At 46.8% G+C, this 60,948-nt stretch overlaps 1 long non-coding RNA gene across 3 annotated transcripts; it reads left to right on the forward strand.

Moving 5' to 3' along the window:
• Window positions 1–25,630: 25,630 nt before the first annotated feature.
• On the forward strand, window positions 25,631–38,733 carry LOC142750952 (uncharacterized). 3 transcript variants are annotated; one of them, XR_012882651.1, is made up of 6 exons: window positions 25,631–26,482; window positions 28,732–28,791; window positions 30,234–30,329; window positions 31,432–31,511; window positions 32,002–32,139; window positions 38,559–38,733. It is a non-coding gene; the product is annotated as an uncharacterized LOC142750952 (long non-coding RNA). The 3 variants fall into 3 exon arrangements; XR_012882652.1 differs by lacking the exon at window positions 38,559–38,733 and adding an exon at window positions 33,748–33,870; XR_012882653.1 differs by lacking the exon at window positions 30,234–30,329.
• Window positions 38,734–60,948: the final 22,215 nt, after the last annotated feature.

Genomic DNA, 60,948 nt, shown 5'->3' on the forward strand with positions numbered 1-60,948 from the left:
CCCCCACCCCCCCCCCCCCTCCCCCAGAAAACAGTATGCTGCTATAAAATCAAGTCCAGAATTCCTGGACCGAAAAGCCTCCTTTTATGCCTAGCCCTGGCACATTCCCGCACAGTGAATAAAGCACACATATTTGGTATCCCCATGCACGGGAGAAGTGGCAGAATGTGAAAGAAGATGAATTTTAGCCGTGGTCTATACTGTGTGTGAAAAATGCTATCATAAATTGACGCATTTGCTAAATTCTTGCATTATTTTTTTCCAATTTTGCCCATTTATTTTGTTTTGCAAGATATTAGTATTACTAACTACTACTACTACTACTACTACTACTACTACTACTACTACTACTACTAACTACTACTACTACTACTACTACTACTACTACTAACTACTACTACTACTACTACTACTACTACTACTACTACTAACTACTACTACTACTACTACTACTACTACTACTAACTACTACTACTACTACTACTACTACTACTACTACTACTACTTTATCTACTACATCATATGTGTTGTTTATATTAAATTGAAATGGGAAGTGATGTCACTGACTACGTGCTATATAAAGTGTGCACTTAATCAATGTAATTATGCTTGATAAAGACCCAATATGGGTTGAAACGTTGCAAGTTTTTATGCTTGGTGAATAAAAAACACTTTTTCACTTTTGGAAATCTAGAGTGCTGCAGTTCCTTCTATTTATACTGGCTACATGATAGGCTTAGCTACAGGGCCCAGTGGACAGTATCACACATGATAGGCTTAGATACAGGGCCCAGAGGACAGTATCACACATGGTAGGATTAGATACAGGGCCCAGTGGACAGTATCACACATGGTAGGCTTAGACACAAGGCCCAGCGGACAGTATCACACATGGCAGGCTTAGATACAGAGCCCATGTCTGATATGGTCTGCTGGGCCCTTTATCTAAGCCTAGCACATGGTATGCTTAGATACAGGGACCAACAGACAGTATCACACATAGGCCCTCTATCTAAGCCTACCATGTACTAGGCTTAGATACAGGGCCCAGCAGATGGTTTCACACATAGGCCCTGTATCTAAGCCTATCATGTGCTAGGCATAGATACAGGACCCAGCAGACTGTATCACACATAGGCCTTGTATCTAAGCCTACCACATGGTAGGCTTAGATACAGGGACCCAGCTAGCAGAAATCGTATAATCTTGAAATCCCACCCCCACGCCCCATCGCTTTCAGGAACTTCCACGGGCTCTCCTGACTCCAAGAGAGTGATGGACGGGGGCGGGGTCAGTGATGTTCGTCCTGCCATGACCTGGGCGAGCGTCACTGACTTTGTTCCGCCCCTCGGACGTCACATTGGCGGGTCTGCACAATGGACAGTGTGGTAAGGGGGGCCTGTGGGACCCCTGGCTTAGGGGCACAGTCCCAACTGTGACCCCTATAGCTATGCCACTGGGCACATGCACAATGGCAAGGAGCCTGTATGACTGTAGCAATTAAGCTGTAGAAGCTCAATGCCAGTGTCCATAAGTTGTACCTGCACAGATGAGTCATTTATGATAAGACAGATTAGCACCTTCAGGCTGTTAGGCTTCATTCAGACGAGGGTGTCTGATTTGCGTCTGCAAAAAATGTGCATATCTGCGTGGCATCCGTATGCATTCTGTTTGTCCATTTTTCACGTTCGTATAACTTCCATGTGGCATCCATGTTTAAAGACTGCAAAAAAAAAAAAATGAAAGGAGGTGTACTGGTTTCCCAACCCTCTGAAAACACCCACAGGAAGGTTACATTATTGCTCTGACACCATTTTCTATTGCTTTTACAGCATAGAGAGCTTTGTCTGATTCCTCATCTTTGTTAGTTTGGTTTTTGACTGTATTTCGGCTTGTAAACATGTCCTCCGAACCTGTGAACTGTCTTCTGTTGGCGTAGCTGTCACGCGATGTCAGATGCTGGAGGAGCAGAAGGAGGCTTGGGGTTCATCCTATTGTTTCCCAATGGGAATCCAAAGAGGGCTTCCACACACTCTATCAGGACCTTCGCCGGCACCCTGATAAATTTAATTGCTCCTGCCGCATGTCTGTTCCTTCGTTTGACCGGCTGCTGGAGGAGCTTCGTCGTAGACTAACTTCCAGGATACAAACTTGAGATGCTCCATTTCTTCAGAGGAACGGCTTATCCTCACCTTGAGTTAAGAACACATACTGTCCAACATACTGTCCAGAAACAATGTCGCATTGTCACCCTGTTAGATGTACCACTAATGTAAATGGCCTCCTCACCCATAGCCACTTTGTCACCCTTATAGAACAAGCACAACCGTAAGTGGCCTCTTTAGCAATTGTTAGTCAGCTTAATGCACTGGTTCTGATAATGCCACCAACAACATATTATTTTTGGTGGTTTCTAGAAATAGAGCCTTGCTATTTATCAGTGACCACGTTTTTTATTAGGCCTATTAATATGCATTATTTGTTATTTTCCATTGTTATTGATTATTTTTTCTTAGATTCCTTGCCACTGGAAATACTTTTGTGTCCCTGCATTTCGAATTTCTTATAGGGACTTTTCTTGCATCGTCAGGTCTACATGTGATGTAATCTGGCAAAGTCTAAAGGAGACAGTGATGCCTCAACCCACGGCAGAACAGTGGTTGAGAATTTCGACTGGCTTCATGAATTCTGCGCATTTTGCTTGGAGCACTGGACGGGAAACACATATGTGTGAAGAAGCCGCCGCACTCTGGGTCCCATTTTGACAATTACAAAGTACTTCTCGGTAGTGTTGTCAGCCTTGGCTGACAGTAATTACAGTAATTCAATTTATGGACATCGGGTCCTATGGAAGCACTGCTAATGCTCACATCTTTAGGCCTTCCAGAATGGGTCCACGGCTCCTTAACAATTAGCTTGCCCTCTGAGAACTTTGCCAACTTCCTGGATCTTCTGGACAACCAGCCCCTTATTTCTTCGTGACAGATAAGGGATTTGGACTCTCTACCCATGTTATGCGCCCATTCCCCAGAAAAGGTTTGGACATTCAGAGGCGCATTTTAAACTATCATCTCACAAGGGCCCGTCGATTTGTTGAGTCCGCCTTTGGGATAATTTCAAATAAGTAGAGGGTCTTCATTTCCACTCTTTAGATGGATCCGGAGGATGTGAACATTGTCATCCAAGCATGTGTGATCCTTCATAACTTTAGAAGGATTCATGATGCTGAATTTGATGGTGATGTAGACCACCACATCACCAGTCACGGTTTACCAAACACCCCAAGAAAGGCCAGGAACATCTAGACTCCAAATCAGGGACTTATATGCAGAATATTTTGTGAGCCCTAAGGGAGCTGTTCCCTGACAACAGTACTATATCCATGGAACAAGATAATTTCGTTGAGGCTCTGGATTTTAAATTTAGTTCTGGATTATGTTTTCCATTTTGTTTCGTAATGTTTAGTATTTTGGCCAAATTACAGTATTTTTTTCATTCATGGTGCGGTGTGACTTATTGATGGTGATGCAGTTTGCAGTGTTTAGAATGACCAATAGACATTTATCAGCCATCGTGAGTGACATGTAATCGTGTAAGTAGAACACTGGAAACGATTGGTTAGATAAATTCCGTATTTTGCCCAAAATATCAACTAAGGCCTCATTGTTATCATTTGAAATATATATATATTTTTGATAAAAATAAAATCTAATGAACTATGTCTGTTTTTTTTCATTACTTTTAGCCCTAGTGGCTGGTTAACACCGAAGAAGATACTGGACGTGGCAGAAGACACTGGACGTGGCAAACAACAGCAGGTGCAGTAGGATACGACTCCAACTCTAGTAGGCACAGGAACAAGAACACAGCACGGGATACAGGAACAGGTAACAGGGCACGGGTAACAACTGGAATGGGAAACACTAGGGGACCATTTGCAAGACAGACTTGGGATATACTAACAACGCTCAGGCAAGGATCATAAGGGCTGGGGCATGCTAAAAGACCAGGAAAACATGTTAGTTGATGATGATGATTGTATTCATGTGCGCGCGCTGGCCCTTTAAGAGCGGGCATGAGCGTGCACGCGCACCCTATGGGACACAGCGGACCGGAGAGGAAGTGAGCGCTGGCGTCTCCTAGGAAGGAGATGGGGACCAGCGCTCACAGATCCATGGCTGCGGGCGTCGGGAGGTGAGTAAACCCGACGGCCTGCAGCAATGGACGCTACAGTATCCCCCCTCTTATGCCCCCTCTTCTTGGGGCCAGAGCAATAGAGCAATTTCTTAATGAAAGCAGGTGCACTGAGGTTCTCTTCCGGCTCCCAGTACCTCTCCTCAGGACCAAACCCTTTCCAGTCCACCAAATAGAAAGTCCTTCCTCCTACCCTTTTGCAGTCCAGGATCTCCCTCACCTCGAACACATCAGAAGAACCGCTGGGAGCAACTGTGGAGCTAGAAGTCTTGCTGTAGTGGATCAGGACCACTGGTTTCAGGAGGGACACATGAAAGAAGTTGGGGATTCTGAGGGTAGGAGGCAGCCGCAGCTTATAGGAGACAGGGTTTATCTGCTGCAGAATTTCAAAAGGACCAAGGAACCTGGGAGCAAACTTGTATGAAGACACCTTCAAACGAATGTTCCGAGAGCACAGCCAGACTTTGGTACCCGGAAGATACTGAGGCGGATCTCTTCTCTTTGTATCCGCTTTTCGCTTCATGCGATCGACTGCCAGCAAAATAGAGGACCGGGTCTGTTGCCAGATTTGCAGAAAGTCCCCAAATGCAGAGTCAGCAGCGGGTACCTGAGATGTAGTCGACACAGGAAGAGGGACTCTAGGATGTTGACTGTACACAATGTAAAACAGAGTGGAAGTGGTGGACTCACTTGTGTGGTTGTTGTACGAGAACTCGGCCCATGGAAGAAGCTGTACTCAATTATCGTGCTGTAAAGAGATGAAGTGGCGGAGATAATTCTCCATGATCTGGTTGATCCTCTCGACTTGCCCATTGGACTGGGGATCATAAGCTGAGGAAAAGTCCAATCTCACATCCAGGAGTTTACAGAGACACAATGTGAAGGGGCAAGCCATGCAAGCAAAAGATGTGCTGAATGAAGAGACTCGCCAGTCAAGGAGCAGAAGGTAGGCCAGTTAGCGGGATAAAATGTGCCATCTTCGAGAACCGGTCCACCACCACCCAGACAGTTTTTCATTCTGCTGAGGGAGGAAGGTCTGTGACAAAGTCCATCGCAATGTACCGCCAGGGGGCATTGAGTGCAGGCAGATGTTGAAGCAGGCCGGAAGGCTTGAAGTGAGTAACTTTGTTTGAAGCACACACCGTGCAAGAAGAGACAAAGTCCAGAACATCTTTAGGTAGCGTGAGCCACCAGAAGTGACGAGTAATCAGGTCTCGGGTTTTACGAACACCAGTGTGCCCAGCCAGTTTAGAACTGTGTCCCCAGCGGAGAATTCTTCTCCTGTCTGCCAACCAAACAAAAGTCCTCCCCGGAGGGATGTCTTTAACCTGCAAAGGATTAGCAGTGACAATGCAGGACGGGTCTATGATAGTTTGAAGGGACTCCACCATGTCATCCGTCTCAAATGACCTGGACAGGGCATCGGCCCTCACATTCTTGTCCACGGGACGGTACTGGAGCACAAATAGGAAACGGGTGAAGAATAGCGACCAATTGGCTTGATGGGGATTTAGTCGTTGAGCGGACTGAAGATAGGTAAGGTTCTTGTGGTCGGTGTAGACCAAGATGGGATGAGCTACGCCCTCTAGAAGATGTCTCCACTCCTCCAGAGCCAATTTGATGGCCAGTAGATCCCGATCCCCAATAGAGTAATTGCGCTCTGCAGAAGAAAAAAGTCTCGAGTAATAGCCACATACTACTGCCTTTCCTTTGGAGCTCCTCTGGAACAGAAGTGCACTTGCACCAACAGAGGAAGCGTCCATCTCCAATGAGAACTGCCGAGATATGTCAGGATGATGGAGGATCGAGGCTAAAGTGAAGGCTTTCTTGAGGCTAATAAATGCGGACTCTGCCTCTGGAGTCCAGACCTTGGGGTTCACACCCTTCTTGGTAAGGGTAGAGATGGGAGCCATCAGAGATGAGAAGTTTGGAATAAACTGCCGGTAGAAATTGGCGAATCCCAGGAACCGCTGTATGGCCCTCAGGCCTTGAGGACATGGCCATTCGAGGACAGACTTTAGTTTCTCAGGATCCATCTTAAGACCTTGATCCGAGATGATGTAGCCCAGAAAGGGCAAAGACCTCTTTTCAAAGACGCACTTCTCCAACTTGGCATATAAGCAATTCTCCCTTAGTCGCAGAAGAACCTGACGGACATGCCTCCGATGGGTCATCAGATCTGGGGTGAAAATCAAAATATCATAAAGATAAACTACAACACACATATAGAGGTGATCTCGGAAGATATCATTGAGTAAACCCGACGTCCCGCGGCCATGGGCGCTACACCAGCACATGCGGCTGTCCTGTCTCGCAGTGACCACTAGGATGTGCGCGCGAGATCAGTCCATCCTTAAAGAGCCAGAGTGCAAACATGTGTTAGATTGAGCTGATTGCTCCCAGATCAACCTGGACTATAAGAGGGGCCCTGCCCCTTCCTTCATTGCCTGAGCGTTGTTTGAGCCTACAAGGTGGCAATGGGTGAGGAGGCTTTTTACATTAGCGGTACGTCTAACAGGGTGACAATGCGACATTGCTTCTGGACAGTATGTGTTCAGAACTTTTACTAGCGCCTTGCCCGGGACTTCAGCTCTGCTCCGGACATCACTATCCATATATGGACAGTGATGTCAGCAGCAGAGCAGAAGTCCCACGCAGAGTGCTAGTAGTTCACTGCCTGGGACTATGGCTCTGGGGTTGCCCCTGACAACACTGTCCATATATGGACAGTGACGTCAGGGGTTTCTCCTGAAGCGGAATCCCCAGCCAGAGCATCGGGAAATGCTCTGGCTGGGGATTCCACTACATGGAGGGAACCCCAAATCGCTACCTACAGGGGGGAGGCTGTGTGGCACTACCAGGGAGGGGGCTGTGGGGCACTACCATGGAGGGGGGGTGTACGGCACTACCTGGAAGGGGGGGGGGCGGTGTGGCACAACCTGGGAGTAAGGGAGCATGGCACTACCTGGGGGGTCTGTGTGGCACTCCCTGGGAGGGGGGCTATGTGGCACTATCTACAGAGGGCACTAAATTTATGGGGGTACAAACTGGGGTCCTAACTTATATATGTGGGCATAAATAGGGCCTAATATCTATATGGGGGCACAAAGTGATGTTTTCTGCCATTTTACTGCCGTCGTGAGTTCCCCCGCAAAGGCGCCTACTAAGTCTGTGTCGCCCAAGGGCCCACATAAACCTGGAGCCGGCCCTGGGTGGGATGCACATGAATCATACATTTATGTCAGAACCTGTGGATAACAAAATAATGACATGGTAAGCAAATTATTTAGAGCACTTAATTTCACTCAACCACACCACCCATGAACCTGGAAATAATGAAAGACATACTTTTTTTTATTAAACCCAAATTAGTTTTTTGAAGGTTTTGTTTTGGTTCAAATTTTTAAAAAAAGGTCCAACATGGTGCCAGATATGGGAAAAAAAGAAACACAAAAAAAACACTTCAGAAGTCCTTGAAGTGATGAGGTGATGAACTTCTGGAGGGTTCATTAATATTTGGATCAGCACGGTCCTGGCCATTATGCTGGGAGACATTCAAAACAAAATTGGACAGGGCTATAAGGGACATTTATAGCGCTAGCAGCTTGAACAGTGACACACGGCGAACAGGGATATAGGGACATTAATATCAGGGGCAGACAGCGGAGAAAGTGGGCATATCTTTTTCCATATGTTTCTACTTACCATTTTTTTTGTGCGCTTCAGAGGCATCGTTTTATCCCACACATGGGAATATAAACTTTTCCCTATCTCCTTCCAGGCAGCCTCTTTTTTGGTCCTATCATAATAGCAGTCACCTCTAGAGTCCCAGAGCTCTGGCCCGTCTTGTACCAGGGTGATGAGCCTCTCAACATCCTCTAGTCATGTCTACACTTTGCTGATGGCTAATCTCTTGTCTACAATGCTGTTCAAACACCTCCTGTTTTTCTCTGCATTTCTTTAGCAACTGATGCGTGGAAAACGGAGAGCACGCAGTTGACATTCGTGTGCTGTCCGTTGTTTTCATGACCCATAGACTTTAATGTGCGAGTCTGGTCTGCAAAATCAGACCAGAATAGGACATGCGGTGAGTTTTGCGCAACGAACGCACACTCCGTGAAAAAGAAATCACAGACGTCTAAATTGCCCCATTAATTTGCATGGGTCAGTGTGGTGTCCGTTATTTCAACAGACTGCACACTGACATGTGAAATACTCTCGTGTGAATAAGGCTTTAAGAGTGAAAATGGCAGACCATACACAAAATAGGGAAATTCTCGAAATGTGTGCTCTCCCCTTATCAGATTAGAACATTCGGACTAAACAACAAGAAGCATTATTCTTGCTTTGTCAAGCGAAATGAGGAGGGAGGATACCCTCTCCCCACAGAAGTGTAAAACAATGAGACTATATTACATGTGTAGAAATCAAGGTGCAAGCTGTGACAAAAAGAAGACAAGCATCTACAACAGGGGTCTCAAACTCGGCCAGGTAAGTGGGCCGCATATAGAAAAAATGGGAAGTTGACGGGCCGCATTACTTTCAAATTTGATACAATACAAAATTATTGTTAATCAATTAGTTATTTGAACTACAATAACACTATATTACTATAATAATAGCGCTAGGTTTAAAATTTGAGATATTTCTCCACGTGCTTATTTCAACAATCCAGCTTTCCAGTTTAAGTGTCGCTAAATGCAGTCCAGCGGCTCAGCGACACATGTCAAGATTGGGCAGCCCCTTTTTAGATAGTGCCGCAGTGCCCTCTGTGGATGCTGCCGCAGTGCCCTCTGTGGATGCTGCCGCAGTGCCCTCTGTGGATGCTGCCGCAGTGCCCTCTGTGGATAATGCAACACACCCCTAGATAAGGCCACAGTGCCCTCTGTAGATAAGGCCACAGTGCCCTCTGTAGATAAGGCCACAGTGCCCGCTGTAGATAAGGCCACAGTGCCCTCTGTAGATAAGGCCACAGTGCCCTCTGTAGATAATGCAACACACCCCTAGATAATGCCAGTGTCCTCTTCAGATACTGTCACACACCCACTTGTAGATAACGCCACAGTGCCCTCTGTAGAGGCTGCCACAGTGCCCTCTGTAGAGGCTGCCACAGTGCCCGCTGTAGAGGCTGCCAAAGTGCCCGCTGTAGAGGCTGCCAAAGTGCCCTCTGTAGAGGCTGCCCCAGTGCCCTCTGTAGAGGCTGCCCCAGTGCCCTCTGTAGAGGCTGCCCCAGTGATGTCAGGGGCTTGCCCAGAGCTGGAGTCCCAGGCAGAGCGCTAGTAGGCTCTTCCTGGGACTCCAGCTGTGCTCCTGACATCACTGGGACTCCTGCTCTGGGGAAGACCCTGACACACTGTCAATATATGGGCAGCGATGTCAGGGAATTCCACAGAGTCCCGGAGCAGAGCCGACACCAGCGCTCTGCTCGGGACTCCGGCTCTGGGGAAGCCCCAGACATCGCTGTTCATATGTGGACAGCGATGTCAGGGAATTCCACAGAGTCCAGTAGCAGAGCCGACACCAGCGCTCTGCTCCGCTCTGGGCAAGACCCTGACACACTGTCCATATATGGGCAGCGATGTCAGAGAATTACACAGAGATCCGGAGCAGAGCCGACACCAGCGCTTTGCTCGGGACTCCGGCTCTGGGGAAGCCCCAGACATCGCTGTTCATATGTGGACAGCGATGTCAGGGAATTCCAGAGTCTCGGAGCAGAGCCGATACTAGCGGCTCTGTGTCCCGCGGGCCACAGATGACAGCCCCAGGGGCCGCATGCGGCCCGCGGGCCGCGTGCTTGAGACCCCTGATCTACAATATATCATAAAAGTATTATACCTTCCCCAACCCATGCCTCACAAATATGCCTGGCAGCCTACCAAGTGGCCAAGATTTTGGTTGCTGCTTCAGATTTTCCTCCCACTATCCCACCTAGTTCTGAAGGTCCTGAAGACTGGGAAGATCTTTGGGGCATGGAAACCTTTGGTATAGTAAAGCCTCGGTTGTAATGTCAGTAATGTCACTCAGCTTTTGCTAGCCAGCAGAACACAGCGAAGTGCAGGAGACTAATGCATTCTCAGTGTGGAAAGGAGGAAGAGGTAAGTTGTGGATCTACCATGGGAGACTGTGCATAGTTGGCAACATTTAAAAAAAATTTCCACGGACTAGTAGGTACTGACTTCTTTGATGGGCGTGGCTTAGGGGCATGGCTCATCTGTTGGGTGTGGCTAATGGGGCGTGGCTTTCTTCTCAGAATTGCTGCATACAAATAAACAAACAAAACCGTCTGCACTAGTTTGGCTGACAACTACTATGGTGGACAGTATCCAGGGTTGTAACTAGGAAACACTGGGCCCTATAGCAAACTTTTGACTGGGCTCCCCTCCCATCGGTGCCACACACAGCCTGCCCTTGTAGATAGCGGCCCCCTGTAGATAGTGCCATACAGCCCGCTCCTGTGGATTGTGCCATACAGCCCCCCTGTAGACAGTGCTATACAGCCCCCTGTACATAGTGCTATACAGCCCCCCGTAGACAGTGCCATACAGCCCCCTGTAGACAGCGCTATACAGCCCCCTGTACATAGTGCTATACAGCCCCCTGTACATAGTGCTATACAGCCCCCCGTAGACAGTGCTATACAGCCCCCCTGTAGACAGCGCTATACAGCCCCCTGTACATAGTGCTATACAGCCCCCCGTAGACAGTGCTATACAGCCCCCCTGTAGACAGTGTTGTACAGCCCCCCTGTAGACAGTGCTATACAGCCCCCCCTGTAGACAGTGCTATACAGCCCCCCTGTAGACAGTGCTATACAGCCCCCATGTAGACAGTGCTATACAGCCCCCCTGTAGACAGTACTCAGGGCCGCCATCAGGAATTTCAGGGCCCCATACAGCTAAATTGTCTGGGCCCCCCTACCGTGGCACCGCCTGTTAACGGTACTCCGTCCAACACTATATCACGCTCTTTGTGTGATACATAACTAATAACTTTTTATTTGGCTGAAAGATTTTGAAGCCTGCCACCACGACAAGGTAGACTCTTTTGGCAGGGCCCTACTCTACTCTAACTTAAAAATATATAGACTTTATTCCTTTTTCTGCAGATTTAATGAATATAATACTTAAAGGGGTTTCCCAGCTTCTAAAAATTTATGCCCTATCCTCAGGATAGGCCATAAATAGCTGATGGGTCGGGGTCCAACTATCGGGACCCCCGCCGATCAGCTGTTTTGAAGGGATCATGTCGCCGATCATGTCGGGATCATGTCGGACCCCCGCCGATCAGCTGTTTTGAAGGGATTATTGGTCGGTCCGAGCGCTGCTTCCCCTTCATTTCTACTTGCTCACTGTGAGTCGTCGACACAGATGTAGCGCAATTCAGAGTATTGCAGCCTTCTCACATTCACTTCATTGTGAGAGGGCTGCAATATTGTGAATTGCCGTTACATCCGTGTCGACGATTCACAGTGAGCAAGTAGAAATGAAGGGGAAGCAGCGCTCGGACCGACCCATAAGCTATTGATGGCCTATCCTGAGGATAGGCCATCAATTTTTAGGGACTGGAAAACCCCTTTAAAAGGAACCATTTAGCACACTCATGCTGCCCTAACAATGAACACAAGCCAGTGCTTTTTTAAAAAAATTTTTTTTAAATAAAATAAGTAAATGATTAAACAGAAAGACATGTGGGGTCCTCCTATTTCTCTATCCAGCCAAGAAAAACCAACAACCGCAGTCTGAAATTCTCAGGATGGGAAGGTCCATGGCTATTGGTTCCTTCCCATCCTAAAAACACCAGCCTGTGGCCATCCCAGGGGCCACCCATCACATTAGATGGGCCGCTCCTGATATTCCTTGGCTCTTCCCAGTACACCTGGTGCGTTGGGTACTGGGGTAATAGATTGGAGGGCTTGGTGTCAGCCAAAAGTGGATATAGCGCACCTCTGACTGACGCCAAGCCCTAGCGATTGTAATGGAGAGGTGTCAGTCAGAAACCTCGATTACTAGTTCTGTTATACAGTGGAAAAATGTATAAAAAACACTTTATTGAAATAAACTGCGCCCCCTACGGCCGGCTTTGATCATTTTATTGGTAAAAATTAGATCCTACGATGATCTGACGAAGTCCAAGATACTGAAACCTGTAAAAAAAAAACACAGACAATAAAATATATAAGACGAACATGCAATGATATACTTACATACAGAAGAAGATTCATGCCAACCCTGGCGTTGTCTTCCTCCGTCCTTCACTGACACGCTGTCAGTGAGGATGTTGCTGCAGCCGGAACCCCTGTCAAGGACCCAGCAGAAGTGTCAGAAGAGATGGACACAGCGCTGACATCCTCGGTGCTTGTCCTTCTGAGAGCAGTGGCGGTGGGGGCATGTCTCAGACTGGCAGACATTGCTCTCCACATGCAAGTCTGAAACAGCACCAGCCATCTTGGATCCTGGACAACTGGGACCAGAACGAGGGAACGGAGCGGGAAGCAAGAAAGTCAGGCCAGCAGGTAGGTTAACAATAATTTTACAGTTTAATTATTTATTTTTGTGTTTATAAGAACGAGGGTCCCAAACCCCCAGATCCTCCTCACTGCACAGTGAGGCGGACATTGAATTGAGCGGCGGTCAAGCGAGCACGCTTCCATTTCATTCAAAGTGTATGTGAATGACGGAAACAACAGAGTACATGCTTGACCGCCGCTCCGTACAAGCTCCGGCTGCATGGGAGTGCAAGTTTTATTTGACTCAAACTGCCCAAAATGTAAGGCTGGGTTCACACCTGCGTTCAGCTTTCCGTTATTCTGCTCCATCAGAGGAGCAGAACAATGGAAAAATAAGAAGTGCCTGTTCCATTGCATAACGGACAACACCTGCCGCCAAGAAACCCATTGACTTTAATGGGTTTTGTCGGATTTCCACTGGGGTGTCCGTGGTTTTAACTAAAACAATAGCGCAAAATGCTGCACTATCCGGTATTTTTGGTCAGATCTGAAATGGAGCCTCCAACGCAGATGTGAACAGGACCTAACACAAAAGTTTTGTATTTTTTGAAGCTGGTTCACAAAAAAAAACATACAAATTCTACTGGACAAACTGCCTAGAGACAGGCACAGCTTATCCGCCCCGGTAGTCGCAGGGAATTCCGCCAGCAAAACCGCACCAAATAGTGGTGCAGTTTTCGTGAGGCATGTCCGCTGCAGAAATCCTTCAGGGAAAAAAAAAGTTTAGATTTACCCCGGCCGTAGCCTAGGTGACGCGTCTCTCTCTTCTGAACGGCCTCCTGGGATGACGCTGTAGACCATGTGACCGCTGCGATGGATGAAACGTCATGACAGGAGGCCGGGCTGCGCTAAGAATAGAGGATCGTGTCGCCAGGACTACGGCCGTGTATGTCTAAACTGTTTTATAAATTCAAAATAAAAAAATACCTTTTTTTTCTCATTTGTGATTTTTGCGGCAGAACCACAGCATTTCCGCAACAAAAGAGCAGCGATTCCTCAGCATAAATTGACATGCTGCGGCATAAAAAAACACACTGCAGGTAAAAAAAAATTGCAGCGTGGATGAGATTTGTTCAAAATTCATCCACTCTGCTGCGACTGTAATACGCTGCTACTGTTATATGCTAATAAAATGTGTTGCATAAAATCCGCAGTGTTCACGCCTACTGTGTTCCTACCATAACAATAAGGGCCAGTTCACAGAGTTTTTTTGGCCTTGATTTTGACTCGGACACTGCGTCGGAATCAGGGCCAATAAACGGCCAAAACCGCCTCCCATTGATTTAATCTGAAATCAATGGGAGCCAGTCGTGGAAAAAATAAAAAGCAGCACATCCTTTCTTGCCGCGGTTCCGCCTCTGACCTCATGGGAGGCAGAAAAAGCATTTTTCGCTGCGTTTTTTGTCTGCGGTCCTCATTCGTGGGCAAAAAATGCAGTAAAATCGTGGCAAAAAAGTGTGGGCAGGTCAAAATCTGCCTCAAAATTCTTGAAGGAATTTTGAGGCAGATTTTTTCGGCCTGCAAAATACTCTGTGTGAACAGGGCCATACTTAATCAGCACTTTCAGATACTACTTACTGTGTCAGAAGAGCTGCTGGCTCCCACTCCAGTCCTCGTTGTCAGGCAATGATTTCTCCACAGGTCTTCCAGTTCCAGTCTTCCAGGTCCAGGAAATGGCGGGGATCAGAGAATGCCCGCCGCTGCGCTACAACTTGACTCCTCCCCCTCTCCTTACACAGCTGCGCTCTTACGTTGTGAAGGAGGAGAAGGAGGGGGAGGAGGAAGCCCAGGTGAGTATAATGGAGGAGGGATGTACTCTGCACACAGCCTGGTACGGTCGTGTGCTCACGGGTGCTCGCGCGCGATCGCGGGTGCACGTGAATGGGCAGTGTTTGATGGCCGGGCCCCCATGACGAGAGGCGCAGACAAACTCAGGGTGGAGGGGGCCCGCAGCTCACAACTTTACTTTGGTGAATAGAACAGGCCCCATTGCAGGCGTCTGTTTTTTTCTACCAAAGGCAAATTGCTGGGCCCCCCTTTCAATTAGCTTTGGCCAGCCCCCTTACACCAGTACCCCTAGTACTGCCCTGATGGCGGCCCTGGAGCTAAGGCTCTGTTCACACTTAGTTATTGCCTTGATATTTGATATTTTGTTTCCTGTATGCCTCTGCATGTAATAGTGACTATTCTATTCCATACAGAAAAAAGGTCAGCCAGTGCTTTTGAGACATTCTATCCTCTCTGTTCTTCTCTCTCATTACAGTCACACAATCATTGGCTGCCGCCAGTCACATGACACATTGTTACAAATCGTATACACACAGGCATGTAGTATAATATAGGTGTATTACTCCATAGCTGTGTGTTTTCTGTGAGGTAATGTTTGCCTGTAGTGTATTATATAACCTGTATATACACACAACACATACAGACACAACACTACTGGCAGCCAGTACACTCCACAGCCTCAACATCACAACTGAGCGTGTGCGAGGCTCAAACAAAATGGCGCCTGTCCTAAATAGAAGTCAGTTATACCTCACTAATCTGTAATCTCTTCACCATAATCCTGATAACTACAAGAATATTTATAATACAGGACATTAGTTATAACCGTGCCTTCCAACCATCCCAGATCCAGAAGTCCCGGGACCCCTGGCACATTTCTGGACATTATCTGTATTTGCGTCCTCAGGAGTCATCAGCTCCCTGCTCCACCATCACTCTGTGACACCTGCACCGTGCCAAACACAGCACAGACCATAGGAGACCCAGTGGCGAATCATCATTACGGCGAATCGCATGGGCCCCCTGATGCCCGGTGGTGTCGCTAGCACATGCTAACGACATCCACATTCACTTGTATTTGCATCCTCAGGACGCTCGCTAACACAAATGAATACTATAGGCTGCAGGCCACGTTAGGCCGGCAGCCTATAAGACGCTGGGAAGACTCCCTGCGCAGGCCGGCGTGATGACGTCACTGCATCACGCTGGTCTGCACATGCGTCCCGCCCGGAGGATGTGTAGCACTCTGTCCGTCGTGTGAACGGGGCAAGGTAATTAAAATATTTTTTATTTTATTTGTTTTTCGTGGGGGGAGCTCTGTGTACCACTATATACAAGGGGGGAGGGCTGTGTGGTACTATATACAAGGGGAGGAGCGCTATGTGGTACTATATACAAGGGGGAGGGCTGTGTGGTACTATATACAAGGGGGGAGCGCTGTGTGGTACTATATACAAGGGGGAGCGCTGTGTGGTACTATATACAAGGGGGAGTGCTGTGTGGTACTATATATAAGGGGGGAGCGCTGTGTGCTACTATATACAAGGGGGGAGCGCTGTGTGGTACTATATACAAGGGGGAGCGCTGTGTGCTACTATATATATAAGGGGGGAGTGCTGTGGTACAATATACAAGAAGTAGGGGGAATCATTGCGTAGCACTATATACAGGGGGGAATAGCTGTGTAGCACTATATACAAGGGGGAGCGCTTTGGTACAATATACAAGAAGGAGGGGGAATCACTGTGTAACATTATATACAAGGGGGGAATCGCTGTGTAGCACTATATACGAGAAGGGGGGAGTGCTATGTAGCACTATATACAAGGGAGAAGCGCTGTGTAGCACTATATACAAGAAGGAGGGGGGAATCGCTGTGTAGCACTATATACAAGAAGGGGGAGCACTGTGTGGTACTATATACAAGAAGGGGGAAGCACTGTGTAGCACTATATAAAAGGGGGGAAGCGCTGTGTAGCACTAGATACAAGGGGGAAAGCACTGTGTGGTACTATATACAAGAAGGGGGAAGCGCTGTGTAGCACTATATAGAAGGGGGAAGCACTGTGTAGCACTATATACAAGGGGGAGTGCTGTGTAACACTATATACAAGAAGGGCGAGCGCTGTGTAGCTCTATATACAAGGAGGAGCGCTGTGTAGCACTTTATACAAGGGGGAGCGCTGTGTGACACTATATACAAGAAGGGGAGCACTGTGTAGCACTATATACAAGAAGGGGGAGCGCTGTGTGACACTACATGCAAAGGGGGAAGTGCTGTGTGACACTATACACAAGGGGGGCAGAGCTGAGTGACGCTATATACAAGGGGGGGAAAAGTGCTGTTTGACACTATATACAAGGGGGGAAGCACTGTGTACCACTATATGAAAGGGGGGAATGCTGTGTGGCACTATATACAAGGGGGGAAGTGCTGTGTAGAACTATACAAGGGAGGCGCTGTGTAGCAATATATACAAGGGGCGAGGTGCTGTGTGACACTATATACAAGGGGGAGCTCCTTCTGACACTATATACAAGGGGGGACTGCTGTGTAGCACTATACAAGGGAGGGAGGCGCTGTGTGACGCTATATACAAGTGGGGAAAAGCTTCTGACACTATATACAAGAGGGGAGCGCTATGTAGCACTATATAGATGGGGGAAGTGACGTGTGACAATATATACAATGGGGGAAGCTCTGTGTAGCACTATATACAAGGGGGAGCACTGTGTGGCACTATATTGAAGGGGGATGCGCTGTGTGACACTACATACAAGGAGAAAGAGCTGTATGACACTATATACAATGGGGAAGCGCTGTGTGACACTATATACAAGGGGCAGCCCTGTGGGGCACTATATATAAGGGGAGCGCTGTGTGGCGCTATCTACAGGGGACTGTGTGGCACTGTCTACAGCGGGAGGTGTGTGATGCTATCTACAGGGGGTCTGTGTTGCGTTATCTATAGGGGGTCTGTGCTATCTACAGGGGGGGTGTGGCACTATCTATATGTGGGAGTGTGGCGCTATCTACAGGAGGGTGTGTGTGGCGCTATCTACATGGGGATGTGGCACTATCTACAGGCACTGTGTATGTGGTGCTTTATTTTACAGTGTGTGACAATTCTATTTAGGGGCACAGTGTTTGGTACTATTTTATTCAGGGGTGCAATGTTTGGTGTTATTATATTTAGGGGCACAGTGTGTGGCATCATGATAATTTTATCTTTGTTTATAGGTGTGGAAATGTTGGAAAAGTGAAGAGCCGAAGACATCTGAGTTGCAAATTCTGAAGAAATGGATCGTGGCCGGGAGAAGTTGTCATGAAGTCTGGACCGGATGAAGAAGAAAGGAGGAAACTACTAGAATCTGAGACATTGTCACCTGTGAGTCACTAGATTTATAGAGAATCTGTCACTTTTCCTGACATGTTTATTATAGGAAATCCTTGTATTTCACAAAAAGTCCTTGTGCAGTCCAGAACTGATAGACAAATTGGTGTTACCTTTCCCCTTGTCAGAAGAATGTGCCCTGTAACAATGGGAATCGTAACACCCATTTGTTAATGTTTGCACAAAAAGATAGTGTTAACAAAGGTTATGGCGCGGCAGGGCGGCGGTGGAGAAGGGTGACCCACGTTTGGGTAACAGCCCAGGGCCTATGGTCTACTTAATCCGCCACTGCAGAGACCTGCAGAGGAATCTACTGTATTCATTGTGGTAACAGGGAGAGATGAGAATTTTGTTATTTTTTGGTGCATTATACTGTGTGGGGGGCACTTTGGGACATTATACTGTGTGTGGGGAGAACTATGGGGGCATAATACTGTGTGTGGGGGGCACTATGGGGGGATTAAACTGTGTGTGGGTAGAACTATGGTGGCAGAATACTGTGTGTGGGGGCACTATGGGGGCATAATACTGTGTGTGGGACACTAGGGGGCATTATACTGTGTGTGGGGGCGCTATGAGACATTCTGTGTGGGAACACTATGGGGGATTATTCTGTGTATGGGGCACTATGGGAGATTATTCTGTTTGTGGGGAACTATGGAGGCATTATACTGTGTGTGGGACACTATGGGGAATTATTTTGTATGTGGGCACTATGGGGGCATTATACTGTGTTTGTGAAAGGTACTACGGGGACATTATACTGTACTACTTTCTCATATACTTTGTTTTTAATCCTTACCATTATTTTAAAAAATCCTTTGCTTGCTGTCAGCAATTGAAAACATGTTTACAAATTAACTAGTGAAAGTTTGTTAAAATTGTATCCAGTCTAGGCAATCATTTCAGAAAATATATATATATATTTATTTTATCTTTCATTTATTTTAAAGGGGTTGTACCATATAAGAAAAAAAGGTCTACTTTTTTTCTCCATAACATACCACCACTCTTTCACTGTGGGGCTGTGCTGTTTCTGGGGGAAAAAAAAAAAGAAGAGCCTATAATCCATATATTTTCTATAAATTTTCTATATGTGGCATTTATGGTGTGATTCACATGAGATGTAAAATACAACAGTTTATACTTTCTGATGTGCTGAAATGCACTAAAATAGCAGTAAATGAGGAAATGAGGAAATGACAACGCTTCATATTAGATGATATCTTTATATTGTGTTTTTACTTCTAGCGAGGACCAAGTAGTCCAACATTGCAAGAAGATAAAAGGAGGACAAGTCATAGTATGGGAAGATGTTCAAGTGCAGCTATATCATATTTAACATTAGATAGATAGATAGATAGATAGATAGATAGATAGATAGATAGATAGATAGATAGATAGATAGATAGATATCCGGTGTCCTGCTCTTGTCACACATGATGATTAGCTGCTATCTCCAGGGGGGGGGGGGGGAGTCCCCCCTTGGGGACTACATTTAATGTAATGCCACACCATGTAATGCTACATTTTTGGGTTAGGTCAGTCCTCCAGGGGGGATTGCCCTAACCCAAAAATGTAGCATTACATGGAGCCCATTAATATAAGAGGACCCTGCGTGTAATGTCTAGAAGCACTGGGTTCCCCTTGTAGCAGCTGTCCGCTATGACTACTGGAGGGACACCCCTCTACTATCTCTATATATCCTGATAGCACATGTGGGGGGGGGGGGGGGTAGTGGTATTATACATTGGGGGTCTTGTTTGGACGGTGTTGTTCTTATGATATGTTCAGTTTCAATGTGATTCTCCCGAAATACGAGACATGATTTTATGATGTCTCTGGTTGTCACTGGTTGCTTCATAGATTTATTGCAGCTGTAACTGGAGAGAAGATTTTATCACGGGTTCATCCTCCACTAAACTGTATTTCTCTGGACAGCGCCACTAACCTACGTATTGCTGCGGTTTCCTGGGAATCCCCACAAACTCATTCACAATATTCTCCAGGATTGTACAGATAAAGCGCAGGTTATGTTCACATTTATTTATGTCCGGCAGCAATTCATCCCCAGAAGAAACCTCTGGAGGTGTGGAGACATGTGCGGCCATATTTCTATACATCCAGCATGTCCACATATGACGTACAGTATCCATACATAGAGATTTGTGTAGTCACTCCTGGACTAGCGCCTCTGAGCAGACCCTGTGCCTGGTAACTCCAACTAAATGTAGATAATGCCAGTGGTCCCTGAAAGAATAAGTATAACAGGAGATAAAATCTCTCCTGCCTGATTTCCCTGCCCCTCACCATTCCCATCCCCCAATCAATAGCAGAATCGATCTACAAAAAATAGACATACAGATATACAGTATATTATATGTAAATAATTTCTTCTGTCCAGCGTACGGACCAATGGTTTACTTCTCCGGAGAAATGCTGGGGGCAGAACTTCTGGGAGAGTCATCAGTATGTGCCACCACCAGACCCTCCACAGCCACATGGACATCACAGTGGTCACCTGTCACCATATCTAGTATTATATATATTCATTTAATGCAGTTGTTTGCTGTGTGTTGCCAGTAGATGCACCCAAATGTCTGTCACAATGACAAGCATGGCGTATATTTTACCATGTTGATTATTTGGCATAACAATTTTTTCTTCTTTCTCTGTTCCCCCACCTGCAGGTACATGAAAATAGTAGAAGCTCTGCCGACATATGGTGTCCATTACTACAAAGTAAAGGTCAGTGACCGTTCCCCTATAAATACATCCATAAAAAAGTTATATTCTTGTTCACAGACTTTATTACTAGTCCAGGACGACCCTTTAAGGGGTTTTCCCACCTTGGAAATTCATGGCATCTCCAGAGGGTATGCCATAAATGCCCAATACATGCAGGTCCCACCTCTGGGACCCACAACTACCTCCATGACCCCCGTCCTATCTTGTCCATCTCCCAGTGCTCCCCGCCACTGTCTGGTCCGGAGTTACGTATACAGCATAGCTCGCTGTGCTACACTGTTTCCGGAGCTCCCTACCACTTCGTCAGTGACCTGGCATCATCAGGAGCCGGAAAAGGTAGGACGAAGGTCAGGGGGCCCTTTTCTAGAAATAGGGTGTGGGTCCCAGAGGTGGGACCTGCATCTATCGGACAATTATGGCATATCCTGTGGATGTGCCATTAATGTCCAACATATGAAAACCCCTGTAATTAAGAGAAAAGAATTGCCCATGTTCTTCCAGTGTTTGATCTTTTATGAAGATATTCGGCTGGAAGTTTTCATGTTGCTTTCATTTGCTTTGTATGCTGTAGCTTGGCATTGAGCTGCATCCCCCGGGCTACTGTAGATTCTGGTTGTAGCTTCACTTATGTCTACTCTAATAGTTTTCTACACAGATAGGAGGGGACATTTTGTTGCTAAAATGTTAATAATAACCAGTCATTAAAAACCTAAATAATAAAACTTTTCTATAGATAAAAGTCCTTGAGTTTTCCTCTTGTGTGAGATTGTTAAAAATTCTTATTTTCAATCATTTCATAGTTATATCACGTACTGAGAAAGCCGTATACTGCCGGTATGGCTTCAATGACATTTCTAGCACCAAACCTTCCCTGTTACCCATGTGTTTCTTCTCAATTCTGGAATGGACACTTGAGGAGGAGAATTCTGGCAGTGGATCTTCTGCCACATTTTAGGGTCCAAATTACAGCTGAACTGAACTTGGATCACTAGAGAGCTCTATGGTGATCTAAGTTCAGTTGAGTAGAACCGCACAGGCTACAAATGTAGTAACCGTAATATGCATCCTAAAATGTGGCTGAAATCCGCCAAAGTTCAAACATTTTCAGATCTGTTGTATTGCTGCTTGTCTGGAGTAGGAGATGCATCTAGGAGAAAGACACACGGCGCACAGCAGGTTCTTAGTCCACACTAGGTGGGGGGTCTACATTTGTTTTACTATAAGACCGTCCCTCATCAGCGCACGCCCCTGCTTACAGTGACTTTACATCATATTAAATGGATCTTTCCATCCCCATAATTGGATCATTGTATAAATGGTTTGGCTGACAGATCTCATGTTTATGATCATTTTCCCTATTCACAGATTCTGAACTTATCCACCCTTTTATAGATTTGAAGTGAATGTTATTTTGCCATAGAAATTTGGGGTGTTAAATATGTCTGTCTCCTTATGACGGGATAAGTTTGCACCTAACATTAACAGTAACTGACCGTCCTGTGTGGCATGTAAGAGCTCAATAAAAACCGCCATATTTGTGGTCTGTGCATCAGTGACGAGAAGATGGAAAATGTTTCTGTCAGTCGTTATACAGGGATCAGCGACATGATTGTCAATACAATTTTCTGGCCTTCACAAGATCCCAGTGCACATAACTCCTATAACCTATGTCCAGTATATATGGCAGTGAGAAATAACTGCTGGCAGCGCTATCACGTCTCTCCCATCCCCCTCAACTGAAAAAATCAAATCGTTTTTTTTAAAATTGAACTGGTCAACAGCGCAGGTAATGTGCACTACAGATCCCAGCATGCTCTACTGCCAGAAGGAAATTAACTACATGGATGTAATTAGACTTTTAAAACATCTCTATTGGCTCCTCATCGAACAGAGAAGGTGGAAGAAACACACATTGGGTACAATCTGTCCATGCCAATCCATACACATTTTTATTTTCTAACCTACAACTTGGATGCCATGGGCAGCACCACTTAGGACCTTGTTGCCATGGACAGCATCACAGAAGCGTCGTCATCCAGTCACGGAATTCTCAGCAGGAACGGTCAGTGCGAGGCAGGCATCGAGGAGAGAGGAGCGGCTAAGCACTACTGCGATTATCCCGGCTGGGTTCTTGTTTCTTTTATTTCTATTTGAATTTTTTTGTTTGTTTGTTTTTGGATCTACCTTCCAGACCCACACTTCCGAGTGTGTGGAGGAAGAGGCAGCCTGATGGCTGCACCGGGGGCTGGTGGAAAGCTCCAGCCCCGGAGATATCTCCATCGTCCCGGGAAGACCCCGTACAGCCGGGAGCCTGAGAGACATCAGAGGCAGACTGGCTTTTTTGGACGGCTAACGGCAGCATTGAGGACTGTGCCATTTCTTAAAAATCTGTGGAGAACACCAGATAAAGAATCGGGCCGATACCTCAGGCTGAAGACTCCACCACCACTACCACCAACATCTGCAGCCACCACCTGCTCAGCAAGGGAGGAACATCAGGTGCCAAAACCCACCATAACATCAGGTGAGGTCCAGGCCACTGCCCCATTGCCCAGGAAACCATCTGCCTGGGAGCTGCCACCAACAGCTGCAGTTCCTACCTGTGCAGCAAGGGAGGAACATCAGGTGCCCATACCCACCATACCATCAGGTGAGGACCAGACCACTGCCCCATCGCCCAAGAGACCAACTGCCTGGGAGAAGTTTCTGGCAACAAAGCCATTAGTCTTTGCCACAAACAGGGGGTCACCAGTAGTGGCTCGAAAATCCAGGGTCCGCAGTGCACCTTATGCCTTACCACCGCGCATTAAAGTGACTGCCAGACAGGTGCATGAGACCCCACTATGGGACACTATGGGTGGTGCGTCACGCAGGATGCTGAGAGCCATGCTGAACACGCCATTGGCGGATGATTGCAGGTGCTATGTCAGCGATGAGGGAGACTATGTGCGGTACACCTTCTCCAGAGATACCATCTATCCGGAGAAGGAGTTCCACGGGGAAATTTCATTTCGCTGCAAAAAGATCTAGTGGTGGAGTCTCCTGCAGCGTGCCAGTAACATCAGGGCACTAGCTGCAATTTCAAATGATTGATTTTCTGGTTTTGACATTGGCTTGTTTATTGGACTACTCTTTCTGACTGCCGCCTGCCCTGACCTATGCCTGTTTTTTTGACTCTTCTTGTTTGCTGCCTGCCCTGACCCCGGCCTGTTCATCGACTACGCTTGTTTGCTGCCTGCCCTGACCTTTGCTTGACCAGCGACTATTCTTCTGTCTGACGATTTGGTACCTTGTTGTCTGCAGATGTAGGACCCGAGTGGAGCACTCCATAACATTTATTGCATCATTGGGATGATCCCGGGGGAAGGCAGTGCTCTTTTGCCTCAGAATGGGCTCCAGGCTCCACGAGCGTCATTGGCGTGCTGCTTCTCAGGGTGATCCCCAGTACATACATTTAGTGCCCCTCTGCTTTTAAGGCAGGCCTGCACTGATGATCCTCCGTTCTCTCACAGAGTGCTAACCATTACACTATGGAACCTTTTCAGGTCGTAACCCCTAAACCAGACTCCAAGTCTCACACTAGAACTCCCCACTACTGCCTGGTGTCCCCTTTGTATGTTACCAAGGGTCCTCCTAGCACACTGGTACTTTCAGTGTCCCCTGATTTTCAAGGTTGGCCCGCCCTGATTATCCTTCGTTCCCTCCTGCTGATGCTGCTGATGGACAGTCTGGCCGAGATCCAGAGTGCTAACCATTACACTATGGAACCTGCTTCAGGTCGTAATCCCTAAACCAGACTCCAAGTCCCACACCAGAACTCTCCACTACTCCCTGGTGTCCCCTTTGTATGTTCCCAGAGTCTCCTTCTAGCACACGGGTAAATAAGGCGATTATCCTCTTTGGTCCCTTGCCTTGGATGATTCAATCCTGCTTAATTGGAGCCGCCATGTCTTGCTGATAAGGGGTGAAGGGATAAATCAATCCCAAGGCCAATGGGAGGTTATTTGATTAAAGGGGTATTCCTAAAAAATAATATAATAATAATTAATAATGTGATTGACTTGATTTTTAAATAATTCAGCGTTCTGCAAAATTCTCCCCCTATCCCCCCCCCCCCCATTTTACTCCTTCATGCAACAGGATTCCATAGTATACGTCCTGTAGTAGTTCCCTTATTACAGGACCAGCGTGCGCAGTGTCCTTCCAGCCGGTCAGTGCTGTCTATTCAGGCAATAGATTTCTCGTCTGTCGGGACAGGACAGGGTGGGCATTGTCTTCACACTCCTGCACCGCTTCCCCGGGCAGGCACTAATGGACACTGAAGCTTTCTATATGTATATATATAGATATATCATAAGATGTTCCCTCTGCAACGCTATAGGGCAGTAATGGGTAATGTTTATAAATGTTGTGAGAGTTTTGAAAAAAAACGTTGGGAAGATAGAAAACCCCTTTAAGTGGGCCGGTCACTACTGCCATTATCCTCCACATGTGCTGGGTGATGTCAAAACCAATGTTGAGAGTGGTACCTGGTGGTTTTTAAGAATTATGCAGATTTTACCTTTTGCTCTGATGTACATTATACTTGATGGCCTTGTGGAGGTATCAGCACTGCACTACTACTCCCACTATGCCACGCAGAATCCTGCTATATCATCAAGTCTAAATGCAAAGGCAGTCCTGCCAGACTTACTGATAATTCTCGACTGGGGACTTTGTTAGAGACCTCCTCTTCCTCTGACAGTGTGTTATCTGATGTAGGAGACTCCCTCATCCCTGCTTGCCTATCACAAACTGTCTTCTGATCCTCACCCATCTGCCAAGTATCATCTGCCAGTGCTTGTACCCTCGGTGTGCTTCACCGTTGTATTCTGGTCTGCTGGGCCAGCCGCTACTCACACCGGGACCACCTCAAGAGGTAGCGACCTGGTAGTCTTCCCGCAGCGAAGTCCAGATCCCCGTACGGGGGTTAAAGGGTGAAGAACGGGTGGCTACTTAGACAACGCCCTTAGAGGTGGCCCTAAGCCAAACCGGTGGAGTAGCACAGTGGGTCCACAACCCGCTGGTCATAACACTTGCTGCCTCTTCCTCTGATCAATGAGAGATGGAAATGTCCTATATTGGTGTTCTGACTCTTGAAGGGCCCATGCCTATCCCTGGGACAACTTACTCTAGTAATTTACTCTACTCTGGGCCTCACTACTGGGATAACTACATCTAATAGGATAGAAGAGGCATCCTTTCCCTCTCACAGTATTCCAGCTGATGGAGTAGACTTTATCCCTGAATCCTCTGCTGACTGAGGAGTTCATGAAGCATCTGTTAAGGACGCAACTAGGACAATGTAGTAGAAATTGTGGACTCTAAAAAAGGAATTGCTCCAATCAGGAGACCATTGCCAAATCACAGAATGAACTGATTAATAAAAATGAGGAAATGGAGAAAAACAATTCTCGACATAGGAGACCGATCCCTACTCAACCATAATTGACTTTGAGGAATCCTGGATTTGGTCTCTAAGTCACCGACTTCATCAGATTTCTGCCTCCAGATGTCTCCACTGTAGAAAAAACACTGGCCCCAAGGCATGAAAAATCCACCCCCAGAGTTGGACGACTTTACACAATCTCATCATCACATCGAGATCATTGCCTACAAATGGAGATTCCCATCAAACTAGTAATGTCCAAAAACATCCATCATTATGTCTTCACAACACCGCCTGCAGCTCTGAAAGTCTGAGAGAAATGGAAACTCCTGTCCCATCACCACCGAGAACCTCCGTCACCACCAACATAAAAGAATAATCCTGGAAACTCAATCATGAATGGACTATAGCTGGATGGCGATGGTAAGTCTAAATACTCACTGTTTTCCCTGATGATAATTTAGGATGTGCTAGTACTCGTTACATGATGTCTCTTCAGGATTCTGTAGTCTGAATACATGTTCACACGACCACTCTCATTTTTTTACCTTGACCTTTTAGGCTGTGTTCACACGTTGCAGTCATGTCACATGTTTTTGCCAAGACACCATGGCAAAAATGCAGCTTCATTGCAAAACCACTGTGTTCTTGTTGAGTAGTGAAAATCGCTGGAAAAACCGTGATCTGACCGCAATGTATGAACACAGCCTTAACTATACACTTTGATGTAATGCTTAATTGAAAGTTAGACCCTGTTCACATTACACAGTACCTGTGACGGAAGTCTGCAATGTATCGCACTGTTTAGGTATGCAGTGGGAAATGTTGGCTAAGCCCCACGGTAGAAGGAGCTAGAGCTAATAATGAGAATGATAAGTGACTTCACACAAGAGGACAACTCAAAACTTATATTTAAAGGCAATATTTTAATTTGAGGGGGAAATATTAATTAATTATCAACTAGTGAAGATTTTTATCTTTAGCCCCTTAGTGACCACCAATACGCCTTTTCATGGCAGCCTAGTCTAAGTCCTGCACGGGTGTCCTGCAGGCTGGAGCGGGTACTCGGCTGTCATTAGAGAGCCGGGCTCCTGCTCCATTGGTAGCAATCAAAGTTTACCTTGATCGCGGCCGTTTAACTCGTTGAATGCTGCGGTCAACAGCGACTGCGACATTTAACTTGTTTACAGTGGGAGAGAGCTCCCTCTCTCGCCCATCGGCGGCCCGCAAATGCAATTTCGGGACTCCGATGGGGTGTCATGGCAGCCGTGGGCCTAATAAAAGCCCCCAGGCCTGCCCTGTCTGTATACCTATTAGGACGTGCCAGAGGCACATCCTAATATATTGCCTGTTAGATTTAGGCCTTATTCACACGAACGTATATTATCTCCGTGATACGCGCGTGAAAATCCCGCGCGTCGCACGGACCTATGTTAGGGTATGGGGACATTCAGACTGTCAGTGATTTTCACGCAGCGTGTGTCCGCTGTGTAAAACTTGCGACATGTCCTATACTTGCCCATGATTCGCGGAGCACGCACCTATTGAAGTCAATGGGTGCATGCAAATCGCGCACGGCACACGGAAGCACTTCCGGGTGACGCGCGTGATTCGCGCTACAGTTGTTAAAGAAGTGAAGGGAAACATAAAAGCCCCTCCTTCTTTACTGTTTCATAACATAAAAACAGAGTGTCATAATGATGCCGGCTGCGCGAAAATCACACAACTTCGCACCATATACAGATGTCAAACTGAACTTTCGCGCGCACAAAACGCAGCGTTTTTTGCGCGCTCAAAACGGACATGTTCGTGTGAATAAGGCCTTACACTGAGAGGGAATAATTCTTTGGTAGACTAAGTTACCAAAGAATTAGATGTTAAAAATTATTAATAAAGATTGCAGTTGAAAAAATATATACATTTTTTTTCCATAAAAAGTGGTTTTGTTCAGTAAAAGTGTAAAAAATATTTAAAAGTACACATATATGATATGATATTGCCCCGACCGCAAAGACCTAAATAATAAAGGTAACATGTAATTTAAAACGCACGGTGAACACCGTGAAAAAAAACCCGAAAAAAAACCCGCAAAAAACAATTGCGAAATTGCTATTTTTTTCCATTGCTCCCCAAAAAGTCATAATAAAAGTTAAGACATAAGTCCCATGTACCCCCAAAACAGTAGCAATCAAAACTACGCCTCGTCCCGCAAAAAACAAGCCCTAATTTTACTGCATTGACGGAAAAATGAAAAATGACGGCTCTTGGAAAGCGACGATGCAAAAATAAATAATTTTAGTTCAGAAAAGTTTTTATTCTGCAAAAGTCGTAAAACATAAAAAAAATCTCGACTTCTGTGGTATCATCGTAATCGTACCGACCCATAGAATAAAGGTAACATGTTATTTACACCGCACAGTGAACGGCGTGAATTTAAAACGCATAGAACAAAGGCGGAATTTCAGGGTTTTTTGTCACGAGAGCGGGATATCCCTCTATGACATCCATATGCCTTAATACGGAATGAGACGCCCCTTTAACGATTCCCATCCTGCCAAATCAATGTGTTAACAAGTGAGTTCCCTGTGCAGACTTCCTATAGTAATTGCTTTATTTCCTAAAACAACTAATAGTTTGATATATTTGACAACTTTTATTTCCATTCTTACCAGGACAAGCAAGAAATCCCCTGGTGGCTGGGAAATATCTACAATACGATGAAGCCTAGGAGGGTATGTTCTCTTACAACCTCTGATGATTAGGCAGAGCCCGTGTCTAAACCAGTGGTCCCCAACCTGTGGCTCAGCAGCTGTTGTAGAACTACAACTCTCAGCATGCTCTAAGTTATAGTTTTTCAACATAGTTCTCCGTCATTATGCTGGTATTGGATAACTACCTATTACATAATGGCATGGCATTGTCTCTCCTGCTCTCTGTATTTCTTATGTATATTGACACCTGCTACATCTGGTGTTATATAATCCCCTCTCATCATTATATACCTGGTATATGGGGTCTTCTAGTACAGAATACAATTGCAGCACATTGAGTATTTGCAGCATGTTAGTCATAGTTATTAGCATGATATATGGACAATTCCTCATCAGACAATTACATACATTACATACTGGAATGCTTTGGGGCACGCTGCAATAGTGTGAGGGGCAAAGTTTTCAGACATTTATATTAAGGGTATGTGCACACACACTAATTACGTCCGTAATTGACGGACGTATTTCGGCCGCAAGTCCCGGACCGAACACAGTGCAGGGAGCCGGGCTCCTAGCATCATACTTATGTACGATGCTAGGAGTCCCTGCCTCGCTGCAGGACAACTGTCCCGTACTGTAGCACGGCTTAAAGAGGCTCTGTCACCAGTTTATAAGTGCCCTATCTCCTACCTAATCCTAAACAAATGCTAACTTGTTCTAAATGCCCAATATTTTGTTTACTTTTGACCAAGTGGGCGTTGTAAGGAGAAGTGTATGATGCTGACCAATCAGAATCATACACTTCTCTTGATTCATATCCAGCTATACTCCCAGCACAGCGTGATCTCGCAAGATCACGCTGTGCCATCACTCCCACAGTGACTTTACCGCACTTATTCTCCCGATACTCCGGTAAAGTTACTGTGGGAGTAAGTGACGGCACAGCATGATCTCGCAAGATCACCCTGTGTGCTGTGAGTATAGCTGGACATGAATGAAGAGAAGTGTATGACGCTGATTGGTCAGCGTCATACACTTGTCTTTACTACGCCCACTTGGTCAAAAGTTAAAAAAACGCTCAGTTAGCCATTTAGAACAAATTAGCATAAAACTAAAAATCGTCATAAGTAACTTCTAGGGGTATGACAATATATGTTTCTCCCAGATGGGATTTGAAGTTGCTGACAATATACTTACCCATGATATTCCTCTTTAGCATCTTGGTAACTGCTATTCCAGACATTTTCTGACTCATTTTCTGTTATGGTGACATCATGTAAGCTGGTTATTTGGCAAATTTTTACAGATTGTTTGGGGGGGAAAAAAACACTATAAAACTCAGGATTGTTCTCAAACAAAAGAAATGTAAATTGTGTATATTATATAAGAGCCAAGTTTCTCTTCTGCAGGACATTTTTACCATTATAACTGTTGGGGTCACTATCTGGCACTATTGTTTTTAGGGGCAGTATTGAGTTCTGTCTGGAAGAAGTCCTCATGGCGATTTAGGACGGATAGAAAAGAAAAGGGAACGACTCCAATCATAGAAGACGTCACCTGTGAGTCGAAACCTTTCCCACTAATGTGTCTAAAAATTTGCCTCTAAATAGAATTGTTTTTTGAGCAAGGCTGGGTTCACACGACCTATATTCAGGCGTAAACGAGGCCTATTATGCCTCGATTTACGCCTGAAAATACGGCTCCAATACGTCGGCAAACATCTGCCCATTCATTTGAATGGGTTTGCCGACGTACTGTGCCGACGACCTGTAATTTACGCGTCATCGTTTGACAGCTGTCAAACGACGACGCGTAAAATGACTGCCTCGTCAAAGAAGTGCAGGACACTTCTTTGGACGTAATTTGAACCGTTTTTCATTGAATTCAATTAAGAACAGCTCTAAATTACGTCCATCAATGACGCCTCGCAAAATGCGAGGACAAGCAATTACGTCTGAAATTACGTAGCTGTTTTCTCCTGAAAACAGCTCTGTAATCTCAGACGTAAATGCAGTTTACGTGTGCACATACCCCAACTCGCGTTTTTTGCGGCGTTTTCGCTGCGTTTTTTACGGCCGTTTTTGGAGCTGTTTTCATTGGAGTTTATGAGAAAACGGCTCCAAAAACGTCCCTAGAAGCGTCCTGCACTTCTTTTGACGAGGCTGTAATTTTACGAGCCGTCTTTTGACAGCGACGTGTAAAATGACAGGTCGTCGGCACAGTACATCGTAAGACCCATTGAAAGTAATGGGCAGATGTTTGCCGACGTATTGGAGGCGTTTTTTCAGACGTAATTCGAGGCGTAAAACGCCTCCAATACGTCTGAAAATAGGTCGTGTGAACCCAGCCATACAACCACATTAAATCACTATCCATAAGGCCCCTATAGATTGCAGACACAGATCTTTTTTGTGTGTCCCCCCAGTTCAGCCCTTCAGGAGCCGTTTAGTGGGTGTAATATTATGGTCCCAATAAATGGACCTTCATGGACTTTATATTATTTTTGTATTGACTTGGGAATATTTACATTCAGATTATTTTATTTAGTAAAATGTAATATTGCAGAATTCAGTTAGATTTGGGTTTTCATTGAACGCTGAGATTGTAATGTATGTTACAGCGACTCAACATAAATCTCATTTTATTTCAATATCTTTCCAGGCGCAGAAATCCCAGTCTCTGCCCGTTGTGCCCCTTTTTATATACCAGTGATTTACACATTTTATCACCATTCATCTCAGGTAATGACAGAAAGCATTGGAGGGATCAGGAAATCAATGTGTAAAGGATGTAAATTTTCTCTCAGAGTAAGGCCCCATGCACACGACCGTGCCCGCAATCACGGACCGCCGCCGACTGCCACCCGCATTTTCGGGCCGTGCTCCCATACAAAGAATGGGAGCACGGCCCGCAAAATGCAAAAGAACGGTCATGTTCCATAATTTTCGGAACATTTCTACGGCACGGACACCATCCGCAGCGCTACAGAAAGGTGTCCGCGTTCAATGAAAGTGAATGGGTCAATTTTTGCGGTCGTGTGCATGGGGCCTTAGTCGATCCCCGGGATAAGTAGCCAAACAAGTCATAATACAATGCAGAACAGATAGATATTATCTATCTATCTATATATATATTTTGTCTTTAAAAAGAACGTCAGCATTGTTGTGTTGTTTTTTTTAATTGTCACAAATTATTTCTTTGTTATTATCTAATAATGAATTATATATTCAGTTTATAGAGAAAAAGACAGCAAAAAGTGAATTTAACCGACATGATTGGACCTGATGAATGCTGGATTATCAACTTTCTGGATTATTGGACAGATATTGTATATACACCTATCAGCCATAACATTATAACCACTGACAGGTAAAGTGAATAACATTAATGATCTGGTTACAATGGCGTCTGACAAGGGGTGGGATATAGGGCTCTTCGACACGCTGCAGAATTGCAGCGTTTTTTTCCGGATGGAATTTCGGACGGAAAAAACGCAGCAGAATACAGTAGCAACATAGAGGATGATATATAACAAAACTCATCCACACGCTGCGTAAAAATTCAGAGCAGAATTTGGCCTGCGGTGCGTATTTTTCGGACCACAGCATGTCAATTGCTGCTGCGGAAAGTGTCCAGAATTGCTGTGTTTTTCAGAGGAGATGTCTCCATCTCCTAACATTGTGAAAAACGCTGCAAAATATGCACCATTTTCTGTCGTAAAAAACGCAGGAAATGGTACATTTTTGCCGCAGCGGAATGTCTGCGCTTTACAGCTCGAATTGCTGCAGAAATTTTCTGCAGCAATTCCGTTGTGTGTGGACAAGCCCATATTATGCAGTAAGTTAACACTCAGTTCTTGAAGTTGATGTCTTGGATGCAGGAAAAATGGGAAAGTGTAAGGGCACATTCACACGTGGCGGAATTTCTGTGGAATTTCGCTGCGGACAGTCCACAGTGGAATTCTCCAGCGGCCGTTTTTTACAATTGTTTCTATACATTTTTAGGAAACTTAGTTCAGACGTTGCGGAAAATAACTGTGCAGAATTTAGGCTGCGGTGCAGAATTTTCCCTCCGCAGCGTGCAGATTATGTTGCGGAGAAGAAGCGGACATTTCACTGCGGATCTCCGCATTTGCATTTGAAAGGCTGAAATCTGCAGCAAGTCTGCTGTGATATCCACAACGTCTGAATTACCTGTATCAGGCAGTGTAGAGACACACCCTATTGACAAGGAGCATGGTAACACCCAGTTGTCAGTTTATTCATACATTTTCCGGAGGAATAACAGAGGAACGGCACAATGCAGAGTTCTAAGAAAAGATTCTACAGAATTGTTATTTCTTGCGAAATTCTAGTAACCACTGATGAGTCCTTTTTAATGCAGTTTTCACTACGGGAAACAGGTTCAGGAGCACGTTTATAGGTTGGCGATCCAATGGATTTTCACGATGAAGTTTCAAAACTTATTTCACATTTTTCCAGGTTGCAGGGGGTATAGAGCAGCGGCGTATTGCCTTTTCCTTGTAACATTGCCTCGAAATCGAAGGCTGGGTTCACACGACCTATTTTCAGACGTAAACGAAGCGTATTATGCCTCGTTTTATGTCTGAAAATAGGGCTACAATACGTCGGCAAACATCTGCCCATTAATTTGAATGGGTTTGCCGACGTACTGTGCAGACAACCTGTCATTTACGCATCGTCGTTTGACAGCTGTCAAACGACGACGCGTAAAAATACAGCCTCGTCAAAGGAAGTGCAGGACACTTCTTTCAGACGTAATTTGAGCCGTTCTTCATTGAACTCAATGAAGAGCAGCTCAAAATTTACGGCTGTCAGAGAAGCCTCGCAAAATGCGAGGAGGAGCATTTACGTCTGAAACGAGGCAGCTGTTTTCTCCTGAAAAGAGTCTGTCATTTCAGCCGTAAAAGCCTCTCATCGTGTGCACATACCCTTACTGAAAATCTCCTTTTCACAGCACAAGGATTTGGGAACCGAACACTGAGCTCATTATTCATGCAGCTGCCGGGCAAAACTCACAAGACAATATAATATCATTCTCTCCGGCCCATAAGGAGATGAAGACATGGAGCGAAATGAAGTTGTGTTATTCTTGAGGGAGTCACATGGTTGTAGACGCAGAACCCCTATAGTGAGGTGAACATTTCAAGCTGATGTGATTATAGAATGAGAAAAACTCCATCGTATGATATTTCATAATGGGAATTACTACATAAGGTCAGATTCACACGAACGTGGGAAAACTCGGACGTGAAAAACGTGACGTTTTGGGGCGTTCTGCCCCAAGACCCACACTTACATCACCTTTACCATGCCCCTCTTACCCCTTGCACACGAATCCTGGTCCTGGCCATTATTTGAATATGTTCACTCCCATTTTTTAACCCTCGCAGTCCCTGACACTTTCCCTAAGCAATTCAGTGTCTACAAGATTTATATTACTGATGATGAATATTCATAATGAATAAGGGATAAAAAAGAAAATGTATAGCATGGTAGCATGTGGTGTATGTGGTGTATGATAAAGAATATATCTTAAAATGTGTAAAAGCAACAGGGCATCCTTGTCTAGGTCCCGATACTCTAAAGCAGTAGTCCCCAACCATTGGCTATCCAGATGTGCCAAGACTACGACTCCCAGCATTGTGTGAGCTTAGCTGAAACTTATGTTCTACTTATATAAAAGTCTTTAGTTTTTTTCTACAAATTTTGTTTTCTGGGGGCATCTATTTTGTCTCCCCCTGTAGAAACTGCCCTACAGATCTGACTGTAACTGACCAAACAAAACTAAGCCAAATAGTTAAGCCCATCCTCTTTGGCGCTAAAGTCAAAATATGGAGATAACTATGGTATGAAAGGCTCCTGCCTCTCTGTCTCATTTTTAAAAAGCTTTTGAGTTTTTAATTTTGTTTTTTGCTATCATTTCCAGGTTTCAAAGGGGTTGTCGTTTTTTATTCTGATGACATATCCACAGGATAAGTCATAAGTATATGATCGGTGGGGGTCCGACACCTATTCCTGCTGCCTCTGGGTACCGGATGTTATGGTGGCCGGTGTCGGAAACAGTTGGCTCCGTATACCGCAGCTCGGCTGCTATACTGTGACCAAATGGGTTCAGAGGGTTAACTCCAAGCTCCTGGACCACCATGCAAAATCTGTAACAGGGACCTCATCTCAGGGCCACCATCAGTAATTTCAGGGCCCCATACAGCTAAATTGTCTGGGCCCCCCTACTGTGGCACCGCCTGTTATCTGTACTCTGTCCAGCACTATATCATGCTCTTTGTGTGATACATAACAAATAACGTTTTATTTGGCTGAAAGATTTTGAAGCCTGCCACTACGACAAGGTAGACTCTTTTGGCAGGGCCCTTCTCTACTCTAACTTAAAAATATATAGACTTTATTCCTTTTTCTGCAGATTTAATGAATATAATACTTAAAGGGGTTTCCCAGCCCCTAAAAATTGATGCCCTATCCTCAGGATAGGCCATCAATAGCTGATGGGTCGGGGTCCAACTACCGGGACCCCCGCCAATCAGTTGTTTTGAAGGGAGTGCTGCGCTAGTACGAGCGCTGCTTCCACTTTATTTCTACTTGCTCTCTGAGAATCGTCCACACAGATGTAGTGCAATTCAGGGTATTGCAGCCTTCTCACATTCACTTCATTGTGAGAGTGCTGCAATACTGTGAATCACCGTTACATCCGTGTCGACGATTCACAGTGAGCAAGTAGAAATGAAGGGGAAGCAGCGCTCGGACCGACCCATAAGCTATTGATGGCTTATCCTGAGGATAGGCCATCAATTTTTAGGGACCGGAAAGCCCCTTTAAAAGGAACCTTTTAGCACACTCATGCTGCCCTAACAATGGACACAAGCCAGTGCTGAAGCTATGACTTCTCTTATATGACGCAGCAATTTAGAGTAACACATAGTTTAGTTTAATCAGTGCACCTGTCACTATATCATACTGTCCAGGGGCGTAACTAGGAAAGACTGGGCCCCATAGCAAACTTTTGACTAGGGCCCCCCTCCCCTGGGTGTCACACAACCCCCCCCCCCCTTGTAGATAGTGCCTTTTTTACAGCCCCCCCCCTGTAGATTATGCCATACAGCCCCCCCTCTGTAGATAGCACCATACATCCCCCTGTAGAGAACGCCATACAGCCCCCCCTCTGTAGATAGCGCCACACAGTCCCCCTGTAGATAGCACCATACAGCCCCCCTGTAGATAGCGCCATACAGCCCCCCCTGTAGATAACGTCATACAGCCCCCCTGCAGAGAACGCCATACTGCCCCCCCTGTAGAGAACGCCATACAGCCCCCCCTGTAGGGAACGCCATACAGCCCCCCCTGTAGAGAACGCCATACAGCCCCCCCCTGTAGGGAACGCCATACAGCTCCCCCCCTGTAGGGAACGCCATACAGCTCCTCCCCTGTAGGGAACTCCATACAGCTCCTCCCCTGTAGGGAACGCCATACAGCTCCCCCCTGTAGGGAACGCCATACAGCCACCCCCCCTGTAGGGAACGCCATACAGCGTTCCCCCCCTGTAAGGAACGCCATACAGCGTCCCCCCTCCCAAAAAATGCGACCTACAGTGTGTCCTACAAAATACATGTATTCCCTTTCTACAGGATCTCCTCAGGATAAGGGATACATGAGTGATCGCTGGCAGCGATAGGGAGAACGGGGGACTGAAAGTCCCCTGAACTTCTCCATGACAAACCTCTGACTTCCGGCGTCTGCGCAGCTCAATAAAAATGAAAGGAGCGCTGGTCACGCATGCGCACAAGCACGACCGGCGCTCCATTCATTTCTACGGAGCTGCCGACACAGACCCCGGAAGTCCGAGGTTTGTGATGGAGAACTTCAGGGGACTTTCAGTCCCCCGTTCTCCCTATCGCTGCCAGCGATCACACATGTATCCCCTGTCCTGTGGAGATCCTGTGGAGAGGGGATACATGTCCTGTGGAGATCCTGTGGAGAGGGGATACATGTCCTGTGGAGATCCTGTGGAGAGGGGATACATGTCCTGTGGAGAGGGGATACATGTCCTGTGGAGAGGGGATACATGTCCTGTGGAGATCCTGTGGAGAGGGGGGGGATACATGTCTTTTGCTCTATTTTGCACCTTCAGGACCAGACACCGTTTAGCCCTTTTTAGCACGTGTTAGTTAAATGGCTATAACTTTTTTATTTGTTGGGCTAACGACGTGATTTTTGCGACGTTTTTTCCGTAGACAATGTAGGTTTCATTTTTTATCTTTTTTGCTATTTTAAAATTTTTATTCATAAAGTTTGAAAATAATAGTAAAAAAATAAGCTTTTTTACATTTCAGCTATTTTTTTGGGGGTAATAACATAGTTTTACCCTAAAATAGACCTTTTATTTGTGATCGTCATTGTCTACCGTAAATTTTTATATATTACATGTCTATATTAGGGTAATTAGGCCAGCGCTAGCGTTACAACAATGATTGGCGGGGGGAACGTTTTTATTTTGTGGTGGGTATTTTATGTGTATTTATTATTTACATTTTTTTTGCACTTTACTTTATTATTTTTTTATTACTATGGTCTGTCCCTCAAAGATCAAAAAAGACCTTTGGGGAACTTTATATATATTTTTTCTTGCTTTTACACCATGTTTTCCACTGTAACTGGAGCTGCACAGCAGCCCCAGTTACAGGGGAAATCAGCCCTCTCATAGTGACGATTGTCACTAATAGGGCTGTGTTGGGTCTAGTAAGACCCAGCAGCAGTGTGTCAGTAACGGCACCCGGCGATCATGTGACCAGTCACATGATCACCGGGAGGAATAGAGACAGCGCCGCTGCTGCTGTCTCTATTCCTGTACACAGCGCGCATTCAGCGCTGTGTACAAGTGATCAGAGAAGACAGAAGCAGCGAAAGCTGCTTCTATCCTCTCCTCAGGGTCCCCGGCAGTCACTGACAGCCGGAGACCCGACATTCAGCTGCCCGATCGCGCGGGCAGCAAGTTAAAACCCGAGCCGTAGAAAGTCTATGGCTCGGGTTTTAAGGACCCGTCCCTGACCGGGAACCAGTAAATGGCAGAGCGGGGAAATACCTCCCTGCTCTGCCGTAGTGTTCAGTGGCGTCCCGCTGTAGCAGCCATAGCGGCTGCTAGCGGAGCCTCCGGCCATGGTGGGGGCCCATGCCGGCGGGCGACACGTGGCAGCCGCTACGGCGGTAGTTACGCCACTGATACTGTCCTCAGTTAGGGCTACATTAACAGGCCGACAGGTTCACATAAACAAAATAGAAGATACAGGATTTGTTTTGGTACAATCTTAAAACCCCATCTATGATCAAAAATAGATGCATAAGAGCAAAGGAGAAAAAGGTTGCTTAAACTGTGGCATAGCAAATGCGGTCACAGGGGGGGTGGGTCGACCTGGAATGCGTGAGCCCCACTAAAAACCGGATCCTCGTATTTAACTAGGCGTTAGGACGGTGTATGCTGCGTCTTATATAATTTACTAATGCGGCCCGGCCGAATGTGGCAGTGGGCCTTGTGTACCAGGCCATGAAGGCAAGAGGAGCGAATAGTGGGGAGTAAATTTTTTGACATTTTTATGTCGGTTCTGAAGTCCATGCTTAAGGTGGATGAGGCTATTCAAAAGTGTGGCGTGTGGCGCAGCACAATGTAGTTACACCCCTGTGTGTAAATATTATTCTAATTCTCTATGTAACCCATTTATTCATTTTACACTTACCTTTGCAGTCTTCTCTTCTCTTCAGCAGGGGGGCATCAAGCTCACAAGTGCTTACCACACACTGAAGCTGAGCCGCTCCCTCTACCCTATCCAGACACAGCAGTTGGCGTCGCTGGGCTTGCTCTTCAGCGCTTTGGACATTTATCAATAATAAATATTATTAAGTGAAAGAAAAAATAAATATATATAAACATTGTAAAGAGCTTCGTCATTAATTCGACAGAGTTTTAAACGTTAGGGTTAATGCTTATGACGTTGAGTGTGACATCAAGATGTGCTAGATTGCAGCATGAGACCTATGAGCAACGTAAATACACCCCAGCCAGATGCACATTGGAGCTGCTGCTTACTGGTTAAAAAGCAACCATTCAGTCCAAAAAAACAAAAAATTAAAAACTGCAAAATTATTGTTAACTTACCTGCTGGCCTCACTTGCTTCTGGCTCTGCTTACTCATTCCGGTCCCCGTTTTCCAGAATCCAAGATGGCTGCTAATGTCTCAGACTTTCATATAGAAAGCATTGCCTGCCAGTCTGAGACATGCCCCACCTCCTTCACTGCTCTCAGAAGGACAAGCACCGATGATGTCAGCGCTGTGTCCATCTCTTCTGACACTTCTCTTGCTGGGTACCTGACAGGGGTTTCGGCTAGAGCAACATCCTCACTGACAGTGCGTCATTGGAGGACGGAGGAAGACAGCGCCAGGGTTGGCATGAATCATCTTCTGTATGTAAGTATATAATTTTATGCTTGGAACGGTCTTTTATGTTTTAATGTCTGTGTTTTTTTAAAAGGTTTCCGTGTCTTGGCCTATGTTGGATTGTCGTGGGATCAAATTTTTACCAATAAAATGGTCAAAACCGACTGTACGGGGCAGTTTATTTCAATAAAGTGTTTTATATTTTTTTCAACTGTGTAACAGCGCTAGTAATCGAGGTGTCTGACTGACACCTCTCCATTACAATCACTAGGGCTTGGTGTCAATCAGTGATGTGCTATGTCCACCTTTTGCAGAAATTACCCCAGTACCCAACGCACCATCAGGAGCGGCCCAACTAACGTAATGAGCAGCCGCAGGCTGGTGTTTTTAGGATGGGAGGGGACCAATAGCCATGGACCTTCCCATCCGGATAATCAGACTGCAGCTATTGATTTTCTCCAAGATTATATATATATATATATATATATATATATATATATATATATATATATATATATATAATTTGTATTTATAGCATAGTGTAATGCCTTTCTTAAAAAAAAAAGTAAAAAAAAATAAGTAAATGATTAAACAAAAAAACATGTGGGGTCCTCCTATTTCATCCCATCCCAGGGGCCACCCATCACATTAGATGGGCCGCTCCTGATATTCCTTGGCTCTTCCCAGTACACCTGGTGCATTGGGTACTGGGGTAATAGATTGGAGGGCTTGGTGTCAGCCAAAAGTGAACATAGCACACCTCTGACTGACGCCAAGCCCTAGCGATTGTAATGGAGAGGTGTCAGTCAGACACCTCGATTACTAGTTCTGTTATACAGTGGAAAAATGCATAAAAAACACTTTATTGAAATAAACTGCGCCCCCTACAGCCGGCTTTGATCATTTTATTGGTAAAAATTCGATCCTACGACAATCTGACGAAGTCCAAGATACTGAAACCTGTAAAAAAAAAAACACAGACGATAAAATATATAAGACAAACATACAATGATATACTTACATATAGAAGATGATTCATGCCAACCCTGGCGTTGTCTTCCTCCGTCCTCCACTGACGCGCTGTCAGTGAGGATGTTGCTGCAGCCGGAACCCATGTCAAGGACCCAGCAGAAGTATCAGAAGAGATGGACACAGCGCTGACATCCTCGGTGCTTGTCCTTCTGAGAGCAGTGAAGGAGGTGGGGGCATGTCTCAGACTGGCAGACAACGCTCTCCACATGCAAGTCTGAAACAGCACCAGCCATCTTGGATCCCGGACAACTGGGACCAGAACGAGGGAACGGAGCGGGAAGCAAGAAAGTCAGGCCAGCAGGTAGGTTAACAATATTTTTACAGTTTAATTATTAATTTTTTTGTGTTTATAAGAACGAGGGTCCCAAACCCCCAGATCCTCCTCACTGCACAGTGAGGCGGACATTGAATTGAGCGGCGGTCAAGCATGCACGCTTCCATTTCATTCAAAGTGTATGGGAATGACGGAAACAGCAGAGTACATGCTTGACCGCCGCTCCGTACAAGCTCCGTCTGCATGGGAGTGCAAGTTTTATTTTACTCAAACTGCCCAAAATGTAAGGCTGTGTTCACACCTGCGTTCAGCTTTACGTTATTCTGCTCCATCAGAGGAGCAGAACAATGGAAAAATAAGAAGTGCCTGTTCCATTGCATAACGGACAACACCTGCCGCCAAGAAACCCATTGACTTTAATGGGTTTTGTTGGATTTCTGCTGTGGTGTCCGTGGTTTTAACTAAAACAATAGTGCAAAATGCTGCACTATTGTATCCGGTATTCTTGGTCAGATGTGCAACGGAGCCTGCGTTTTCTGTCTGCGGTCCTCAATCGCCGCGGGCAAAAAACGCAGCAAAATTTTGCCAAAAAAGTGTGGGCAGGTCAAAATCTGCCTCAAAATTCTTGAAGGAATTTTGAGGCAGATTTTTTCTGCCTGCAAAATACTCTGTGTGAACAGGGCCATACTTAATCAGCACTTTCAGACACTACTTACTGTGTCAGAAGAGCTGCTGGCTCCCACTCCATTCCTCGTTGTCAGGCGATGATTTCTCCACAGGTCTTCCAGGTCCAGGAAATGGCGGGGATCGGAGAATACCCGCCGCTGCACTACAACTTGACTCCTCCCCCTTTCCTTACACAGCTGCGCTCTTACGTTGTGAAGGAGGAGAAGGAGGGGGAGGAGGAAGCCCAGGTGAGTATAATGGAGGGGGGGATGTACTCTGCACACAGCCTGGTGTGGTCGTGTGCTGGCGGGTGCGAGTGTTTGACGGCCGGGCCCCCATGACAAGAGGCGCAGACAAACTCAGGGTGGAGGGGGGCCCGCAGCTCACAACTTTACTTTGGTGAAAAGAACAGGCCCCATTGCAGGTGCCTGTTTTTTCTACCAAAGGCAAGTCGCGGCAGTTGCCGGGCCCCCCTTTCAATTAGCTTTGTCCGGGCCCCTTACACTAGTACCCCTAGTACTGCCCTGATGGCGGCCCTGGCTATGGGTGCCCTCCCCCTATTCTGTATGTAGAACCTTATCTCCAGGTTTAGTAGTCAGCAAACATTACCTTTGCAGTCCTCATTTGCTTTGGATAAAGACAAAAAGAAATGCAAGAAGACTATACATTTAATAAAACGTGAAAACCTACTGCTTTTTTTAACAAATGTTTCTTCCTTCTATTACATTCCCTAGGGAAATATGAGGAATTGGTAGATATGCGCAGGTGTGATTGACAGAACTGCAGGTGTGATTGACGGAGCTGTTGGAGCATGATTCACACGTCTGCATAATGTTCAAGAAGAACCTAAAGGAACTTCACTCCCATATCTATATATATTTATATATATAAATTAGTTTTCCTATATATACATATATATATATATATATATATACACACACACATACCTGTACACATAGATATATATATATATATATATATATGAGACTGCATGTACTAATGTTATCCCCATATTAAGTGTCGCTGATGCATCATTACCCAATTTAATAAACAAATAAAGCAACAAAACCTGTTTCTTGGAGAATGTGGGAATGGCCACAGCTTTATTTAACACAACCAAACATTTTTGTATCACATGGCCCTGAAGTAACCACTTAATTTATTCACATCTCCTGTGATGCCGCCCACTGTGAAGAGGCGCGCATGTAGGTTCTTCTCCGGATTTTACTCTTCAGAGCCTATCTCCGCCAAGGAGGATACCGCGAACACCTACGCGGTACTCCGACCACCCCCACCACACAATGCCAAACCAGCCTCCACTCCATCTTGCAGACCCGACAGCATGATGTCGATCCCAATGTCATTTAAATGAACGCCGTCAGATAACAATAAGTCCCCATTGTCACCTTCCAACATCAAATGACGAATTGCTACCCCCCCAATGGAACGAACAAACCTGGAAATACAAACATTCAACAGCCGTCTTGACCGTCGATGGCCACAGCACTTCTAGCTCCTCGCCAATGAGTTCGTGCAATCACCTCGGACCAAACAATCACACAATCAGAAAAAAGCTGTTTGAAATGACCCAAATTAGCCTTGATAAGGGACAACTCAGACAATTTCACATTCCCCAAATCATTTCCCCCAACATGTATAACGAGCACAATTGGACCGCGGCATTCCCGACTAACTTCAACTATTAACTGCAACAGCTGAACCCACCTCAGCCCTCTGATAACTTTCCAGTGCACCTCGGCCGATGACACCCCAAGACTGAGGCCTAAAGGCCGATACTCAGCCCGACAAGCTGCCCAGAAAATAAAAGAATGGCCAATTATCCATACTTGCGGCTGATGTTCTGAAATGACAAGGAAAGAATCAAAACAACACCAGATCCGGACGCACATAGGACCTAAAAACAAGTTGAACTCCACCTACCCAGACGTTTAATATCTTCCTCCCCCATACCTAAAGCATTAGCCTCCGTGGCTGCCCCTATTCTAAACGAATGAGTCCCAAACTCAGAAGGATCAACGCCCAAATGCTCCAAACAAGACTTAAGAACGGCTCCAAATTGAAATCGAGTAAGCGGCAAAGAATTAGAATGTATCAAGAAAGGAACCCCATCAGCTCGAAAAGACAAAAACTCACGCACCAAACGAACTGGACAGAATTCACCACCAGGGCCGGCCTTAGGGTAGATGGCGCCCCGTGCGAAATTATCTTTCGGCGCCCCACGCCATTATAAAAAATGCCCCATAAAAAAGCATAATTCCTCCCCACAGTATAATACCCTATATAGTGCCCCCACACAGTGTAATGCCCCTTTAGTGCCCCACACACAGTATAATAATAATATTTAATAATGTAATATATTATAACGCCTTCAAGGACACAGTATTTTGTCCTCTAATTGTGCCTACACAGTGTTATGCCCCCTAAGTGCCACACACATTATATTGCCCCCTGTAGTGCCCCTACACAGTATGATGTCCTCCACAGAGTATAATGCCCCCACAGCCCCCCTAGTAGAAAGTGCCCCCTGTAGATTGTGCCGTACAGCTTCCCTGTAGACAGTGCCATATTCCCCCACCTCCTCCTTGTAGACAGTGCCATACAGCCCCCATCTGCCCCTTGTAGTGTCATACAGCCCCCATCTGCCCCTTGTAGTGCCATACAGCCCCCCATCTGCCCCTTGTAGTGTCATACAGCCCCACCTCCCTCTTGTACACAGTGCCCCCCAACACCCCCTTGTAGACAGTGTCATACAGCACCCACCTCCCCATTGTAGAAAGTGACATACAGCCCCCACCTCCCCCTTGTAGACAGTGCCATACTGCCCCCCACCTCCACCTGACAGGATCCTTGCGTAGGCCGGCTTGATCCAGAGATGTCATCACGCCGACTGCGCAGGGATCCTGTCCCTGCGCCTCATAGGCTGCAGGCACCTCTGTAGCCTGTTACAGAGTTTCCCAACCTTTTCGGACTTGAGCCACCCCTGGACAAAAAAAAATTCCTCAGGGCCCCCCTACCAAAAATTGTTTAGAGAAAGACAGAAAATAGCTAAAAATAAGCACTACATTCTTAGGGTATGTTCACACAGCGTTTTTTTGTAAGGCAGAAAAAATCTGCTTTTGAATTGACAGCGTTATTTGATGGGGTTTTTTTAGCGTTTTTTTTTAAGCCGTTGAAGCAAATGCAAAAGACGCAGCAAAAAAAGCTCAAAGAGCGCCAAAGCTATTTTCTTCCTACTATTAATTTCAATTGGAGGTCAGAGGTGGAAACCACTTGAAGACCATCAGCCCCCCCCCCCCACTCACAGTAAAATGACCATCAGCCCCCCACTCACAGTAAGGCTGGGTTCACACACACTATTTACGGACGTAATTCGGGCGTTTTAGCCCCGAATTACGTCCGAAAATGGGCTCAAAAGCGTCGGCAAAGATCTGCCCATTCATTTGAATGGGTCTTACGATATTCTGTGCCGACGGTCATTTTTTTTACGCGCCGCTGTCAAAAGACGGCGTGTAAAAGAGACGCCCGCGTCAAAGAAAAGCCTGTCACTTCTTGAGACGTAATTGGAGCCGTTTTCCCTTGACTCAATAGAAAAACAGCTCCAATTACGTCCGTAATTGACGCAGCGAATAGCGCCTGCACATGCCATTACGTCTGACATTCCGGAGCCGTTTTCTCCTGAAAACAGCTCCGTAATTTCAGCCGTAATGGACGCTGCCATTGGAACATACCCTAAAATGACCATCAGCCCGTCCACTCACAGTAAAACTACCATCAGCCCCCACTCACAGTAAAATGACCATCAGCCCCCCACTCACAGTAAAATGACCATCAGTCCCCCACTCACAGTAAAATGACCATCAGCCCCCCACTCACAGTAAAACTACCATCAGCCCCCCACTCACAGTAAAATGACCATCAGCCCATCCACTCACAGTAAAATGACCATCAGCCCGCCACTCACAGATGCCCCTTGTAGGTCGTGCCACACAGCCCCCTTGTAGTTCGTGCCACACAGCCCCCTTGTAGTTCGTGCCACACAGCCCCCTGTAGGTCATGCCACACAGCCCCTTTGTAGGTAGTAGGGATGTCACGACACCTGAATTTGGACTTCAATACCGATACTTCGTGTAGTATTGCAATTTCTATACCAAAACGATACTTTGCCAACAGTAATAAAAAAAAGTTCTTCCATTTTCTGATGTGAGGCATGAGGTGTGATGATGAATTTAACCTCCATTTGCCTCACATTAATAGTAATTAACCCCATCATGTTTCTCAGTCATAATGGGTTAATGTGTGAGGTACATGATGGGGTTAATTACTATTAATGTGAGGCACATGGAGGTAAAAATTCAGCATCACACCTCGTGCCTCACATTAATAAGTGAAAAGTTTTTTTTTATGTTTTTTTTAATGTTTTTTTTACAGCGTACACATCATAAATGACGCAAAAAAATAGTTGTGCAGGTTATTACGGCCGCGCCAATACTGAATGTGTATATTTTATATATTGAGACTTATTTTAAGGTTTATTGTAAAAAAAAGGCGTATGTGTATTTTTTTAAATGTAACATTACTTTATTTTTAAACTTTAATATACTGGCATATATCAGATATATGTCAGTACATTAGCCGGTGTATGTATAGTACACAGGCAGTTGTTAGGACAGACCTAAGTATGCCCTAACAACAGGAAATATGGTAAGACAGCCCTGGGGTCCTTTAATAGACCCTGGGCTGTCTGCCCATATATGGTATGGCCCTCAATCGCGTCACAGGAATTCCCTGTGACGCGATCCAAGGGGCATCCCCCTCCTCACTTTCCCCTGAATGCTGCAGTTAGTTTTGATCGCAGCATTCAGGAGAATAGCGGCGGAGATGAGCGGTTTCTCTGATCTCCGCCGTTATAGAGCGGAGCTGCGGCTGTGTAATATAGTCATTGCCCCGCTCCTGACAGAAGTGCGTGCGCGGTCAGCATGAGGTTATGCGGCCGGCGCTGCACTAATGAGCGGCGGCGCAGACACCGAAGACAGAACATGGGGGTGTTTTGCAGTGCGGCCGCCATGTTCTGTTTTCAGGGCCACAGCTCATTAGTGCAGCACTGGCCGCATCGCATCATCCTGACAGCGTGCACTTGTCAGGACTCAGGAGCGGGGCAGTGACTGTATTACACAGCCGCAGCCCCGCTCTCATTCATCATGTATTACTATACTTACCGGTGTGGCTCGAACCATTTGGGGATGCACAGTATCGAAGTTTTGATGCATTGTGCATCCCTAGTAAGTAGTGCCACAAATCCCCCCCTTGCCGCACAGCCCCCTTGTAGGTAGTGCCACACACACCCTTGTAGGTAGCACTCCCTTCCTGTAGGTAGCGCCACTGTAGCTCCCTGTGGCTGGGGATTCCGCTCCTTGACGGAGTGCTTGATGTCTTTGTCCATATATGAACAGTGACATCGGGCAACTAACTCCTGAAGCGGAATCCCTGTCCACAGCGTTGCAGACGCTGTGACCGGGGATTCCACTCCAGGAGAAGCCCCTGACGTCTCTGTCCATTTAGTCGGGGGTGCCATCTACAGGGTTTCTGCAAAAAAATCTCCTCCTCCTCCTCACATCCACTTCGCGCTATGAGGAGGAGGAGGAGGAGAGAAAGCACGTCCGTGGCAGTTGTCCAGAGGAGTGTCGCGGCACCCCTGGAGGGTTCTCATGGGAACCTCATGTTGGGAACCACCAGCCTAGTAGATCGCAGAGGAGGGAGATACCTGATAGTGTTCAATAGTATCTGCGTCCTTAGCAGGGCCGTATTTACAACTCACGCTGCCCTAGGCACTAAGCCTGAATATACCCCCATTACAGGCCTATTTAGTTTAGCCAATTATCATCATGATTCGCCAGTTTCTGACCAATTATAATGATATTTGGTCAGTGTTAACAAAGGGGAAGATCAATGATAAAAACTTTGCTTATCGTTAATCTCTAATGAGAAAAAAAAAGGTAATACACCCGGCCGTAGTCATAGCGATGCGTATTCTGTTCTGAGCGTAGCCCCGCCTCCAGGGATGACGATGCATCCCATGTGACAGCTGCAGCCAATCAAAGGCTGCAGCTGTCACATGGACTACAGCGTCATCGCAGGAGGCCGGGCTACGCTCAGAGAGAGAGAGGGACTACGGCCGTGAGTATTAGCTTTTTTTTAAATTTATTTCTGCAGTCTTTCCGCCCAAAAAACGACACCAAAATTTGGTGCTGTTTTTCAGGTGAAATTCCCTGCGGTTCTCAGGACGTATACACTGTGTGGTTTTACGTATCCGCCCTGTGTGTTCCTACCCTTATAATCAAGTTGCTCTCCCTCACAAATATTATCTCTAAGGGCTTATTCAGACGAACGGGATATATGTCCGTGCAACGCACGTGATTTTCACACGCGTGGCACGGACCTATATTAGTCTATGGGGCCGTGCAGACATGTGCGTGATTTTTATGCTGTGTGAGTCCGCTGCGTAAAAGGGTGTATTAATTCATGGCCGCACGATTTTGCAGATAAAGGGACGGTTTACCCGCGTTAACGTGCGGCCATGAATTAATATACCCTTTATGGCCGCACGATTTTGCAAATTACAACAACTTACCTCCTATTCATTCTCTATGGGAGCGCCGGAAAAAGCAGAACACTGCACTCGGCCATCTCCGGCGCTCCCATAGAGAATGAATGGAGCGGCAGTGCGCACGCGAGTGTAACCGGAATACCCCTTAACGAGGTATTTGACAGCCGCTCCTACATAGTGCCAGCGCGGTTGTTGGCCGCGTTGCGACAGTGTGAGGGCTGCTCCGTGTGGCCGTACCCTAAAGAATCCTTTCTCCCCATACATAACGCTAAGTTCCCCTCCCCCCATGATTCATAATAAGCTCCTACACCACAAAATAAACTATACAGAAGTCCCCCTCCCCACAAAATACATGTATAAAGAATCCCCCACACTCCTATAGCATTTAGGGCAATGTCCCCTCACCTTCAAAATCGATCTGTAAAAAATACACACTCAAAGTACCTATAACCTAGCCTCCCCTCCCCCACAAAATCGATCTTTTAAAAAAACAAAAAAACATCCTGTTACACATCACATAAAGCCCCCTCTCTCCCCCTCCCTCACACAGCACATAAAGCCCCCTCTCTCCCCCTCCCTCACACATCACATAAAGCCCCCTCTCTCCCCCTCCCTCACACAGCACATAAAGCCCCCTCTCTCCCCCTCCCTCACACAGCACATAAATAAACATAGATTAAGCTAAAGCTGCTGCACTTACCTGACTCTGGAGCTCCGTGGAGGAGTCTTCACTGGGGCAGCAGCACAGCAGGAAGGAGCTGCGTGAGGTGCTGAGTGTGTGTGACACTGCAGTACAGGCTGTGCCGATTGGTGGAGCAGACAGAAGCACCTGCTGCTGCTCCTCCAATCAGCGCTCACTTCACGCAGCAGTGCAGAGGGGGGAACATTTCTCCTCTCTTCTGCTCGTACCCACTGGCGCCCCCCTTACAGCATGGCGGCCGGCGCCCTGTGCGACCGCACGTGTCGCACATAGCTAAGGCCGGCCATGTTCACCACCCAATGAATTCACACACAACCAAACACCAACGCCCATCTGATCAGTCTTGGACCGTCTCACACATACCCGAACCACTTTTTCCTCCAATAAAACATCCGCAAACAGAAGACCCCCAAACCGCTTTGCACTCGGTGACACCAATTCGCTCACCCGCAATGCTGCGAAAAAGGCCAAAGAAAAAGCAGTACGCAGCAAAACAGACTCATAAGGATCAAAGCAAACTGCCGGAACAACCGTCAGAATCCTTAGTAATAAAGCATACGTAATGGGCCTACTAGCATCCTTCACAATATGCTCCTTCTTCCACCCCTTCAATGCCTGTCTAATAACAAACATTTTAGTCACATCAGTACAACCCCACAACTTCAACATAAACGCAATACCAGTCAAACCTTTTGAAACCGTGTACACCGAAGAACCATTAGTACGCATCCGAGACAAATACTCCAACGTAACCTCATAATGCTGCTCATCATTTGTAGGAAAAACCCCGCCAGATAATTCCAACCACTCCGCCCAAGACTTATTATGGCTCCGCCATGTACCTGGTACCACAGAACCTTGAACTAGCCGGGCAAGTTCCCCTCGACCAGGGCCCATAAGTGATCCGGGCAACGCTCCCCTTCCAGCCGTGCTCCCGGGTGAAGCTCCCGAAAGACCCCCATCTGCAAACGAGATTAGGCATCTGCGATTTTATTCTCAACACCAGGCACATGTGTGGCCCGAAACCAAATGTTCCATTGCATGCAACGTAGAACTAGATGCCTAAGTAACGCCAAAACCGGCAATGATACAGAAGACAAATTGTTAACAGCCTGCACCACTGCCATATTGTCCATCCAAAAACGTATGCGACTATTCAACATCTTTGAACCCCACAATTCTACTGCAACCACAATGGGAAAGAGTTCTAAAAGTGTCAAATTCAATGTCAGACCCATACTACTCCAGCCCACAGGCCAACATGCAAAACACCACTCCGCTCCAAAAACCGCACCGAAACCGACACTGCCAGCAGCATCTGTGAACAGCTGTAACTCAAAACTGGAAACCTCAGACTGACAAATCGCCCTACCATTAAAAGATCGCAAAAAAGTCTGCCACACACGCAAATCATCTTTCATTTGCCTAGTGACACGAATGAAATGATGTGACTGCGAAATACCCCTAGTCGCCAATGATAGGCGTCTAGAGAAAACGCGACCCATGGGAACGATCCTGCAAGCAAAAACCAGCAACCCTAACAGTGACTGAAGATGCTTCAGGGTAACCTTTTTTGATAAAACAAATTCGTCAATGGTAGAAAGCAAACGCTTGTCGTCAGGTAATTTGAAAACCATCCCTTGCGTATCAATTTCAATACCCAGAAACGACAAAATCGTGGCCGGACCAACCGTCTTGTCCTCCGCTATCGGGACACCAAATTCAGACATTAAAACTCGAAAGGTTTTCAGCAAATAACCACATATTCCTGAATCACTTGGACCTACAAATAAAAAAAGTCGTCTAAATAATGAATGGCTGAAGAAATACCTGTCTTGAAACGAACTGTCCATTCCAGAAAGGAACCAAAAACGTCAAAATAGTAACATGAGATGGCACAACCCATAGGCAAACACATGTCTACAAAAAACTGCTCATCTAAACGACATCCCAACAAATGGAAACAGGCAGGATCCACAGGCAACAAACGAAAAGCTGGCTCTATGTCCGATTTAGCAAGCAAGGCACCTACGCCTGCCTCCCGTACCAACCGCACAGCCACATCAAAAGACGTGTAAGACACTGCAGCCTCATCTCTGGAGATCCCATCGTTGACCGAATCCCCACGAGGGAAGGAAAGGTGATGAATCAACCTAAACTTCCCCGATTCCTTTTTGGGGACCAAGCCAAGAGGAGAAACCCGTAAATTCGTATAAGGTGGCTCCCCAAAGGGGCCCGCCATCCTGCCTAAAGACACTTCATTCAGCACTTTTTCCCGTGCCAAACACATGTTTTCTTTCACCGATTTTAAATTATCTGACAACATCAAAACCGAAGAAAAAACATGCGGAATGAAAAAACCTTCACTGAAGCCCCGACCTAACAGGTCTGCTTCCTGTCTCTTGGGATACCTGGCGAGCCACGGCTCCATCGCGAGAGCGCTCACCGGAGTTCTCCGCTGCACCGGCAGGACCCACCTTGGAAGGTTGTTTTGCCCGTCGGAAACAGCGAAGCGCGGAATGGGCACCCCCGCAGATGGAGCACTCATGACGAAACTTGCAGGAAGAATAGAACCTACAATGTCCCTCATTGTAGAGCCAACATGCTCCTGTTGGGCGCTGCGCCGCAATACCGGGTGCTGAACCCGAAACTGCGGCTCCTGCCTGAAAGGGCCGAGCCTGCTTTTGAGCCAAAATTAGCTGTAACCACACATCCGTGCAAAACAGCGAATCACGGAATGTCAAGCCAGACATACTGGCCGCCCGCTCAGGCGGAGGCTGAGCCCCCCCTGGCGAAACCAACGGAACCGAAGCTCCGCCTTTTGTACACAAACCATCCAACAAGCTTTTTAATGCAGAAACTAAATCAATAGCAGATAAATCACCCTTAGGTAGCCATGCGTTCCCACATGGAGACTCACCGGAGAAGGGCGTCCTCGTCACTTCCGAGGGTGCATCAACTCTCCCAGACACCGGAACCACAGACAGATCCCCACCAGGTGGACAGGCTGAGGCGACTTCTGGAACTGGAACCAGCGAAGACGAATGACGATCCCTGTGCTCCCGACGACGACTCCTCGTGTATCTCCTTCCCGTGCGGCTGGGTGTACTGGCTCCCGACGACGACTGGGACGGCGAAGAAGATGCTGTACTGGAAGACACACTCCTACTCCGGGAACGGCGACATCTCTCAACCTGATGGCGTGGACGCCCGTGACCACCACGACGATGTCCTCTCCCATGCCGTCTCCTTCGCCGTCTGCGTCTCGCCGACACCGCACCTGGAAGAGAAAACTCCGAAAGAGAAACTGGCAAATCACGTTGCTCCGCAGACTGCCCGCACGGCAACAGATCACTGCTACCGCACGACAATCCACCCAGCGAACTCCTCTCATTCACAGTGCCTGTGCCTGGTAACCACAGGCCACTCACCAGCTCTCTCCCCAGCTCTGTGTCATTTCCAGAACCACCAGCAGGTGGCAGCAACTGCACACCTAACCTGCTGGTGCCTGAGGCCTGCGTCTCTGCTCTCCTGAGACCGCCCCCTCCAGCTCCCCTCTCAACCACGGCCTGCTGTGAGAGGGAGAAAGCTGTCGGGCCGGGAAGAAGAACCAGCGGTGCATTAATAACGGCCCCGGCTTCTGCGGCTGCTTGAGGCCTTGCACTGCCTGCAGCCCGGATGGGGAGAACTGCAGAAGCTCCCCCAGCCAGGGGAGTGGGTGGCACGACGTCGGGACCGGGTGAAGGGGAGATCAGGCGACGGCGCCTCCGTCCCGCTCCTGAAGAGCGAACGGTGCCGGCCCACCTCTGTGTGGCTGAAGGTGGACTGGGGCTCATACGGGGAGGAGGCCGAGAAACCTGGCGCGGCCTACCTCTAACTGCTGACGCCGACAGGACTCCATCGCTGCTGACACCGACCCTGCCAGGAACACCTCCAGCCAGCTTGTACCCTCCGTGGCAACCCGCTGTGCCACCTGCCTCATCAGCTCATCCACCATCTGCACTCCGGAAAACGCCCTGGACCGCAGAGGAAGATCTCTCACAGGACCAGACGTCTGACGTTTGCAGCTCCAGCAGGTAAGATGGTGAACTGCCCTTGACCTCAACTATTTATCTGCTCCTAACCCCTCCTCTATCCCCTTGTCCCACCAATCCCTGCTCCTGATTTTTCCCGCACTTTTCCCACCCTTCTTTCCCCCTATCACATACAGTCCCAGGCACTTTCTCTATTTGATTTAGTGCCTCAAAAACTAAAAAAAATTACATTTATATATATATATATATATATATATATATATATAGATAAACAAATATATCTAGCAGCACCGGTCTAGACTATTAAAAACTAGGGAGCTGCAATGGATCAACACCCTGAAACCAAATGGGCTCAATGTCGATTATGCGTTTAGTGGAGTAATGTGAGAGATTTTCCTTCCTCTTTCCATCATGCCCCATTATGTTGATACACTTGATGTTATTATCAGTAATTATTAACATGTATACTTATTGGTTTTATTACCTGTTTGAAATATTGATATTTATTTTTCTCTATTCTTCTTTAGAGCGTTCTTTTGAACTTGTTTGAAGATTACCTCGACAGACGAAGAATATCACAGATTTTTCTGTGTATAATTATTATCCAATATTATTAAAAATTATTATATTTTTCTTGGAATTTTTGCAATTTTTATTTTTTACGGATAACATATTATAATATTCTATAAAAATATATATCAGTATATGTAGTATGCCATTATATCTCTAGAGGGTGTATTATATACATATCAATAGTACCTATAGGATTAAGAGGTTTAGACGTATATGTGGTATTTACTTTGACTCCTCAAAGAACAAATATAGGAGTTACGGGGAACAATACGGCAAGTGGACATATGACATGTCTGCATTGCATTTGTTTTACCCACTAGTGAGGTGGGGATGGGCATTTATAGAATGGCCACCGGCCACCCCTTGAACTCCATTTTTAACAACAATACTTAAAACTCTGGTGTGAACAGGGCTGTACCGCTGCGTTAATGCCTCTCTCCTCTTTGGATGCCCTGTTGGGACATTCATTTGAATGTATTCACACTCTCCATTGATAAAGCTTTATCTTATATTGGGAGCTATACAGTCCCCATTATGGTATGATTAGGTTATTTAGGATATATATACACATACCTTTTGATATATTCCTAAACAAATGGGATTTTTCCCTATTTAAAGATGGCCGCATCGCGTCTGCGCTTCATACCGGATATCCGCAATACTTAGAACATGGCAATATTCCAACGCATGCGCAGTAGCGTTTTTTCGCTTACCGCTATGGCGGCGCCGTGATAACACGTCCTATGAGGTGATTTTCAATTTTAATTTGTTTTTATGTTTCACACATGATTCACACACATGTGAACACTACTCTTAATTGGATACTTTAACTGTATTGTGAGTTATATGCACATTAAGGGTATGTTCACACGGCCTATTTATGGACGTAAATCGGGCGTTTTTGCCCCGAATTACGCCTGAAAATAGCGCCTCAATAGCGCTGACAAACATCTGCCCATTGAAAGCAATGGGCAGACGTTTGTCTGTTCACACGAGGCGTATATTTACGCGCCGCTGTCAAATGACGGCGCGTAAATAGACGCCCGCGTAGAAGAAGTGACCTGTCACTTCTTTGGCCGTAATTGGAGCCGCTATTCATTGACTCCAATGAATAGCAGCGCTAATTACGGCCGTAATTGACGCGGCGTTCAAGCGCCTGCACATGCCGCTATGGCTGAAATTACGGGGATGTTTTCAGGCTGAAACATCCCCGTAATTTCAGCCGTTACGGACCCCCGCCGTGTGAACATACCCTGACTGTTGCTTATCCATCTTACTTTGACACTAGATGTTTAACTCTGATGTGTCACTTTTTACTATGTATTTATTACGCTATTTTTGTGATGCTGTTATATACTTTTTCTCTGATTATGTTTGATTCACACACTTGATTGTCACTATGTTATATACTTGGAATGTATCACATGTTATTTGCTTGAGAAAGGCTCTAGAGGACAGAGCTGAAACGTTGCACAGGGGGCAATAAAAGTACCCTATTTTCACATTTACTGCGGAGTGCTGCCTATTTTTTGAATACTATATATATATATATATATATATATATACAGGAATCCAAAAGTCCAGCAGCACAGGCATTGTGTGGGTGCAAGCCCTGAGGAACCGACCAGTGACCCAAATATAAAGAATTTCTGACAAGCTTCTATTAAGCCCTGCCAGGGGCAGGCCATTATAGGAGCACAAAAATGGGCAGACCTGGGGACCTTCATTAGGCCCCCAGGCTGCCATTGCAACCATCGTCACCCCGCAATTGCATTGCGGGGGGCGCTATGAGCTGCTAGAGGGGTTCATCCCCCTCTTTCTAACTATTTAAATGCCGCGGTCGCTATTTAACGGGTTAAACGAGTGGGTTCGAGCATGATCCAGCTCGTTACTTCAGTCTCCAAAAGACTGAATGTTAAAGGAACAAATTCGGAAGGTTGCAGCATTGGTGAAACAGAGAAAAGTGAACAGCAGAGCAACAAGCTTCATGGTTCAGGATCAGACAAGATGTGTGTGCAGCTCCCCGTCCCTTCCAAAGTGTGGTGTGAACAGGAACTACAAGTTCCTCTACTTTTATTCATTTAAATCGTAATATGTTTTGTTTGGCAGGTCCCATCACTAGGCTGAGATCTCATATTTATATGGAGTGATTTATTAACTGATGGGTCTGGAATATATCCTCTAAATTCAGAGACAGAATTTAATATTTATTGGCCATAATGCAATGTAGAAAATGAGCTGTAGGATTGTACATGACCTTCCTAAGTAGAGTCGTGTGTTAATGAACCTTCCCTTACCCATCTTATCCCTCCACCCCCACCTTTAGGAAAGACACGTGACACCGAGGTTGGATGTGAAATGGCCACAGCAGCCGTTTATTAATTTCACAGTTTTATCAAAACAATTTAAATCCGAAACATTCGGATAACTAGTTAGGAATCCACCAGAGAATTCCTCCTAATAATTCACATGACCCAACATGGGTCAGAATCGTACATAACAATTTAACGTTAACATTAACCCGAGCAGAGGAAGTCCTTGAAGCCCCTTCAGATGTTCCTTTTTAAGAACACACCGAATTAGCCATCTGCAAACCACCAATTACCTCCAGCCGTAAACCAGCTCGGAAGCACCGTTCACCTCTGCAGATGGCTCCAACCACTAGAAGTCCACTTCAAGGGGATAACACCCGATGAAGCCCTCAAGTGATATACCGACCACTAGAAGTCCACTTCAAGGGGATAACACCCGATGAAGCCCTCAAGTGATATACCGACCACTAGAAGTCCACTTCAAAGGGATAACACCCGATGAAGCCTTCAAGTGATATACCTTCTACCAGAAGACCACTTCAAAGGGATAACACCCGATGAAGTCTTCAACCATGTACCTTTTTTGGGGGACGCATACCCCCGATGCGACCCCCCCACCATTTTGTACTGACTGGCCTCAAGGACTCCCCCCGCCAGCTGCCATGACAACAGAACCTACTCCGGGAAAAAAGGAAAAACATGTTAAATAAGCACACAAAACAAAGACAACACTCATAAACGGACGTACATAAAGACCCACAGGGGTAACAAACAAAGGGCGGGAGGGTGGGAGCTTGTCTCTCCCTGTGTTACTCCTCCCGCTGCTTCCGGCTCAATGCCGCAAACAGCGGGAAGCTCAGCAACGGCCCCCTGACTCCTCCTTGTCCCTCCTCCACCTCCTCCTAACTCTCCCTCCAACTCTCCCTTACCTATTAACCCTTTCCCTACCAGTGAGGTCATGGAGGCTTCCCCTTAAGCCCTGCAGGCTGCGTCCAGCCTCTTCTTGACCTTCCTAAGTAGAGTCGTGTGTTAATGAACCTTCCCTTACCCATCTTATCCCTCCACCCCCACCTTTAGGAAAGACACGTGACACCGAGGTTGGATGTGAAATGGCCACAGCAGCCGTTTATTAATTTCACAGTTTTATCAAAACAATTTAAATCCGAAACATTCGGATAACTAGTTAGGAATCCACCAGAGAATTCCTCCTAATAATTCACATGACCCAACATGGGTCAGAATCGTACATAACAATTTAACGTTAACATTAACCCGAGCAGAGGAAGTCCTTGAAGCCCCTTCAGATGTTCCTTTTTAAGAACACACCGAATTAGCCATCTGCAAACCACCAATTACCTCCAGCCGTAAACCAGCTCGGAAGCACCGTTCACCTCTGCAGATGGCTCCAACCACTAGAAGTCCACTTCAAGGGGATAACACCCGATGAAGCCCTCAAGTGATATACCGACCACTAGAAGTCCACTTCAAGGGGATAACACCCGATGAAGCCCTCAAGTGATATACCGACCACTAGAAGTCCACTTCAAAGGGATAACACCCGATGAAGCCTTCAAGTGATATACCTTCTACCAGAAGACCACTTCAAAGGGATAACACCCGATGAAGTCTTCAACCATGTACCTTTTTTGGGGGACGCATACCCCCGATGCGACCCCCCCACCATTTTGTACTGACTGGCCTCAAGGACTCCCCCCGCCACAGCGAAACAGGCCTTGACCACCTTAAGCCTGTGAGTTCCGCCACACCACCACCGCCCTTTCTATTCCTTCTGCTATCGCCAAGCTCCAAAGATCAATGCCAACCTCGGTCAGATGAACCCCATCACCCCTCCAGAAGTTCCCCACTCCTGACTCCAAATCCCTGTGCCGCACACAAATGCCCCCGATTTTGCTACGAAACGGGACACCGCCCGATTAACTTTAATGCGAGCCTTATTGACTCTTTCACTGACCTAGCCAACCGCCAATGTTTCCTCGGGACTATGTCCGACCACACTATCACCAACTTGGGATAAGAAACCCACAAACCCAACATATCGTGTTTGATATCCCGCACCAACTCACGCAAGGGGCAGACTCCTAAGTCATCCCCACCCACGTGCAACACTAAGACCTCCGGAACCCTATCAAGCCGGGCCTATGTCTGGAATTCTGCCAACCCCCTGCTCCATGACATACCTCTAAATCCCAGCCAATGCACAACCGCATCCTGTCGCGGAATGCGCAACTGGCGACCGTCCGGGCACGTACGAATGACCCAGTGCACGTACGAATGACCCAGCAACCACACCAAACACGGAGGCGAATCTGAAATGGAAAACAATTAGACACCGCCATACAAAACATTTTTTAAGCGTTAACCACAACCTCATAACAAATGGAGCGGACATAGGACTTAACTCAGTTGGACTCCCAACGACCAATGCGCCGCACCCCTTCATCATCCAACCCCCAGCGCCCCGCTGCAGTTGCTGCGCCAATCCTGAAGGAATGAGATGAATATGAGCCCGCCGCGACACCAACCGCCGTCAGACATTCCTTAAATACATCTCCAAACTGAAACCTGGACAAAACGACCCGTCCACATGACGTAACAAAGGCAAATCTGGAGACCCCGCTTGCGGCTTAAAAAACCCCGCATGCACTCTACTGGGCACATAACCGACCCCGGGAGGGCGAACAAAACTATCCGCTTACCCTTCCCTACTTGGCTAAGCAAAGCAAACGACACAGGCCTTCTACTATCCGCCTCCCCTCTACCTCGGCCCAACCCCTTCAAAGCCTGTAGCACCAAAAATTCCTTAGATACATCTTGAAAGCCTCGTAACTTAAAACCAAACGCCACCGCAGATATGAACCGGTTCACCTTTGCCACTGAAAACCCCGCCTCCCAGGCGTCCCCTAACCAGTACAAAAGTGCCACCAACCTGTCTCTATCCGTATTGACGTCACCCAACTCTCTTACCCACTCCTCCCACTGCCTCCAACAAGCAGAATAAGCACTCCACGTCGTGCGCGCCAAAGACCTTTGTATCAGTTGTTCTACGGGACCGAGACCAGATCCCAAAGATGTTCCGGACAAGCCAAACCGAGACGTTCCGCTCCCAGTGCCAATTGCCGAAACCGGTCCCACTGCGAGCGAGAAAGAGCATCAGCGATGCAATTCCGTACCCCCGGCACATGCACCGCCACCACCCACGCGTTCAACGACAAACATACCAACACTAAATGTCGCAACAATTGAACTACAGGAGGAGAGGACGCCGTGATGTTATTAATGGCCAGCACCACCCCCATGTTGTCGCAGTAAAAAACGAACCTTCTTATCCCTGAGCCTGTCCCCCCAAATGGTTGCCGCCACCACGATGGGGAACAGCTCGAGCAGGGCCAGATTCCGCGTGAGTCCGCTGGACACCCAACTAGCCGGCCATTGACCTGCGCACCACGGACCTCCCCCGTAAGCTCCAAAACCGCCCGCCCCAGCCGCATCCGTAAAATTATTCAAATCACTCGCACTCCCGCCGTTGCCGCTGCCAACCGTCTACCAAACACCCTCCCCATTGGCATAATCCGGCAGGCGAAATTCAACTTCCCCAGCAGCGACTGAAGCTCCCGCAGCGTCATTTTCTTCAGTCCACAAGCCCGCCGTACCTCCAGCCTCAAAGCACCCAGCTTATCCGCAGGGAGACGACACTCCATTGCTACCGAATCTATTTCAATTCCCAAAAAACAAATCGTCGCTACTGGGCCCTCCGTTTTTTCTGGCGCCAAAGGGATCCCAAAATCCCTCGCAACCTTCTGTAGTGCATAAAGCAAATTACCGCAAACCGGCGAACCCCCCGGGCCAACGCATAAGAAATCATCTAAGTAATGGATCAACGAGTCGACCCCGGATACTCCCCTCGCTACCCACTCCACGAAGCTACTAAACGCCTCGAAGTACGCACAAGAAAGGGAATGCCCCATCGGAAGGCACCGATCCACATAAAAGGCCCCATTCCAAAAACAGCCCAACAGCCGTTGGCTTTCTGGATGAACTGGCAACAACCTGAACGCCGCCTCGATTTCGGTTTTTTCTAGCAGCGCGCCCGGACCCGCAGCCCGCACTAAACCCACCGCCTCATCGAATGAGGTATAGGCTACGGAGCACAACTCGTGATCTATCCCGTCGTTTACCGACGAACCCTTGGGATACGATAAGTGTTGAATTAAACGAAATTTTACGGGCTCGCGCTTAGGAACAATACCCAACGGGGACACAACTAAATCTTTTACTGGCGACTCAACAAAAGGCCCTGACATGCGACCCAACGAAACTTCTTTTAACAATTTGTCCGACACGACCTTGGCATGCGAGTAAGCCGATTTTAAATTCCTCCGCGTAACCGGAACCTCATAAGGAGGCGGGGGAATAACGAAACCAACACGAAAACCCTCGTAAAGCAACTTAGCCGCCGCCCTGTCCGGATACTCATTTAGATAAGGGGCCATCTTTTCCACCCTCACCGGTGACACCCCCTTGACCAGCCGCGGAGGACTGGTTCCCTGACCTCCTTTTCCGCATACATTTCGCCGCCCCGTGTGATGCACCATTACACTCCGAACACACGTGCTTGAACTTGCACGTGGCCCCGAACTTGCACTGGCCTTCATTAAATTGCCAGCAAAACCCTGCCTTTCCCCCGCCGCCTTGTCCAACCTGACTAGACTGGCCTCCTTGGCCGGCGCTCCCGGGAAAGGACTGCCTAACCGGAGCCGTAACCCGTAACCAGAGAGCAATATCCTTCTGGTCCCACCGAATCGCCGGCCGAACCGCTTTTCGCTGACGGAATTGCTCGTCGTATCGCAGCCACGCCTGGCCCCCATACGCCCTATGAGCCTCCCCAATAGCATCAAAATAACAAAACAACGCCGAACAATTTTCCGGCGCCTTTTCCCCTATCACACTGGCTAATATGGCGAACGCCTGCGACCAATTAACGAACGTCTGCGGGATAAGCCTATACCGCCGCCGTTCCTCCTCGTCCTTTTTACTCTCGTCCCGCTTGCTCTTATCCAAATTAAATTTAGCGAGCGGCAAGAGAGAAAAAATCTCTACATATTCGTCCTTCCAGATCCGCTCACGCACCTCCTGCTTTAAATGCGCCCCCAACGGACCTTCGAAACACACATACACCTCCCCACGAGCGCGATCATCAATACGCACCCGATCGCCATCTTTTTGCGCCTCGGTCTGTACCGACACCGCGACCGCCTCTCTAACCGCCGTTACGGGCCGCGCTTGTAACAATCCCCCTTCCCTGGGACCCTCCCAAACTACCGCCGGGGACACTTCCGTGACTACCGGCGCCACCGCCCTATCTAGGCGCCCGACCAGCTCTCTCAAGCAACCCACTAAGTCTGCCAAACCCGCGCCATCGCGCCCGCCCGCGCCACTACCGGCCACCGATGCGACGCTAGCAGCCCCCCCGCCGATACCC

The sequence above is a fragment of the Rhinoderma darwinii genome, chromosome 3, assembly GCF_050947455.1.
Source record: "Rhinoderma darwinii isolate aRhiDar2 chromosome 3, aRhiDar2.hap1, whole genome shotgun sequence".
In the NCBI taxonomy this organism is placed as follows: Eukaryota; Metazoa; Chordata; class Amphibia; order Anura; family Rhinodermatidae; genus Rhinoderma; species Rhinoderma darwinii.